The 72,089-nt window shown below is 25.8% G+C and overlaps 5 protein-coding genes across 6 annotated transcripts; 3 read left to right on the plus strand and 2 right to left on the minus strand.

The window, feature by feature from the left end:
- Window positions 1–440: 440 nt before the first annotated feature.
- On the plus strand, window positions 441–6,389 carry LOC145829455 (uncharacterized). The gene is made up of 13 exons (XM_082937246.1): window positions 441–788; window positions 1,033–1,107; window positions 1,169–1,210; window positions 1,567–1,629; window positions 1,706–1,768; window positions 2,250–2,318; window positions 2,384–2,440; window positions 3,390–3,473; window positions 3,795–4,018; window positions 4,424–4,520; window positions 5,318–5,414; window positions 5,475–5,551; window positions 5,702–6,389. Exons 1-13 carry the CDS (start codon window positions 449–451, stop codon window positions 6,013–6,015), a joined length of 1,602 nt encoding a protein of 533 aa, XP_082793372.1. The 5' UTR covers window positions 441–448; the 3' UTR covers window positions 6,016–6,389.
- A 2,037-nt stretch (window positions 6,390–8,426) lies between these two features.
- LOC145828608 (uncharacterized) lies at window positions 8,427–14,035 on the minus strand. Its single transcript, XM_082936365.1, has 4 exons — window positions 13,800–14,035; window positions 10,372–10,774; window positions 10,013–10,057; window positions 8,427–8,623 (listed from the first exon to the last, which is right to left on the minus strand). The coding sequence occupies exons 1-4, from the start codon at window positions 13,812–13,814 to the stop codon at window positions 8,427–8,429; spliced, it is 660 nt and encodes a 219-aa protein (XP_082792491.1). The 5' UTR covers window positions 13,815–14,035.
- A 1,969-nt stretch (window positions 14,036–16,004) lies between these two features.
- Window positions 16,005–18,191, minus strand: LOC145828609 (uncharacterized). Its single transcript, XM_082936366.1, has 7 exons — window positions 18,048–18,191; window positions 17,656–17,786; window positions 17,334–17,452; window positions 16,810–17,057; window positions 16,444–16,659; window positions 16,242–16,376; window positions 16,005–16,055 (listed from the first exon to the last, which is right to left on the minus strand). The coding sequence occupies exons 1-6, from the start codon at window positions 18,189–18,191 to the stop codon at window positions 16,359–16,361; spliced, it is 876 nt and encodes a 291-aa protein (XP_082792492.1). The 3' UTR covers window positions 16,005–16,055; window positions 16,242–16,358.
- A 3,184-nt stretch (window positions 18,192–21,375) lies between these two features.
- LOC145828610 (sulfoquinovosidase-like) lies at window positions 21,376–29,401 on the plus strand. Its single transcript, XM_082936367.1, has 13 exons — window positions 21,376–21,519; window positions 21,585–21,756; window positions 22,073–22,180; window positions 22,322–22,442; window positions 22,630–22,813; window positions 24,449–24,610; window positions 24,790–24,907; window positions 25,175–25,266; window positions 25,324–25,522; window positions 25,984–26,103; window positions 28,087–28,238; window positions 28,519–28,711; window positions 29,142–29,401. Exons 1-13 carry the CDS (start codon window positions 21,376–21,378, stop codon window positions 29,399–29,401), a joined length of 2,025 nt encoding a protein of 674 aa, XP_082792493.1.
- Window positions 29,402–48,910: 19,509 nt separating this feature from the next.
- LOC145829473 (uncharacterized) lies at window positions 48,911–71,823 on the plus strand. 2 transcript variants are annotated; one of them, XR_014369558.1, is made up of 12 exons: window positions 48,911–48,991; window positions 49,459–49,649; window positions 49,912–49,985; window positions 50,655–50,800; window positions 56,084–56,187; window positions 57,533–57,660; window positions 59,733–59,858; window positions 61,967–62,045; window positions 62,500–62,638; window positions 66,430–66,562; window positions 67,505–67,679; window positions 70,110–70,217. XR_014369558.1 is itself a non-coding variant. In XM_082937276.1 (11 exons), the coding sequence occupies exons 1-11, from the start codon at window positions 48,927–48,929 to the stop codon at window positions 70,563–70,565; spliced, it is 1,641 nt and encodes a 546-aa protein (XP_082793402.1). In that variant the 5' UTR covers window positions 48,911–48,926; the 3' UTR covers window positions 70,566–71,823. The 2 variants fall into 2 exon arrangements, 1 of the variants encoding a protein (XP_082793402.1); XM_082937276.1 differs by lacking the exon at window positions 67,505–67,679 and having other exon boundaries at window positions 70,110–71,823.
- Window positions 71,824–72,089: the final 266 nt, after the last annotated feature.

Below are 72,089 nucleotides of genomic sequence, written 5' to 3' on the forward strand. Positions count from 1 at the left end.
GTTTACTAGTAGAGTTTATTAAAATAATTATTACTAATTGCAGCAATTTTTTATAACGATGTAGCTTGCAAATAAGTAGTTTGAATAATTGATGTCGTTAGCATCACAAAGTTAATTAAGTTAACAAAGTTTTAAATAGCATGAGATATTTGTACAAATAAAATGCGTTACTTGTAGCAATAGCCTAAAGTAAAGGAGGAGAGCTTGGCATTTAACGTGGCAATAAGTAAGTAAAATCATAAATGCTAATTTAAAAACAGGTAGAATTAATTTTTGTATCTTCTTTAATGTGTTTACAATATAACAAAACTGCTATTTAGTTATGCGGTTTACGGGCTTAAGTAAGTTTGTGAAAATGTATCTTAGGTGGACTTTGCGGTGTATTTATATTTTAAATAAAAATTACACGGTGTTAGTATGCTACATTTACAGGTGCAATTTCATAACAATGAGTTTTATTTATAAAGACAAAGGTTTGAAAACTAAAACGCGGTTTATAACATTTGCCTTGTTCGTTTTAAACTTCGCAAACTTTGCCAACTGCAATAATTGCTTCCAAGTCCACTTGACCAGGGCCCATTGTAATAGTACGCTCTCTGATTCGAGTGACCCGCAACTCTTGGATGACGTTGTTACAGTTGGCGAGTCTTTGGACCAGTCAGCTGCCATAAGCGAACTTAAGCAAGAAAATGAAGACCTGCAAAACAAATTCACAAAAACTTACGAGAGCTTAGAAGAGACGATTGACTACTTGAAGAACAAAATGCTTAACTGGAGCAAATCTCAAGGTGATTTTTTTGTTTGTTTTGAAAATTAATAACTGGTTAAGCAGCTTAAAAGTCGAAACTTGTCATAACTATATTGACGATAGTAATTAATAAGTTAAAACACATGTTAAGTTTTTTTCTGCAATGGTTAAAAGTTTAAAAATTATTCAATTTTTTAGCCTTATGTTTAATATCTACTTTTTTTATCGTTTTTTGTTTGATCCAAAAATTTGTATTTAGATAAAAATTTCTATTTTTTTTATAGTAAAAATTACGGAACAACAAGAAAAAATACTGTCACTAGAAACGATGGTCTTAACACTGCGAAAGAAAAATATTGGTAATATAAAGTTTTTATGTTTTTACTTGATTAAAAAAATAACATTGAGTTTTAATTTCAGATCTGTCAAATGCAAAAAGAAACCAACAAGAAAAGCTTAAAAGTACGAAAAACTTAAAAAGAGTAGTCTTTTATTTCTTTAGCTATAAAATGTTTTCATTATACCACTAGTTAATGATAAACCTTTTTTCTATATAAGTTCGCTTTAAATAGTATAGGCTAAAGTTTTTGGTCCTAAATATTTTTAAATTAAACATTTAAAGTTAAAAATACTAATTGCTTTTGCACAAATACTAAAAACGAATAGTTTTAATTTATAAATACGTTTTTAGTCAAAAACTTACATTAGAACAGTTCAAAACACAAATTCCTTAAAGTAAGTTTTTATACTTGTTGATTATCAGTCTTTTAAAATAATAACATTTTTTTGGTAAATTAATAAACTTATATCATTTTTAGCTGTGCTGAAAGATAAAAGTAGTCTCGTTAAACAAGTGAGAAAACAAAACACAAAGCTTACAGGTAGTTTTATGAAAGCATCAAATATTATTAACAACTTTTGTTTACAGTTGTTTGAAATAATGCAATAAACTTGCAGCAAACGATGTTAAAAACGAGATTATGATGGATGAAATGGCAGAGCTAAGGCAGGAAATAGCAGGTAATAGACTAAAATGTCAACTAGTCAATTAGTTTAGTACTTAAAAATGTTAAGAGTCAAGGTGAGGTGACTGAGTGTTGAAATCAAAAAATTGTTTAAATTTCATCATCAAAGTGATAGAAATGCTAATTATGCATTTTACACGCGCAAAACTTTTATAACTACATATGTTTCTAGCAATTTAAACTTTAAAAAAAAAACACTGTTTAAAGATTTGTTGTATAATTAGATATAATTAAATAGATTTCTTTTTAACCTTGTTTTTTTCTTTATTAACATTAACTTTAAAATGTTTTGAAAATTGCTAGTATACCTTAAGTTTTAGATTTCATTATCCTAAACAGGTTTTTTAAATCTTATATAATTATAATTTTAATTAAACTTCAACCACCTTAGTTAGAAAGTTACACTTCAAAACAAAGTTAGAAGTAATAACCAAAAAAATTAAATAAAACTAATTAGATTTTAAAATAATCTACAGAGGTAAGAAAAGAAAAAGCAGTTTTGAGCTACCTTTTTAGCAACGCGACAAAGCAGTTTAACTGTTCAGGTATACTTTATACTTGTTTATTTTTACTTTTTAAATGAACAAAAGTTATTTAGTAAATTTTACAGAAACAGCAAGTGATACAACTCTTGTTGAATTGGAACTGCTAAAAGACGAATTAAAAGGTTAAAATTGTTTACTAAATAATATTTTGGTGCAACAATAACTGCATTAAGTTTAGCGTCTAAAGATAATTCAGCAAGCTAAAAAAAATATTACAGTGCCCCGTTGTATTGAAATAAGTAAAATATTGTTTTACTAATAAATTCTAAATACATACAACTTGATATATAAAAATAGTTTTTTTTATAATAACATAAATACTTAACAAATACGTTTACGCTTTTTGAAATACTTAAAACTAAACATTAATTAAATTTTTTATAGAAAAATTTTTATGATTAGATAAATATGCTTTTTTAAATTTGTTTTATAAGATATTCTTTAAGATTTTCTTAATTTTTAAGATATGTCAAAGTGTTGCAGCTAGATAACTAATAAGAATTATGTTAATAAATTTTTTTATTGAAATATTATACTTAAAACATAAATATAAGTACTTAGTACATTAATGTCGTACATTTTTCTTTTTGATATTGATATACTTTGCAAAAGTTTGATAGATATTATTAAATTAAAATGTAAAAAAACTTAAAATTTACTTTTATTAATTTTGTACAAATGTGTTATGTCTTCTGGAAGGTCATCTATTTGGGTTTACTTTCTTATGGATGTGCATTTACTATTACTTTTTTGTATGTACTAAGTTATCGCCTTTTATATTAAACAAATAAGTTTAGACTTATAAATTAGTTCTTTATAAAATTAACGTTGTTTATTTTTTGTTTATGTATGTTTTTTACCTTAAATTGTTGAATATAAACTTTATTTTTGTTTATTTTTTTTCTTGTCTGTCCTGTTTAAGTGGCTCAGGTTTTGATGCCTTAGTCCAACATTGCACAATAAACAAAATAATGCAAATATTATTTTTTGAGTTGTTTTTAACTGTAACCTTGTAAATAAAGAATAAAATTTGCGTTTGTTTATTTTTAAGTCTTTCAAAATTACTTACAGCTGAGAGAAGGGGCAAAAAGCAAATGCTTCAAACTCTGAGTGAAGAAATTGCAGATTTAAAAATGAACTGCACAAACGACGAAGGTGGGAAATCTAAGCATTCATAAAAATATCATATCTTTATTAAATTAATTAAGTTTGTTTTTAGGTCTTGAAATACATGTTTTTTTCTTACTCTTTTGTCGTTTTTAACTTTAAGTGAAAACCAAATAAGTTGAATAATTTAGTAACCAATTAGTATCCGGTACAATTTTTTGTTTTAATACGTAAATTTTATGAAAAATAAGCGTTTTACATGTTCTTGAGGTATCTTTAAATAAACTTTAAAAAGCTTTAAGTAATAACATAAGAGTCAGAGACACGTAAGAGCTTACGTATGAAACATATAAAATTACATATATTTAGAGCCTAAGCGCAAAATTGCTGTTCAAAAGTCCATTCCTCAAAACTCTGAAGTCCCTTCGGTCAGGACAGCTCTTCTCAGCACAAATGCGGAGTTTACGTGCCAAGAGGGCGAGTCTCGATACAATGTTGAAGATATGTCGTTAAAACTGGTTGAATCTCTCAACCTCGGAACTGAACCACCAGATTTGGTTTGCGATGTGGATTGCGATCGGAACACATGGATTGTTAGCATTTACCTATTTCAAAAAGAATAATATGCAAATACTTTAAGTTTTTATTTTGTACTTTTAAAATTCGTTTGATTTCTGAACCAAACGTTTTTCAGAAAATATAACAGTATCATCATTTTTTAAGCTCTGCAAAGCTTCTCCAAGTAGTTTTTATTAATATTTTTCGTATTTTGTATACTTATTACAATGCTTCAAAAAATTTTTGCATAACACAATATTGAAACTTAAAATAACGATGCAATTATCATCGACGTTTTAGTTTTACTATTTTAAAATTAAACAAACTTAACCTTTGTTATGAAGTATTTTATACTTATGAAGTTTGTACTTTTCATTACTTACATTAATTTTTTTTCATACTTAAGTGACTCTGTTAGTTACAAAGCGTTTTGTTTGAAGGTAATACAGCGACGGTTAAACGGTTCTCTTGAATTTGATTGCAATTTTGAAGAATATAAAAATGGCTTTGGAAGTTTAAATCACGAGTTTTGGTTAGGTTAGTACCTCCTTACCAAAAATAAAAGTTACAAAATTTTAGTTTTAAAGCAAGTTCTTGAAAAGTAGACATCAAGACTTATGTTAAATTGGTTTAAGACAAAGTATCCGTTACATTTATGTATCAAAAACATTTTCATGAACTTTCTAAACCGTGTTTAGGTAATATTATATAGGTGTATAGGTGTTAAGTAGTCAAAAAAGTTTACAAATTCATAGATTTCAATATACAAAACATGTAATTTCAGAGATTGATTGTATTGCAGAAATATACAACTTTTTTATAAATATTTTTACTTTTAAGATAAAAAAAATCACTTATATTTTTGTCTACTTGATTACTTGGTTTAAACTTTGATCAGACGTAACTGTCTAGTGTATAGCTTAAAGCGTTTAAAAGTTATTTGTTTTAGGTCTAATATATCTTTTAAAATATCTACGAGAGATATCTCAGACAGTTTAAAAGTTTTTTTCATGATTACAAAGATTAGTGAGTATCCAAGTACTATTCTAACAATTAACAATGCATTTTTGAAAAACCAATTGCGACATTAATGAGAATAAAAAAAGTTTAACATTCAGTAAACTAAGATACGCGTAAAGTTTTAGTCGTATTTTATTAGAAAAGTATATTTATACGATAATCTTTATAAAACTGCTTTTGATATATCACATAATTCCACCTTACGTAAGAAAGACTTTCGTAAAAATTTTGAAAAAAAAAACTTAGGACTGAATGTTTAATAGTTGTTATATATGAGAATAGATTTAAATAGGCTTTGAAAAAATTACTATTAGGCTTAGAAGCAATTCATCACCTAACAAAGAACAACAAGTACAAGCTCAGAATCGACCTGGAAGATTGGAAAGGCATCAAGTGGTTTGCAGAGTACGAGTAAGCTTGCAGTTAACTTAAAAATAAATATTCAGAGAGAAAAACGTTTTTTTTTTTCAGTGAGTTCTCAGTTGGTCACGGGGACGGCTACGAGTTGAACGTGCATGGTTACCATGGCAACATTAAATCCTACAGCGGTGAGTAAAATTTATTAGAAGAACAAACCATAAACTATCATTATATTAACTATTAACATCGCAAACGAATTAAACATCATTATTTGATGATTTTAAGAAAAAAACTATTCATAAACTATTTAATTATTTCTTAACACATTTTTTTTGCAGTCTACAGTTTCGAGCGCTTGAGCGGCATGAAGTTCACCACGAAGGACAACGACCAGGACAAGTGGCAGTACAATTGCGCCTCCTACCGGTTCAACAACAAGTACATCCATAGTGGCGGGGGTGGTTGGTGGTACCAGTCCTGCTCCCAGATGAACCTCAACGGGAAGTACTACGACTCGAGGAACCTTGGCGAGGTTTTCAACGCGAACCCGTCTCATTCGGACGGAATGTTCTGGAACACGAACAAGCCCACCGGTATGCTGAGCAAGTACTCGTTCAAGACTTCCCAGATGAAAATTCGCCTGAAAGACTAAAATTTGTCTTGTTAATTTAAATATGTAAGAACGTATCTGACTAAAGTTTTTTATTTTGAAAGATTTTTTTATTATTTACTTTAATGACCTTTTTTTTGTGTACGATGTAGGTTTAGGGTTTAGATTGAAAATGAGCTTAAAAATAATAAATCTAATAACTTTAAAGACTAAGCTTGTAATCATAAAACAATGGTATTTGTATATTTGCGGTTTTTGTTCCATAGTTTTAATATTTTCACGTTCAACTATTATTTTTAGTATTGTTTTAAATTGTTGCAAGGCAACTATGTACACTTATAAACAAAAAAGTTAAAAAAATTGGTTGTTGAAAATAGTACAGTATTTTTATATTCTAAGACATTGAAGCCTTTATGTAGTTATGAACAAACAAAAGTTTTATTGTCAGCATGGAATTTTGGTAAACACATTACTGGTAAATTTGCGCGAGCGACACGTTTTATCTTGGGTTTGTATCAAAGTCATCGATTTATTTTCAGATTAATATAAGTTGCTTGAAGAGTTAAATGAATGTTGCCTGGCAGTAACATGTCAGTAAATTTTCACTTATTTGTTAAAGTCAATAATGTAGGCAGTAATTCAGTTAATGTTGAATAAACTATGATAAGTCATACAATAATATAGTCCGAAAGTAAAACTGTTCACCAGGTATAACAAAATTAAAGAGTTTAAACTAAGATTATTTGGAGTTAGTTATAAATTTTAAAGCTTACTTATTTATTTTTTAAGTTGCAGTACAACCTAAACGTTTAAATAATTTTTAATTATTAAATCTTCAACTTTGATGTGACTGAAGTATTTTAAGTTATTTTTTCAAAAACAGTTTTTGCTTTTAAAAGTTATAATTAATTACTTTTACAATAAATTACAATTATTTATTTTTTAAACATAGTTTGTTTTATAGTTTAAAAAATATATAAACAAATAAAAGTAACGTAAATAATATTCAATATTTACAACTTCTAATGTAATTCTCTCAAAAATATTTTACATAAAACTAAAAACAATTCAAATAAATTTTGTAAAATAATCCATTTATTAGTATCCACTTTATAGAAAATTAAATTATAAATAAAATTAAAACCATACAAAGATAATCTTTTTTAAAAGTTAAATAAATAAATTTGTAGCAAAAACTTTTTCTTTGTACTAATAGCTGACTTTAAAAGACTAGCAAATTCTGGACAAGATATTTAGTTGTATCCATGGTGAATGACTTAATAACCGAAAGGTTTTTTGTACACCAGGTCCTTAGACTAAACTTTTGAGCGCGTTTTTATCGTTTAATAAACAATAAAAGCAATAGAATAAAAATAGTAGTTAATAGTTACTTATGTAGTATACAATTTCTATATACTTTTGTAAAACCTAACAAGTTTGTTTTCTTATTTTATTTTTAAGCATTGATACATAGCAAGATTTAATACATAGCAAGCTTATTCTAAATTCACAAACAAAAAAAAGTTTCATACTATAAAAACCTTTTAGTTTTCGAGTTTTAGGTAACATTTTAGCTTTGTGTATTTTATTTACTTGACTTTGTAATTTTCAAGTAAACAAACTTTATTCTTTAATAAACCTAAACTGTACTAAAACAGTAAAAACTTAATTCAATACTAAAAAAGATTTAAATATAGGTGTAAATTTAATTTTGTTACCGTTTAGTTTAAATGCGAAGACAAAAAAAAAACAAAAAAATAAAATTTATTAATATTTTCAAGATGTAAACTCAAAGTTTAAAACTATAGAAATATATGACCACAAAAGTAGACTAAGTATGTTCATTTTACAAAACTAAGTTTAGAAATAAATTCGTTAACGTGTTTAATGAACTTTAATAATATACGCTTCTTATTTTGTTTTTTGAACAACTGAAGACTATTGGAAAACAATTGATCTTGATTTTTATAGTTTAAAAAATTATTAACTCAATAGCTTTTAAATTTCTATTGAACTAAACTAGTTTACACTAAAACTTTTCGAAAATTAAAAGAGTTTTGTGCACTGATAAATATTTTAAAATACTTCTGTTGCATTTTTTTTCTGCATATCAAACTGCTACTAATACATCTTATACCGACTTGTCATTTAAACTTAATGCTTGTAAACGTTTTTTTGAGCCATTCAACCGATAAATAAAAGTTTAAACATTTTGCCAAATAATATTTAATTTGTGGAAATATACCATGTAGTTTTAGTTTATAAATTATCAAAATCACTGATTTAATGTTTTTTAAATTTGTTGTTACACAAAGTATCTCACTTTATTTAAGAAAAGTTATTACTAAACAACTTATAAAACTACCTCTTTACTCCTAATTAGAGTTAAGGTTTTACCGAAGTAAGAAAAATGTACAATAACAGTTAAAACTAATAAATTTATTTCAATAAGTTTAACTATCAAATCCGTAAGACTTTAAACTTGGATGATTTTCACAAGCCATAAGTAGCTTTAGTAGAGAGCATTCGTCTTCTACTTTTGTATTTAACAAAGTTATGCTTTCGATAGATTTATGACTTCTTATTTCTTCTATAATTAAGTTGACGTCAGCTTTTGTTAAAATGTTTAAAGAAGTTGTTTCTTTACTCCCTAAAATATTGCAAGTGATATAAAATTAAGTTTGTATGTTTGAGTACAATATATTTGTTATTTAAAGTTTTTTTTGATAATTTTTTTTATACTATATTGATATTTTAACATATCTAAAACTATTTGAGCATATATAAAACTAGTTAGTATAAAATTTGAACAACTTAATTATGAAAAAGTTGATAACGTTTAAAGTATAAATGAAATTTACTGCATGCTAAAGAAATGCTTAACAAATTTAACTGATTAATATTTGTTTTGTGTTTGTTTTATGTTAAAAAAAACTAAATATTTATTAATTAATCTATTTCTTATTTGTTTTGGTAAGTAGGGTTAGAGGTAAGTGTTTAGTTTTATGGTTTTAGACAAAATAAGTTAGAAATAAGGGTTTAAATGTTAGTACTGAACCATTATATTTTTAGTGTTTTTCGTTTTCCTAATTACAACGTAATGTAATAAAAGTACTACTGCAGCCGACCCTTAACAATGTCATTTGAAGCGTACTTTAAAAAACATACAAAAATTTTAAAACATGATAGAACTTAAGATAACATAGAATAACAAATTGTAAGTGGCAAACGTTTTTTGATGTTTTTTTAGTTAAAATAAGCTACAAAAAACTCATTCTATTACATATTTTAAAAATAATTTAAACATTTATACTTAAAGGTTTTCAGTTCATGACTATAAACATGTTTAGATTAACAAAGTTACTGTAGTAAAAGAAGAATTAAGCAAAAGAAAAGTTAAGGGTTGTGTAAAATTGCTATTTATTATTAAAAACAATATAAAGATTGTTCGTAATTCTATTACTTAATTTTAATATAAATGTTATTCTTAGTTATTATTTATCTAATTTTTTGTAGTTAGAAGTTTTTGATTGAAAAACTTAGTAAACTACGTAAAAAATAAATTAAATATACACATTCGTTTTAATACAAGCGCTTTCTGTGATTGCTAGGTAATTACGGGTGTACGACTATTAAAACTCGGACAATTCTAATTCTTTAAAAAAATTTGAAGGACCACAACTCAAAAAGTAATCTATATTTGAAAATACAACGTATGTAGGTCTTATTAGTATCTACAAGCCATTTTTAATTTTTTGAAAAACTTTAAATATTTTCTTAGATGTGGCTAAAATAGTTTTTTTTTAATTAATTTATTTCTATACGCTTAAATTGAAAATGAAAAATCCACTTTACTCTTTATCAAATACGTTAGAACAATGAAGAGTTCTAAAAAAGTTATTTTCCTAAAGAGACTAATTAATTTTGCAGAAACAGCATTGCTGATTTTTGAAACACTTTTATTCTATTATTAGCAGTTCTAAAAAAAGTGAGAAAAAACTATTAAATGGTCTAGCTTTATTTATCTTAAAATCCATACCTGAAAGGTCTACCACCTTGATGGAGCTAAAGTTTTGGGCAAACCCTGAAAATAAACATAAACTAGTTTATAAGTTAAAATATATTAAAACAAACCTAAAAACTAAATTTTAAGTGAATCTGAATAGTACATTAAAGTAATTAAGCATATTTTTAGTCAAGACAAATAACTATATATGTGAATCTGATAAATCTTTCAAAAACAATTAAATAAAGTATAAAAATCACTTAATGCGTTTAAATACTTCGGTTATTATATATATTCATAAAAACTATTTACAATACAAATTTATTTCTAATTAAATTTTCCTAAAAGTTTAAGTATTAAAAGAAGTTTAGCGTATTAATAAAAAGCGATACCTTTAAAAAACCTCGATAATTTGTTAGTGAACTTTCCTCCAGAAAAATCTAGATTGGTAATGTGTCTGCTTACTGCCAAGTGATGCTTTGCTGCAAGTAGTGAGCATTCTCCCATGCCTGTGTTGGCGAGATTTATATCTTCGAGCTGAGGTAGATCTTTTAAAGTTCGCATTAAAAAGCAAACAAGCTCATCTCCGATATAGTTGTTGCTCAGATTTAGCTTTTTTAAACTCTTCAACTGTCTTAAAGCTTTTATAAAATGTTTGATAGGTGCCAGGTCGAAAAATAAGTTTGAACTCAAGTCAATTTCTTGCAACGTTGAGCTGATTGATTTGCTTGACAGCAATTTGCTCATTAGCAATAGTTTTTCAGATGATAAGCAGGCTCTTTGAAGCACTAGGGACTAAAAAATAAAGTTTTAGATGCTTAAGAAATACTTTGAAAACGACATACAAATAGTTGCTTCATTTTGTTTTTACTTCGAAATTGTTTATATACAAAACTATATAAGCTAATCAGCTGTAGTTGAAATAAATCTAAACCATATTAATATTTTTTACTTAATGTAATGTAAGTTATATTTTAAATATGTTATAAATATAGTCTTTAGTATTTTTCGCTTCATAGATTCTACTTAAACAACTTTCCAATAATTTATTGTTATTTATTCATATCAATACGAATACGTAAAACTTAGAAAAATCAGTTACAACCCAGTTTGTTTATATTATGACATCAAAATAAACAAGAAATATTTAACTTTTTATCTTTGTGGTATTTTCAAGAAAATAGGGAAATAGTTTCTGTTTATGAACAGTTTGCAATAATTAGGGACATATTTTTTATAGTATTTGTACACTGCTGTAAAACCAGAACATCTTAGAGAACACAATTAGATATAAATCTAGCATTTAGCTCAGAAAGCTATAATACTTAGCTAAGAAGTATACTACTAAAAGTAAGATTGTCAAGAAAACAACTATAGGTCTATACCTTATTTAAGGAGAACAAATATAAATTTTAATTCTGTAAAAGTTTATTTGGTGAACTAAGTTTCGCTCAAAGAGTTCCAGTGCTTAAAAAATACAAAAAATTTTCTATTTAAATATAAATTTATTTAATGAAAAATTTATAATCTAAGTACACCATTTTCATTAATTATTACTTAAAAGAAAATTTAAATTTTATTTACTACAATATGTATCAACCAGAATGGTATATTTTCTAAGGTAAAACTTTTTGTTACTTTTACTAATTAAATTTTTGTAATTTGAAGCTATCTGATCTAGCAGTTTTATCTTCTGCTAGATATATATATATATATTGAATATATTGAAAAGCTCCTTCACTTTGCAAAGACTTAAACCTAATTTACAAAACAATATTAAAAGCTTAGCACAAATTATTTTTAATTATTTGCTATTAAAACATTAAATTTATTGAATAAATAAAAATGGTAAGAACCATTAAAAAAATCAGTCACAGTCTTATAAATTATAAAGTTTATATTTATTTAAAAGCATACAGGAAGATCATTATTAATGATACTAAACAAAATGTTTTATTACAATAAATTTAAAAATTAAAATGGGATGAAGGTAGTCTTCCTCTTTTGATTTTAAAGACCGAACAGGATTGAATTTTAGATAAATATAAATAAAAATGGTAAGAACCATTAAAAAAATCAGTCACAGTCTTATACAACCACTTTGAAGAGATCTTTCGTTTATTAAAAAACAAACATTTTCAATTCGGTAGAAAACAAAAAAATATACTAGCAATTAGAGAAAGTAAATTAAATATTTTTAGCAAAATTTAAAATAAAACTAAAAACTACCATATTATTATAATACTGAATTTCATACTTTTACTTTAAAATTAATGGAACACTTATATTTGAGATTAGTCAGTAAAGTTTGATATTATTTTTCAATTTGAGAAACTGAGAAAAAGACACTTTGGAAAATTATTTTTGTTTACTGTAACTAAGAAAAACTATTTCTATAAACAACAAACAATTAAAAAAAATCCCCTAGTATTTTACTTGATAAAAAATTTTTTTTGATGACATTTTCAATTTTTTATTATTAAAACTATTCCTTAAAAACACTGTTTAAATTAATTTTTGCCTTAGTTTTTTTAATCCACCATTGTTCTGTGTAGTCTAAATTAGTTCTTATAGGGCTTTCTAAAAACTGGACTGTGTAGGCATTTTCTATCTTTTCTGGTATATTGTTTTTGTGAAATTTATTATAATGTATAATTAGAGCAAATTGGTCTTTTATTTCATGGTTTAGTTCAGTTTTATTAATAAGTTAATTTTAAGGAATAGTTTTAATAATAAAAAATTGAAAACGTCATCAAAAGTTTTTAGTTTTATTTTAAATTTTGCTAAAAATATTTAATTTACTTTCTCTAGTTGCTAGTATATTTTTTTGTTTTCTACAGAATTGAAAATGTTTGTTTTTTAATAAACGAAAGATCTCTTCAAAGTGGTTGTATAAGACTGTGACTGATTTTTTTAATGGTTCTTACCATTTTTATTTATATTTATCTAAAATTCAATCCTGTCCGGTCTTTAAAATCAAAAGAGGAAGACTACCTTCATCCCATTTTAATTTTTAAATTTATTGTAATAAAACATTTTGTTTAGTATCATTAATAATGATCTTCCTGTATGCTTTTAAATAAATATAAACTTTTTAAAACTTCGGAAATGTTTCTTATTTGGGTCATATTTATAAAAATAAAACAAGATTTGTAAACATCTATGCTTTATACTTAATAATAAAGCTAGTTAAAATAAAATAAACTATTTGAAAAAAATCCTAAAGTGTATTTTTAGATTAACAAAGTTATCTTTGTTTAATTTTGTCAGTAAACATAAAATTAAAAGTACTTGCAGAGTTTAATATTTTTTTTCTTTAATTTTACAACCTGTATGTAATGAAATGAGTTAATTTTTTTCATCACCCCTTCAAAAGAGTCGTTCATGTTAACACAACACAAGCTTAATTCACTTATCGACCAGCACCATTCAATATTCGATACAAAATTTTTCAAATCATTTTGATTTAGCCGAAGTTTTTTCAAGTTTAAATTGCGTAGTGGAATTAAATTGTCGTGTTTACTATTAAACACTGATCGAAACAATGTTATAGTACAAAAGTCAATTTCTAGCATATCTAGATAGATAAAATGCTCAGTACAAACTTTCACTAAAGAAGAATAACTGTTTATATTAAATGTTTCATTACTCTCAAGCATCATAGTAAATGATCGCAAGTGAATGTCTTCTTTAGAGTTTTGTTTTATTGTTTCGACGAATCTTTCAACATAAAACTGCTTTGCTTTCTTAATTTCTTTGAGATCAAGAACCAGTAAAAAGTTAAAGTTGCAAACTAACTTTGCTATAAGCTCAAGCTTACTTGCGCAAAGGCCATGTATTTCTATACTTGAAATCCATGGTCTTAGTGTGAATATTCGAGGAAAACCCTTGCAACTTAAAAATGGTTTCCATGTTTTAGATATATACAGCATGGCGTTTTGTGTTCTATAAGAAACATTATTGAAATCTTTAAACTGTAATACTTTTTGATCTTTTCTGTCACATACGGTTTTAAAATTACTTCCTTCAAAATTTTCAAGCAAAGTAGAAATAATTAACGGATCACATTTGCTCTCATAAACGAGTTCCAAACACAATTGCTGGGCAACTTGTTTAAGATGTTCTGTTAAAATTAATTTTTTTTTAAATTGTCATCTAGATTATTTTCTAAACATAACTCTTACCATTTTCAGTCTTTTTTATTATACAAACAGTATAATCTATTACAACTTTGTGATTGTGTTTACTAGCGAAAATAAAAAAGTATTTAGACTGTATCACATCTTCTAACGTCGTATAGTGTTTCTTTAGAAAAACTTTTTTAATCTTCTCATCAAATGTGGAAAAAATTCTGTTTTTTTTATTGCATAACTAACAATATTAATTTTTACAGATTTAAAAATAAGTTGTCTTACTGGGACGATATAAAATCTTCAAAAAGAGCAAAATTAATTTTGAAGAAATTATTTTCTGAATTTGCAAAACCAATAGAGTATAGCTTTGAGAAAATTGGCATGTTTTCATGTTTTTCATAAAGTTCACCATACCTTTTTTGTACAGTATTTGTGAGTAAACTTGTCTTAAATTTATCAGTTAATTCAGCTACAGCCAGCTCACACCTGTTAAATAGAAGTTAGGTCGGTACAAAACTTTTTTATCCTAACAAAATATTCTAATTTTAGTGTTGTAAATTTTAGCTTTCCTGATTAATCTTGATATCTACTAAACTACTACTTTAAAGATTTTTTTTAACTTTTAGTTTATTAAAAGCTTTAATACCTTTTGCAAGCAGCACTGAAAGCTTCAAAAAGGCTCAAGTCCAGGTTTGATCCACTTTCACGTTGTTCATCAATGTAAGCAATCAACAAAAAAGTCAAGCTCGGTTGTTGGTAGTTCATTTTAAAAATATCTGGGCTCAACAGCTTTAAATCGTTTAAACTGCTCGTACACTTTGATTGAAAATTTTTCGCACTCAAAAGTGCATCAACAGGACTAAATCCAGATAAGATGAAACTCGACCAGTATTTAGATTTGAACAAGTAAAAATTGTTTTTGATGCACTCTGTAATCGATTCTTTAACTAGTCTCTTTGATTCAGTAAAAACATTTGTTTTAATAGAAACTATGACAGTTGATTCTGGCCACTTTTGTTTATTTATTACATGTTTTATTTCATCATTGAAATTCGTAGTACAATTAAAATTGTCGAATAAAAACAAGCAATTTTTTCCATTGTTTAGGCTTAGAGTATTATCAAGTTCTTTTGTAAGAAGTCTTGTTTTGTCATCTAAGCTAGAAATTTGTTCTAAAAATAAAACTTCCAGTAAAAATGTTAAAAACATTAAAAAAAAGTTTATAACATAAAAAAAAAAAAAATAACCACATGCCGGCTTGTAAAGACTTTTAATAGTTTTTTATCCAAAAACATATTTTATATTTTTCAAAATCGTAAAAAAAGTACTTAAGCTCATGTTTATGCGAAGAAATAAATAAATGAATACAAATATATACAAAATTCATTAAACAACCAACAACTTTCTTAGATTAAGTCACAGAGAACTACTTAAGCTTTATAAACCTGAGTCAATAATGTAATCACAAATGTTGTTGAAGTTCTTTTTGTTGCCAATATTTTGAGAGTTTAAATAAAAAACATGCTTAAATTTCTTTAAACTATCAATCTCATTGCAAGCCCACAAGTAGCAAACGTGCTGCAAAAAAGTTGTTTTCCCAAATGACGCTTGTGCACTGTTAAAATAAAATCATTAATCACTAAACACAAAAATATTCCTTAAAAGTAATCGAGCTAAACTAACCTTATAACTATGTTAGTTTCAATAAAAATGTCTTTCCACATCACTAAACTTTTAAGTTGATGATCTTTTAAACTTTTACTGCTTAAATATTCTATATTTTCAGTTGAACTTGAATTTTCGACTTTAACTAGATTAAAACGAAGTTCACGCATTGGAATCTCAATTACAGGTTTAAAAAGTTTAAAACTTATCGTCTTGTAATCTTTTAAGTATCTTCTTTTTAAAGTTGATTGAATTTTTTCACTTAAGGTTCCTGTAGACTTTATCATTTTATAAAAACTACCACAAAGTCGTTTAAAAAGTATAAATCTGTTGTTAACAACTGATTTGTAGTATACATATAGTAATTAGAGTCTTAAAAACTTTCAACATTTGTTTGTATTAATAAATATGTTTGTATTTCTCTTAAAACAAAAAAATACTTTAACAACTAGTTATAGAACTACTTTTATCCATGGGCTGACTTAACAGCTTTTTAATATTCTCATCTAGTTCTTTTTCTTCTTGTGCTTTTTTCAATAAACTGTTACTGTAAACTTCTTTACTAAAATTTTCTGTCCAAACTAAGGAACTTTGTTGGTCTAAATATCAAAAATATTGATCGTGAGAAATATTTTGTAGTTTAGTGGCTAATTACGTATAACTTACATTTACAAATTTACCTTGATTGTATTTATTAATACATTTGAGTTCTATCTGTAATTTTTCTTTATGTTCATTTTTTGTAAAAGATTCTAAATTTATTTCTGAGTAACTTTGATTGATTTGACTGTTTTTTGGTGAGTTACAAAATGATTGAACAATCGATTTCATCTGCCCAAAATTACAATACAGATCCTTAAGTTCTATCTCGGTAGGTAACTCCTACGAGTTTAAAGATTGTCGTACAATTATAAAAATTTATGAAATTTATTTATAACACTTTTTAAGACAATAAACTTACTTGAAAACAGATACAATATGTTTTCGGTTACATACATTGCTTAATTAAAAGTATAGTTTTAAACTAATAACCTTTTTAGCGAACAAAGAATCTTTTTCTCTAATGTAAATTTTGTTTCGTTCTTCTAAAGAGCTCGTGTGATGTTTCATCACTTTTAAAATTCTACTGCTTTCCATGCTGTTATGGTGCAGAGACAGAACGTCATAATTCCAGGATCTCATCGAATTTTTGTAACAGTTGAGTCTATCTAACACTTGACATGTTTTTCTCCAGTAGTTGTCAAAAGTTTCTTGAGTCATTGTCTTTCCATTTACAAAACCTACAGAGTTTTAGAATTTAGTAACAAAAGTGTAAAGTATTAATAGCGTAAGTTTTAACATGATTTTATTTACTATTTTTATAGCTTAGAAAGCAATATCTACAAACTAGCTACTAGATAATATTATACTTGTGTCACATTGAAAAGATAACTGTAATGATTAGCATAAAACTTAATTTTAAAACTAAATGAATTTAGTCTTTATTTTAGTTATATCTTATTAATTGCAGTAAGTTTTAAATTTTATTCAGCTAAGTTTTAAAAAATTCAACGAACATTTTAAGGATTTTTTTATGTTTACAAGTCGGATGATGTCAAAGAGAGAAGATTTTTGATTTTCTTGAGGATGACGGCTCCACCATTTCCAATCAGCCGGTTGTACTTGAGTGATAAACCTAAATTTTCATATGTTTTGTTTACTTAAAATATTTTAGCTACAATATGTACTAACAGCAAAAGCAATTTTAAAATTTGTGCACAAAAAAAAAACTATCAGTGTTGAGATATTGTGAGTTAACTTCAATTTTTAATCGACTCAATTAGTATTTGTAATTAAGATGTTATTGAAATTTTTAATGTATTTAATCGAAAAAAATACTTTATTAAAGTGTATAATGTTTTCATATCCAAGTTATCAATTTCTCCATACGTTATTAGGTCGTATTGTTCATCATTTAGTTGTTGTTCATTTTTCAAAAACTTTAAGTAGTTTGTTTTCAGCTTGACTACCTGTTATGAATATTGTAAATTATAAAAATAAAAAAAAACATGGTTGTTTTGTACTTATAATAAAAACTCTAGAAACATCATCAGAAGTAGCTCATTTGCTAACAAGAAAAAAAAAGTTTCAACCTTTTGAAAATACAGACTGTATTAAACGAAAACACCTTTTTGAAAATATTACTTAGAAAAATTCAGTTTAGACTTTTGCAAATCACAGACTATACATACACAAACATAACATAAAAAATTGTACATTGTATTACAAACTTGTTTAAAAGTCAAGCTTGTTCTGTCATCATTAAGGGGTAGATGTTCTTCTAAGAACCATCTAAGTGCGTCAGTACCATCGTTTATTAGCAAAATACATATTCTTGAAAAGTAATCAACGGAAACAGATGTATCTTTTTTCATAGCAAGTAAATAGAGGCTTTTAAAAGCACGCTAAAAGTTCAGTTCTTGACTGTCAGCTCAACCTAGCATAACAACAATGGAAAAGATTTTGCTTTTGTTTGCCTTGTTACGTCATAATACTTGTTAGCATGGCTGTATGTTGTATCATAGCAGACGAAAATAAAGTTTAATTGTAAAACATAACGCAAATAAAAATACTTTTTTAAACACTTTTTTGAACCATTCTCATTTTTTTTTGGTTTAAATTTACTCTTAAAGTATTTAGTTTTAAATACAATTTACTTAACTTTTTAAAGACCTTTTTACAGTTATTATAATTTAGTAATGAAAGATATGTTAAATATCATACAAATTTTGACACTTTTTAAGTCAAAATGAAAAAATTATTATTAGTTTAAGAACGTAATATGGATAATGTTAAGTTGATGGATAAGCACCAGTTCTTGAAGCCTTGTTTTTAAAATAATTTTGTTTTCTTAAAATACGCTTATTAATAAAACGAGCTTAAAATTTAATCATCCAAGCTTCAAGTTTGGCGTTTTAGTATACGGTCAAAGTTTGCAAATACTTAAAATTTTAAATTTGTAAAAAAAAAAATCAAATTGTACAGCTCTTGTAAATTTTTCATCATTCATAACAATTAAGTAATATACATTTGTATAAAAGAAATAAGTCAAAACCAGTTTTTAAATTTTACATGTTTTTAAAATGTTTATTTGTTTGAATTAAGTTTAGCATATAAAGTTTGTATAACAATAATTTTATAAACAAAATGTTATTTTGAATAGTTAAATTGCTAATAAAATTCTTTTTACAAGTTTCTATTTTCATAGACTCTTTGTGACGCGATAAGAAAATAATTTTTTCGAAAAGCAGTTACATGTCAGGATTTATTATATTAATCATTTCTTAATACTTAATCTCCTGAATAATATTTTCACTTGAAAAGTACTATTCCTTCAGTACTAAAGAAACTAAAAGGAGTTTATAGTGTTTTTGTGAACACTTTTGCTAAACTGATACCTTCAGCGGAAATCAGCGCATATCAAAACGAATAATAAAATAAATAACAAGTAAAACGATAAAATGCGCAGTTTTTGTATTATAAAAAACAATATTTATAGACATACAATAAAAAAATTTATGGCATTGTTAAATTATAATAAGATATGACAAAACAAACATTTTCAAAGAGTATGCGAGTTTGTAAATAAAATTTAATTTTAATCTACAACAGTCCAGTGTAAAGTAAAAACTAATTTATCCATTCAAAACTAGTCGGACAATTTTTAAGGCTTTTTTAGTGTTTATTTTTGTTATTGGAAACCATATCTGTGGTCTTAAAAAAAAAGCCAAATAGTTAGTTTTCTTTTTACTTTAAAATTGAGCTTATGTATTAAATAAATACTACTTCATCAGACATACTAAAATAATGAATTTAGTTTTTATGTTGTTGTATAGAATAACAATAAATTTAAGAATTACTACATTTTTTAGAGTTATATCCAAAATAATCAAAGTAAGCAACGTATCAAAGTTTGTGTACACATCTATTAATGTTTAACGTGTTATAAAGCTCATATTGATAATTACTTAATTTCTGCATAGGTCATCTGAAAGGAATAAGTTGCTTTTTTGTTACAATAAAACCTACAATTTCCTTGCTTTTACAACAGTATTACTAGTAGTATTACTATTAGTATTACTGATTTTTATTGTTATTGTTTTTTAATTATTGATATATTTTAACTATTTATAAATTTTTTGTGTCGAAGTAAAAGTTATTAGAAAAAACTTAATATAAAACAAGCAAAGCAAAAAGTATGTTTGTTGTTTGATAAAACTAATTTTTAACACATTTGGGAAAAAAGCCAAAGTTGATTTGAAACTAGATAAAAACAGACTAAAAGTATAATTTAAAGACTTTTTCAACCTTAATGTTTCTAATTAAAATTAATTTGAAAAGTTAGTTAAAGTATGTTACTAAATTCTATTTTTATTGTTTCCCTACTGTTGAAGTTTACACATGGGCACTTTACTTTTGAAACAAAACTTGGAAATTTAGGTAGTTTAATTTTTTAATTATTTGATTTTATAATTAAATAGTAAAGTTTTCTACCAAAACCTTGTCTACCAAACTTGAATAATAAACGAACTAAAATTTATTTTATTATTACTTTTATTATATTTTACGTACATAAATATTTTTATATAGTTTAAGTGTTATAGTCCTGGACAAGAAATTAAACTGTATCCATGGATTATGACACGATAACAAAAAAGTTTTTTTCGTACATCAGGTACTTATACCAAACTTTTTGAGTTCTTTTTTTTTCGTTCAACATCCTATTATGAATTAAAATATTTAATGTTTAAAAAAGTCTTAGAAAAATCAATAGTATTTTGATAACACACTTAAATTTTGAAATAGTAAAAACTTAATATAAAAAATACTACAGCTCTAAAATTAATTAAATTAAAAAAAAACTACCCTCGTATTATACATTTGATAAAATGTATGTCCTGGACAAGACGTTAAAATTTATCCAAGTGGTGTGCGACTCGATAACCGAAAGGTTTTTTCGTGCACCAAGTCCTAGGACCTAATATTTTGAGCGTTTTTATTTTTGTTGTTTAATAAACAATGATAAGACTATTACGTTTTTTATATTTTTTTGTAAGTGAAGATTTTAATTAAATTTTCAAAGCAGCAAGTAAGTAAAATTTAATAGATGTTGTACGGTTTACAAACAAAAACTATATATAACATTCATACTATAAAAAAAATCTAAGCTTTGGCTAAGTTTTTTTTTTCGAGTATTTTAGTTTCAGCATTTAAGTACGCAAAATGCTTAGTCAAGAAATATTTGGTTCTATAGTTATTACTCAAACACTTTAATCGGTTATTATGTTTTTGTTACTTTTTTATACGTTTAACGAACTTAGTTGCTTTAAAAAATTAAATAATCACTTTCCATAAGAATATCTTTGTTATAAACAGATGTCTACTTAAATGGAAGAAAGGTTCTGGCTCATACCAAAACCGAGCCTGCTTTAGAAATTGGTTCTGGAAAATCTAGGTAAGTAATCTATCTGTAAAGTTTGTAAATAGTCATACTAAATAAAAGTTATAAAATATTAATAAAGTAATTGTTTTTAAAAAATCATCCCATTTAGTTACCACATGAATCATGGTAATTTTGATGTAATAGAAGACCTTCATGCTAAAGAGACGCTTGATAACTTTATAATTGAAGAGAAAAACCCTGAAGATTCGAATAAATCTCCATTTGTAGTTAAATTTAAATCCAAAACCGACAAAAAATATGTTAGTTCAGACTTATGTTAAACAAACGGTAATGAAATTTAATTTAATAAACACGTAAATACAAGGTTCGTATTTTGTTTGATGAATGCAAAAAAGGAGACGAAGTTTGTGAAAAATACACGAGAAGAAGCAGCTTAGATGGAGTTCATTATTTTAAGGTAACAGAAGTTGCAGATAAATCTGTGAACAGATTGTGGCTTAAACTGTTTGCTGAAGAAGAAGAGCACGTATATGGAGGTTGGCTTTTTATTTTGGACTTCGAAGAAAAAAAGAAGTTGTCATAACTCTTTTAACGTCAAGCTGTTTTTTTTTATAAACTTTAGTCAGATTTTGTTCGTAGCTTTATTTATTTCTAAATTACTAGTTTTTATTTTAAAATAAAAGTAAAGTATTCCTATACATACTTTTTAATAAACACTAAAAGTTTTAAATAACATTTTATAACAGAGTGCTGCTAAAGTTTTGTTTCTTAGTCAAAAAATGCTGTTTGCACAAACTTGTTTTTGAACCATTGCATTTTTTGTTGCATACATTACATAGAATAAAATTTAAGGAGGAGAACAATACAGCCATTTCTCCCTGAAAGGTCACAATTATCCAATTTGGGCCAGAGAACAAGGTGTCGGGAGAAATCACTCAACTTTTCTTACAAAAATGGCAGGTTTTAAATTAGCTAATGAACGGCTTTTATTAATAAGGTGACAAAAATTAAATAACTTAATGAAAATTTGACTTGAAACGTTTAATAAATTATTTCAAGTTTTTAAATAATATTTCTGTTAACTTTTTAGTTACTTAATAGATATCCACAGTGGAGCGGGCGGGGATTACCATACTACTTACTGGCCTCAATCTACATTTGTTACAGACCGACTGGTTTACTACCATTTAGACTACAACCACTACCATGTTCTTGATTTTAAGTTGGTTGTTGTTGTTGCGCTTAGACGTAAAACAAAGCATATGGATGAAAGTTTTGTATTTTCATATGAAAATAATTAAAGAAAAAAAATTTTTAAATATTTTATTCAACCTTTGCTCAACCTGATAACTTTGAGTTTTACATAAGAAATATTAATAATTTATACATTTTCTAAGTGTCTTTTGAAGGTCACCAAATTATCATGAAATTGAGCTTTGGGAAGACGTATCAGCAGCAACCATGTTCATGGAGACAGCTCCAACTTGGACTCTAGTACTTAAAAATCTTTCTTCGTTTTTTGGTAGACAGCCATTACCACCAAAATGGTTGTACAATGGAGCTGTACTCGGACTACAAGGTGGTACGGAAAAGGTAAAACTATTTTATGTTATCTTTAAAAAAGTTTTAAAAACTTAAACTAAATATATTAACAAGTTTTTTATTTAGATAAAACACTTTTTACCAATGCACTTTGCATGTCGTATGAAAACTTAATTTATATTTCTTTTAATAAGGTTGTTTATGCGTTTTTATTATCAAAGCAACATTCACATATGTTTTTTTTAAATATATAAAGCATTTAAGTAGTAAAAATAGTTATTCTTTCATACATTTTGTATTTTTATGTAGTTTTATTTTAAAGTTTGTGTTATTATGTAACGTATAAAACTTTTTATTTGACATTATTTAGAAATTTCCACTACTAGTTTACAAGTATTTTTGTTTTAAATAGTACATGTTATTAATATTTTAATAAGTCATTAAACAAGATTATTAGTTATTTTTTATATATGTGAAAATTTCTACTAATTGTTTCTTAATAAATTGAAATTACTTGACACTAAATTCATCAATAATCTTAAATATCGGTCGTATTTAAAAAGTAAGAAATTTTAAAATAACTCATACTATATTACTAGGTTTGTTGGCTAGTTTATTGTTTTAAAACTTCTTAAATCACTTTAATTAATTTGTATAAATTATATTGTATTTATTTGTCTTAACTAAAAAAGTTTGCTCGATTTACTAAAATGTAAAAGCTTATTTAAATAATAAATGATAATGTTCAAATTATGTATTTCATTTATTACCAGGTTTCGGTGGCAAATCAACCTGGTAGTAAATAAATCATTTAATTTGCGCATTATTGTATAAATTATACTAAAGAAACAGATATAGTATAAAAAACATAGTAATATAAAAACATCAGCAAAAAATATTTATCTGATTTGATTTTAAATTAAAACTTATAAGAGTTTGTCATATGTATCAAAAATATTTTTTTTACAAAAGTGGTTTTTAACAAATATAAGTTTATTATCAAAGGTTACTTGTGAAACTTTTTAAAGATCATTTATTATTCATAAGAAATTGAAGATGAATTAATTGTCAAATACATAGCTACCTTAAAACATATTTTTACCAACTAAGATGAAAATCAATAACTTTTTGTAATCGGGCAGTTTTAAATTTTCTAAATTGACCCTTTTATTGGAATATCATTTAGTTTGTCATTAAGAATAAAATTACTAACAGATATAATTATTTTCAATTTAAGTTTTTATTTTTAAAACGAACAGGTAAATTGTTAAAAATAATTTGAAAATTTATTAATTTTTTTATTTATAACATACTAATAAAAAATGTAATTTTACTTGTTTTATTTTTTTACGAAGTGTTTAAAAAATTCTAAACCTTAGTAATAAGTACAAATTACTTAAACACAAACATAAAATATTTACAAAAATACATTTTAGAATAATATTTTATTCATGCACTTTATTTAATTTTTAAACACATTTTAGAATACATCTTTTACTACGGATTTCCTTGAATTTCGATCTACCAAAGCAGTGTATACAACAAAAAAAGGCTTAAGATAGTTATTGTAAAACTTATGCATATTATATGAAAAAGTTTACAAATTGTTCTTTCTGTTTTGCTGCAACTTTTTTTTTTGCTTTACTAACTTTAACAACAGCGCTTTAGAAATAAATTACTATTTAGGTAGTTCAAACGTATAAAAACCTAAAAAATGAAGGCGTAGAAGTTAGCGCTATTTGGATTCAGGATTGGTCTGGAAACTACTTCACTGAGCTTGGTTCTCGTGTTTACTGGAATTGGAGGTGGAATAAAAACTTCTACCCTAATTTAGACAAAGTTATAAAGGTCTTTTATACTACTAGTTTATTTTTTTGTTTAGTTTAATTCAAAAAATTATATTTTTATTTTTATTTTTCAAAAATATTTATTATAGTATAATTTTTACAGTACTTATTTAACTATACATAAAAGTCAGTAATTAATAAATAATCTTTACAGACACAACACTTGTTCTTTTAAAACAGGACTTTGACGAAAATGAAAATGTGAAGTTTTTGTCTTACATAAACCCACATGTAATAGTTGGTAGCGAAATGTACAATGAAGGAGAAAAACATGGATACTTTATTAAAAACAAGCAAGGTTTATTTAAGAAAATTATGTTAAGTAAAGCGTTTCAAAGCAAGCTATTAACTACAACTTTATACAAAGATATGCAAGTAAAAACTTTAAGTTCAAATCATTAAAGTCCTCATTTCTTTTATATTTCTAGCTAAATATGTTTCTATAATTTACGAGTAACTTGACAAAAAACAATAGGTGTTTTTTAAATGCGCTCATATAAAAAGTTTTTTTGTTTATTTTGTTTTACGTAAACTTTGTATAAAAACGTGTGTTTATTGACTTTAGGAAGTCCACTAATTATCGATTTTGAAATGGACTGCGCAACCGTTGACCTTACAAACCCCGATGCCTACGAGTGGTATAAAACAATACTAAAAGTTTAAAATTTATTTACTTTATCATAGTCTTGATACAACATTTACCACATGTTCTAGGAAATGCTGCAATTAGGATTTGGTGGCTGGATGGCAGATTTTGGTGGTGAATACTTGACTGTTGATGACGCTGTTTACTTTAGCGGAGAAGACCCCAGATTGATGCACAACAAATATTCAGAAATGTGGGCTAAGTTGAACAGAGAAGCGTTAGAAGAAGAGGGAAAAGTTGAAGACACGTTTCTGTTTTTCAGATCAGGTTAGATAGTATAGATTTTTGTTTTTAACAAGTGTTTTTTAAGTATTTTCATTTATGTAAAAAGTTACTTATTGCGTATCAAATCACTTTTTTTCTTTATTTATTTTTGTATTTAGCAAATAGAAAAAAAAAATTTTTTACATCAGCAATCCCTTACTTTAAAACCATTGTTTTTAAAATATATTACATTTGAGGTATAAAAGCAGTTGAAATAAGTACATACAATCAAAAACAAATGATTTAACTAAAGACTTTAAGCTTTTTTTTTAATAAACTTTTTAACAAAATATATAAAAGGTTTATATAAATATACGAATATACTTTATACATCATTGACACTAAACTGTATCGTAGTACCATCAACAGCCTAATGATACTTGTATGATAGCTAAAAATTTTTATCTATTTTTACTTTATAATATATTAGTATTAAAATTCATCGTATTCATGTTTATGTGCAGGATACGGAAGATCACCTGGATATGCAACTACTGCATGGGCTGGAGACCAGAATGTAGATTTTTCATACAGTGATGGACTTGCGTCAACCATACCTGCTGCCTTGTCACTTGGAATGTCTGGTACGCATTAAATATTGAATGATTTCATTGGTAACAAAAATAACTAAGCTACTTATAAAATTTTAAAAACTTTTTGCTTGCATTTAAAAAAGTTTTACTTTTATAAAAACTCAAAGCAAATATATAAACTTACAAACATTTTAAATTAAAATTATAGTGTCTTAATTTTTTTGTTTTTAAAATTCAAACACGTATTAATAATTTATATTACCATTTTTGAAAAATGAGTTACAAAATCTAAAACTTTACCTCTTTGTCCTTTAATTTTTTCATCTTATAATAGTTGTATGTTAACTTTATCTTCCCAAGAAGATAACCTTCAAGGGAAAAACTTAAATAGAAAATGTTTATACTTTAAGTATCAGTCTTTTATTTTATACTAAACGAAGTAAAATAAATTTTAATTTTTAGCCCTTTATAATCAATATTTAGTGAGGTATATTGAACACCAAACAACCTCTAAATAAAAAACTAAGTACCCAAATACAAGATATCTGGAGTAACATAAGTAATGGTTTCTATTAACAAAAACGGAGTGAAAATTGTACAATAAAAAAGAGCACATAAACTTATCGGAAATACTAGAAAATGTTAAATCAAAGAACAAGTTGACTTTTATTAATGCTTTAGTTTTAAAAAAGTGCGGTAAATTTCTAACCAAAGTCTATAGAAAGCCAACTTCCACGAGCCATTACCTTAACTTACAGTTTTTCGCTGCTAGCGAAGAAAATTTGGTGTAGTTCAAACCTCGTACCACAGAATACAAAAAAATGCTCATCATAAATTTGATTGATAAATTAGATAAAATTTCAGTGAGTAAAATAATGAAGTCACAGTCTAATCAATCAAATTGAGTTAAACATTGTGGTTCTTAAAATACCCAGTGTTACTGCAGTACCGTTCATTAGAGTTTTTTTTTAGTTAAAAGAAATACTGATTAGAAAGTATTTTAAATTTAACATTATGATTTTTTTACTACCACTTCTAGGTACATACTTAATTAAACGGGAAAAGACTCAATAACATCAAAAGAAAATAAAAGTGTTTACAAATACTAATGATACTGAAGTAGTAAATATCAAACCTAATGGCTTTTAAACTAAGTATAAAGGAACATGTCTCTAGATAAATTTAGTTGTATTTTGGTGTAGTACAAAACAAAATCAACTCAACAGTAAGAAATGCTATGAAAAGATCCTAAACAGCGGAAAATTTAATTAGCAGCCCTACTTTTTCAAAACAGTTTGAAATTTTAAGGTTTAAAGTTTTGAGGAATTGTTTAAACTGTTTTGATTTAATCAGACTAAACTAATTTTAAATAACCACCTAATATGTAATATGTTTAATAAATAGGTTGGATATACGGTTTCAGTATTTACTTAGGGCTTTTGTGTTATTTTAAATTGGTTAAATGACAATTCAAATTCCGAAAAATAAAACCTAAAAAAAAAATTAAGGGGCCACAACTTAAAAAGTAGAATCATTAAAAAAAAATAAAAAATATGTATGTTTTTCTTATTAATATCTACCAGCCATTTTTTCTTTTTGTAAAATATTAAATATTTTTTAAGATATCAAAAAAAAATATATATATATACATTAAAACTTATTTTAAAAATATATATTACTTTTTTAGTTGTGGCCCTTTAAATTTTTTTTGAATTTGAATTGTCGGAAATTGTCGTGCACTCTTTTAAATTGTATTTTGTTAAAAACTTTTCTATGTTTAAAGATGCAATTTAAACGATTAGTAAGGAAAAAATAAAACTAAATGTTTTGATTTTATTAGGATAAAATGAAAGATATTTTGTAAATTTATATAATTATAAGTTTTATGTATATTAATGTAACAACCTGTACAATCATTAAATGTTAACTCTAATAAAACAGTTATATGGTTGAAACTTTTTTACATGAAAATTTAACGTTGTTTTTGTGTTGAACTTCTTTATTGTTTATGTTTTTAAACTCTATTCAAACAAGGTATGGGAATAAGTCATTCAGACATTGGGGGATATGTTTCAGCGATGTGCATGGTCCGTAATCAAGAACTACTGCTAAGATGGGCGGAAATGGCTGTTTTTACTCCGATTATGAGAACTCATGAGGGGAACCGACCAACAATCAATTGGCAGGTTTTAAAATATTTTTTGTTTATACGTGCAACATCATGCAAAAATATTTTAATTGTCATTGGTATCAGGCCAAATTTAATAATACATTAATAAAAAGTTATAAGCTTAGTCTAAGTTATTTTTTACTTTTGTAGCCATTTTTTTCGAATATTTTTATAAACAAAAAAAAAAATTCTTAATCTTAAATTATTTTCCTATCATCATATTTATTTATTCTAATAGTACTGAGTAGTCTTATTGCTACAAAAGCAATCGATTTTATTGTATGCCATTTAACCAGGTTTATACAAGCAAGCAGACATCTACATCCTTTGCTCGTCTCACAAAAATTTACACTTTGCTCACCCCGTACCACTCGTTTATCGCTGAAATAAACAGCCAGCAAGGTATACCAGCGCAAAGACCAATTTTTATCGAATATCCCGACGATAATGTGGCATACGACATCAAGTTTCAATATATGTACGGTCCAGGTGAGGTTGCTTAAAAAGTTCTAATATAAAAGAGTGTAATAAAAAATGTTTAAGCTTTTTTAATTAGTGAATAGCATTAAAGCGTTTTTAGTTTTTTGCTTTGTTTGAAATTTGTTTAAGTTTACATTGAGTGGCTTGCAAATCTACAAGTTCGATGCGTCTTAGACAATTTTTTTTAATTCCTTTTACTTCAGTATTTTAAAGTAAGTCTTCAATTATTTACTTGAAAACATAATTTTTTAATAAAATTATAAAGTATATAAAGTGTTGCTTATTATCAAAAATTAATACTACAGCTTTGTAGATATGACAATGAAATATAGACTAAATGTTTTTAAGAAGTCAGCATTTTTTAAAAGTTTTTATAATATACTACTCTCAAACATAAACTATTTAACTTCTTTATTCTACTTACTTTTTTATTACGTAGACTTGCTAGTTGCACCGGTTTTACTCGAAGACTGCTCGTATTGGACAGTTTACCTTCCAGCAGGGACTTGGTATTATCTTTGGAATGATACCGAAATCGTTGTTGAGCCTTTCGGTGAGAGCAAAGATTACAAAGGTTCAAACGTTGTAATTGACGTGAAAGATTTAGGATATCCTCCAGTGTTTTATAAAGCTGACTCAAAATGGATTGACTTGTTTGAAGAAATTAAGCAAAACTGTGAGTTGGTGTTTTTATCATAAAAGAGTGATTCATCATCTGCCAAAAATGTTCTGAGCATATACTTATAATAAAAGAATTACTAGTTGTTAAATAAAACATATTCTGAGATCAGCACATTATCAACTACATGTACTATTTGTACTTTATAATATGGTTTTGAAGTTTATTACAAAAACAAAAATATAGCTTGAATTTATTAAGAAAATGTTAAAAATTAATTTATAAAAGTAAAACTTTGTAAACCTTAAGAGCAAGACTTTAACAAAGATTACATAAACATATTACAAAGTTCTCATTGAAAGTTTTGAACACTATAATATTTTTTTTAATTAGATATCTGTAAAAGTAATTTTATCGTTACTTACACAGTATACTTTATTTTTATTTATGGAGTAATTTCAAAATAAATAAAAAATATAAAAATACTGAAAATTTTCAGATGGTTATAGTTCAAATTTCAAACATGTAAAAGAGAATTTGAGCTGGGATTTGTTATGTAACGAACCCTGGATGTTTTTCTATTTATTGCTCAGAAAGTTATTCTGGTACTTGTTCTTCAATGTTTAATTTAGATTTGAAGTTAGTTAAATGTATAACACTTTGTAATTACATTTTTATTTTTTGTTACAATAAACGAAATTGGTTTAAACGTAGAAATATACACCAAACTTAAAATATATTCATTTATAACTAACGGATGTTTTGGTACGTTGTTTTTTGAAAACTATCTTATGTTGGTATATTCAAAAAGTATATATAATTAAACCTAATAAAAAATTTGTTTATAAATTTTAGAATTACTTTTCAGTTCAACATTTATTAAGATGTATGCTCCTTAACTAGTAATTGCGTTTGTTTCAATTAGGCACTATATTACTGTCTAGCAATTTTGTTAGATACAACTTTTTGGGACGTAAAAAAAAGCTATTTAGTTGGCTTTTGTGTACCTTTGACAAACCAAAATAAAATATATCTTTTTGTTTTTATTTTGCTGTTTTACGTTTTTGAGAGCTCATAAACCTACTTAAAAGCCATATATTTTGTTAAGTGTTCTCTTGTTTAAAATATTTTTCAACTTTTTAGTATTATATTTATTATATTGAAATTATATTTAAACTTGTTTGATAACTGTAGCATAAAAATCGTTTAAACTTAAATACTTTAACAAGTTTAAGTTTAATTTTGTTTTGTATTCTTTTTTTAATTTGTTAATTATATGTTTTTAGATCTTGCAATTTTTAAAATTTTATAAGTTACATAAACTTAATAAAACTTTTTTATTCATAGCAAATATTTATTTAAAACATGATATATAAATATCGTCAACAAAAATACTGATTATATATATAGTTGATACTTAATATATGAATTTATATCATTTATGAGAATTTTTATTTTAGTAACTTTTTATTTTTAAAATATAACTCTAAATTGTACTTATTGCATAAACTATAAAGCAGGGTTTCCCAAACTCATTTACTAAATCGCCCCCTTTTCAGTAATTTGAAAAAAAAATCGCCTCCCTCCTGATTTAACAAAGTCGTTTCCATTTGAGTACAAACTTTTGAGCTAAAAAAAGTTGTGTTTGAAATGTAATTTAGTCTGCTACTTCTTATGCACGCACTTTTGTGTTCAAAGTAGTTTACAGGGCTTGAGAAAATAATTTACAGTTATTTTCTTAGAAGCCCAGTAAAGTGTATTAAAATACTTAATCATTAAAAAGCCTTGTGTTATCTGTAATCAATCCTGTTTAAATATGAACTGTATTGAAACTAATGAAAATTTTAGGTCAGTGGTGGAGAATTTTTGTAGTCAGCAACTCTAATTTACTAAAAAATCTTTTCTAGTTTCAACTCGTTAAAAAAATGTAATTGCGGGCTGCATGATTTAAAAAAAATAACAAATAAGAAAATTAAAAAACTCGAGCAAAATTGTAATAAACTCATGTACTATTATTGTGATCTAGGAAATAATACTGTGAACTGAAAACGGAATGAAAGCGTATTTCAAAATATTGAGTATCAAAAAACTAAATTTTATTTATTATGCACAAGTAGTTTTCAATTTACTTAGCGGGTCGAAATTCGACTGGATCTGAGCCTTACGTTACCCATCTGAAATCTTAACTTAAATCTGACATTATAATTATATCTCATATAACAAATTTCGGACATTTAGAAGTTAATACTAAGTAAACTATTCAAGCCGCACAAAATACATAAATTATTTTATAAATAGGCATATTCTAAAATAACTATACCAGAGATTAAAAAAACTAAAAAAATGAACAGTTTATTATACACATAATAAAAGAAAAATTAAAAATTAATTTCTGATCTAGTTTGAGGAAGTTTGACCAACTGGTTGATTTTCTCACATGAAAAGTGGTTTCATCAACAGCTTCAGTTAATGCAGTAAATTTATTAATTTCAATACTAAGATATATTGTAAGCAAGTTAGTTGTAAAATTAAAAATTTAGTTTTAAACTTTTTAAACTATTTTTTTCGTAGTAGAATACCAAGAAATAGAGCTTGACTTGGAATAATCTTTAGGGAACTAAACCTTAATTCTAACAATTTTTTTTCTTTATTTAAATTCAAAAAAAAATCCAATGTTTTACACTTAATTCTGTGAACAGAAAGTAATCAATTAAAAAAAAAATTAACTAGGTTAAAATTTTGTTTTGTAACTGTAGCAGTCTTTTTGATGGCTTATTCTTATTTAATTCTGTTTAAAAAGTTTTTTTCTAGCTATTAGCCCATAATAATTTAACAGAGGAAAATAGTGAAAAACTAAAAGCTAGTGTTGAAGTATTAAAATAAACTAAGTATATTCTAATTGCTAATATAATTGAATTAAGAAAAAACAAAAAACAGTTGCATTAATAGTCTAAACCTCCTTATATAATAATAATTTGCTTAACAATAATAAATCAAGTTAGAAAAAAAATAGTTTAAGAAACTTTTAAATGAAAGAGTAGAAGTCATTTAAAATAAAGACCTCAAATCTATACTCTTTTAAAACCAAAAAATTCATTTTAGAATTTAAAACTTTAATGGTTATCAAAATTTTACAATCAGATAATAGTTATATAGTTATATAAGTTATATACAGATTAAACAAGTAATAACAAAAACCTGTCAAATAAAGGTCTTTCAAACAAATATTTTAGTTTTATCACTATGCTATAAAAACTTTTAGTGTAATGTAAAACGACGAATATGAACTACACAATTTAACCAGGTCAAAATAAAACTATTAACAACTTTAAAACATAAACCATTTAATAAACATAGTAGACTTCCGCTTAAGTTCAGACTTTGAAAAAAATTAAAACATGCAAACTAAAAAAATTATTACCATATATTTTTTTACAAAATATCAAATTTCAATATGTTATATGCAATAATGTTATGAATAAACATGAAATCCACTAAAACATAAAACAAACTTTCATTAAAATAAAACAGATCTATATAAGCTAACAAATACTATATATATTTTGTTTTATTAATATTTAGTTAGTAATAGACTTTACTTTAGTTATATATAGCAAAATATAAATTTGCTATTTTTATTTTGGTAAAAAGTGCGAACTCAAGGGGAAGTCCACCGTAACTAATATTTATTAGGCATTATGCAAACTTGTTGTAGAATAAATAGCTTGATAAAGTTGTTATTATAAAAATACTACTTAAATACAATACAAACCAGGTTAAATAAGAAGTTTTCAAAAGATCAAATCAAATTATAAAACTTTCATAAAATAATGTCTGCTACTGAAGTCTAGTATAATGTGAAGGATGAGGTTCATGACTGCTTGCAAGTTTTTCTAATCTGATTCTTAATCGATAAAATAGAGCCTTAAACCACCTCCTTTATAAATATCTAGATTAGATCTTTTGCTCAAGATGTTGATAACTAAACTGAAAGCTTTCTCAACAACATAGCTAGAAGGAAAAGCTATAAACAGCAATCTAAATTCCTCTTAAATGATTGGATACTTTTGCCTTAGTTTTTGTTGAGTCCAAAAGCTTTCATATTGTTCTTTGGAAGAATTTACTTTAAGTTTAAGGTTAGTTTGTAAGTCTTGAGAAGGTTTCCTGTATGTCGTTTATTTCAAAAGTATCTGCCTCGAAGGGATCCATATTTTTATCTATATGATAGCTTTTTTGTTTCAAATCTAAATTTTACTACTTAATATGTTAAAATCGTTAAAAATTCCAGATTTTTTCCAGGTTTTTTTTTAGCCGAACTTGTCAAGTTCAAGGTTTTTCCAGGTTTCTAGGTAAGTTGGCAACCCTGTACAGTTTTATTTCTTAGTCTAACTTGGTGACTTTTCAAAAAAAAACTAGAAATATCATGAGGTGATAGACAATAAAAAATAACATAGATTTTTACAAACCATTTATGATCCCAAATAACATATATGTCAGGTTATAAAATAGTGAGAGGGATTTCAATCATCTATGATATATGTAATTGTTAAACAAGGAAATATATGAATGAAAATATAGTACTTACTTGAAAGTAGGAGTCATAAGCACTTGATTTTTTTCTATTTTTTACATTAATAAAATAAACTTTTTTGTTCAAGTTTTACCTCAGGGTCAAATGATTAATAGCAAGCTTTAATTAGTAAAATAGCAAGAAAAAAAGTAAAAATCTCATGACAGCCCAAAATTTAAAAATCGCCCCCTTTTCGCCCCCTTACTACTTATCGCCCACCCTTTCGCCCCCTTACAAATTATCGCCCCCTAAATTACTAAAATCGCCCCCAGGGGGGCGATATCGCCCACTTTGGGAAACCCTGCTATAAAGTATGAAAGCTAGTTAAATATTCAATTAAGATTTTTTTTTAATTTCAAACTTCGATTTTACTAAAATAAAGTTACTTATGTATTTTTATTATCTTTAAAATATTTAATTTTTCGTATGTGCTATCAAAGTATGTCGTAAAAATCATTCATATTCATTGAATTTATAAACAACTACGTTTAATAGACTTTGACTTCTAGAAGCGTTACAGAAGTAAATAACAAAACATTTTTTTACTTCAAAATCTAGATATTTTTTTAAAACATACTTTGCTGGGTAAATTCAATTTGATCAAAAAACTCAAAAAAAAACTGTATGTACTTCAACTAATTAGATCGTTTAAACAAGCATTTGTTAGAAAAATATTAATCAAAGTTGTTACAAGATACGCCTTATATAAAACCAAAGAAAACTTTTGGGGAACTCTAGAGATCCTATACTTGGACTTTCGTATGCCGTGAGACAAACGGAAGTTAACTTAAAGGTTTGATCATAATAACCGAAGACAAGTAGTCTTCGGTAGACTGAGACCTGTGTTTCGTTCTTATTGAAACTCGTCAGTCAGCTGCTATCGAAAAACTTGCAGTCGTCAATCTACAAACTGTTTGTCATGTTTTACCATAAACAACCGTTTGCTGGTATTTTTGTCTGATGATGATGGTCTTATTGCATAAGAAAGTCCCGGCTTAGACTCTGTAGACTTTTGCGATTTTTCTTTAATCGTATTCAACACGAGCGTACCAGCTTTCTTACTTAGTGAACAAGGTGTACTATCGTTTATAACCCGCGATCATTTCTAACCTGATCATAATAAGTAATTTGCCTTGAATAATAACTGTTTAAAAAAGTAATTTATCAACGAGATCAAAGAACTGCGATTGAGATTTTACATGCTATTGCTCGTAATTATACTTAATTTAACAATGAATAATTTAATCATTTTCTTATTAAAAATTTCTATCTTTCCTAGTTGTTTTTTCGCTTGTGCATGATAAGGTTTACATTATACTTTTATTAACAAAAATTCGAATTATAAGATGAAGAAAAATTTCTTTAGCAACTGTTTACATATATAAAAGTAAGTATTTTAGTAAATAGCATTTATTCATATCAACGCCATTAAGCTACAAAGAAACATATTCTTGTTATTTCAAGTTGTGATGAACAAGTAAAAGATTTTCACCAATTGTTGAAAGCAATCGATTTCGCTTTTGTCCGAACAAGTTACCAGCTTTTGAAAATAACCTTTCAGTATAAACAGAAGATGGTGGTACCGAAAGATACCTTCTTGCAAACCTGGGAAGATGTGTGTATTTTATCTTGTTTGAGTTCCACCAAGACAAGACTTCAGCTTCTTTAAATTCTTCAGCAGATAAATTTTCTTTAGCAAAAAAAATAGTTTCTGTCTCAATCTCTTGATCAACTGAATCTTGTTGCTCACTTTCGTAAGTGTTTGCACTTGTTTCCAATTTAAATGTAGAATAGAACGACAAAAAAATTTGGAACATCATTTTTAGGTAGTTAAGCTTGAGGTTTATTAGGCGGTACTAGAGGAACTTGACCACTTTGGTCAGTTTCACGACAACTATGATTTTCTACTTCTTATTTCAGTAGCCTTACAACCTTTTGCTTGAAGTTAGCAGGGAAAACGTCAAGTCGATACCCGGGATCAACAGCTTTTGTGAGTAAAAACAAGTCGTTATCATAAAGGTTTTTTCGTGTGCTGTCATTAGTAGTATAAAACCTTCTTTCGAAAGCTTCTTTTATATTTTCTGGTGAACTATAAGCTTTATGATTAAAAAACTTTTTTAGTACTGCTGCATGCGGGATTACACTTGGAAGCAATGCGTTGTTTTTACTACACTGCTGCGTTACTATGTAAAAAGGTTCAAGTAGTTCATTAAGGAGGCTAACAAGTTTCCATTCATCAGCTGTAAGAAAATTTTTGGGTTTAAATTTGTTGTTAGCCATATAGTTCTGAACACTTGTTTTAAATTTTTTCTAGTCTTTTTAGCATAAGGTAAGTTGGGATCCACCTTGTTTCAACATCTTGCATAAGTAGCAAGGCTTTTTGTATTGACACTGATGAACTTAAAGTGACCTGGTTTTTTTTTTAGTTTTTTGCATGCTGTAAAAGAATGATTAAATTGGCCAACAGTTTGACGGTCCTTGGCTATTAACACACTTATGTTATTTTCTGACAACAGTGAATCTTTAATTATCAGTTGAAGCGTGTGAATGAAACAGGGTGCTGAAGAGGATTCTAACAACAACAGTCTTCATGTTAAATGCATTGTCGCGCAGAAAAACGTTAATGCGATTCATATTAATACCTAAACTTCCCTATTTCCCGAAATACCCCAAAGTTTTTCAAAACTAATTAGATCCTGATCCGACCAAATCTCACCTAGGATCCGGCTGGATCTGGAATTTTTTTTTTAATTTAGAACCGTATCCATGCAAAAAATGGTCGGATGCGGTAGATCACTAGTAATAAGTGATTCCGAGATTTTATCGTAAAAAAGTATTAAAAAAAAAACTATTAACTAAAAAAAGTTCAGTTATTGAAAACCACAGACAATTTAGAAAATTAAAAAGTTGCACATAAGTACAAATTTGTATAATTGTACGATATACTAGTAAAATATTTTTTAAACTTATTTATTGATGCACTTTAGTCAACTGGTTTGAGAATTTAAAAAACACTTAAGTTTTAAACCAATTTCAGCAGAAAGACCAACGAGCAGGCAGTTGTAAAGTTAAACAGATTATGCATTTTGTTAGTATATAAAGGGCACAAAATATCAAATTTTTTAACTTTACAAAAGGTGCATCCGACATAGCTAGTTGTTAGCTATGAAGCTTTCCATATAAAGAGTTGCAGCTAATGTTTATTATTAATATTATTTGTGCTCCAATTAAAATTTTATTTATAATAAACATAAAAAACTATCTAAAACAATAATAAAAATTGGCTGCAACTCTTTGGAAACATAGTTTCCTTCATAAAATAAAAATATTATAATTATTTATGCTAAAAGTTAAAAAAAATACATATACAATTTTTAAATATATGCCATTAAAAAATATTTTTATTAAAACGACAGAAATTCAAATTTACATACTCAGAAAATTATTAAATATTTTATAATAAACTGATTAAGAACTTTTTTAAATTAAATTAACATTTTTTTATAAAAAACTGTCTTTTATGGTATTTACAGATCTTGTTTTAAAACAAACAAGTAAAAATATCAAGTGTATTGTTTATAAATAAAATTAAAGGCAAAGGTATATAAAATAAAGTTTACTGAAAAAGAAAAGTTTAGAATCTAAAGTAGGTGTATACATGTATTCACTAGGATATTTTGTTAACGAACACTTAAATTTATATTTTGAATAATTAACTGTTTAGTCACAAAAGCAGCGTCTATATTTATCAAAAATGTGATTCTTGTTTACCAGAAAAAATGATTATTAGATTATTTTGAAAAAATTATATACATTGTTCTTTAAAGCACAGAAAATCGTTGTCTAAAGCAGTTTATAAATGTTTACAAAAGTATTTAACATAATTAAAGCAATGAATTTAAATTTAGTTTATCAAATTAAAAGTTAAGCTAAAGTTACTGCTTACATCTAAGCATTAAAAAAGGAAAACAAGCTAATAAAAACAAATATTATAACTAGATAAAATTGTATATTATAGTTGAACAAAATGAATTGATTTACAAAAAACTTTAAACAATAATTTATAAATGCTACTGAAAAAATCATCGAAGTTTAGTAATGCTTCTAAAACAGTAAGTATTAAGTTATTTAAAACCTAATTAATAAGTTGTATACACAAGTTTTATGTCAAATAACAAAAAAAAAAACATTACAAACCGAAATCGTTCAAATAATTTAATTACTAGAAATGTCTAGCTCCAAAAATGTTGTTTTAAAGTGTTTTTATTAAAAAAAAACATTTAACGCAATTAAAAAAAGATTAGTACTAAAAAAGTAAAAAAAAAAATAAATCATTAAAAAAAAAAGTCTCTATTTTCTTAAGATTCGTAAAAAGTTTTAAATATTTAAATATAAAACTATTCTAACTTGTGGTTAAAAATGAAAAACTAAAAAAAAATGTATATATTTAAACTAACTTGGTACTTTTTACCATATACGTTTATAACCGTTTTCTAGCTTTTTTTATCTGAAAATTTTTACTAATCTGGTTTTGTTTAACACTTCGGTTTCTATTGTATCTTTTCAACCCAGCTTTGTATGCAAGGTAATCTCTGAAACTGTTTTTTGGTTTGTTCAAAGAAGAATTTTTTTTACCTACAACAAAAAATGGCTTCGACGAAACTTTATTTTGAATGCCTGTACTTGTCCGGTTTTCTTTTGTAGGTCTTTTGCTTCTCAGTCTTTTCAAACCAGCTTTGTAGTTTGTAAAGCTGTTTTTTGGTTTTTTCGAAAAAGTTGTTTTTTGACTAATTACAAAGAAACATTTTGACAAAACTTCTTCTTTTTTTAAAGCACTGATGTTTGCTAATTCAGTTGTACCCGTTTTCAAGTGAGTTGAATTTATTTTCTTTTTTATTTTTCTCGCGCAAAGCTTATGCACTTCTGTCACCTCTTTCACACTTCTTATTCTTCCTTCTTTTATTTCAGACCACGGATCAGAAACATCAACTATTAAAACCAAATTTTCATCATCAGCAGATCCAATTCTACTAGGAGCTTTATTTATGCTTTTTTGGACGTTTTCTTTGGCTGAGTTTGCTTGAATACTAGATGGAGTAGATACTTTCCACTCACATCGTCTTTTCATCAGATCTTCTTCCTTCGCACAGTCAAGTGTCGGACACCTAGTAAACTTCAAAATTAGCTTTTCTCGTTCAGGTTTAACTTCGTTCATAAGAATTTCGATCTTTTTGTTGTCTCTTTTACAAAATCTGGAAGTAACCAGCCTCTCATCAGTACATTTTAGCATTTTACCCAAAAACACCATAGAACTATTACCAGTAATCTTCATTTTAATGATAGCAAAGTTGTACTAGTCTAAAAATACAAGCGACTTTTGGATTTTTAGAACCTCTAAACAAATAAACTTTTTATGTAACTTTTGAGTTGACGTAACAATAAATATTTCAAATGCATAGTTACAATATTATGAGCTTTTATATGATTATAAAATGAATTTTGCAAGTCATTACAGCAGCCTTTTAGAAAAAACGAGCCATATTTTTTTAACAAAACGTTTGCGAGCAGATTTGAGAAAAATATCATTTGCTATCATATACCCAAGCTGAAATCAAAAGTTGCTTTTTGATTACAATTTGGAAAATAACTTTTATTTAAAAAATATTACGTTTTTCAATTTAAAGTGTTTTTAGTAAGAAGGTTGCCACTCTTTAAAAGTACTAATTTGGATTACCAAAAACTAGCCTGAGTCAGCCTAAATAAAAAACTTTAAAATGTTTGTACCTACGGCGTACTTTGCTTTTTTATCAAACTTTTATGTTATTAAAAATTTAGTTAAAAAAAATAACTTTAAGTATATGGTTTCCCTTTTATGTTTCCTAAACGTTATTAAACACTTTTTTGTTAAAGGGCGTTTAGAAAGTTTAAGCCTTTAAAGAGAAAAAAGCTATAATTTTTATTGTTATACAATCGTACGCATTTGAAAAAAATTTTAAACAAAAAAATCTGTTGATGAAAGAAAAATACAACTAAATAGTACATATACACTTAAACATATGTGAAATAAATTAAGTTTAAAATAAAAAGCTATAATAACACTAGACTACTTTTTTATTAAACCCATTAAAGTTGGCAATTGGCATCATATATCTCAAATTCAACACTTAGATAAGTTGTTAATGTAAAATAAAACTAAACTAGACGAAAAAAAGTTACATTCTTATTAAAATCAACACCAAAAAAAATTCTAAAATTAGATGGTAAAGCCCAAGTTAACTTAAAAATAACAAATGTTGAAAGTTAAATCGATTCTATAACATTTGAGTTTTAAGGAAAAACTATCCTGAGTCTATCAAACAATCTTTAAACTAGCCTGATATTTTAATAAATATTAAACCAGCCTGAATATGTGGTAAGCCTATAGTAATCAGTTTTCTAATTTATGCTTTATAACAACACTTCTTCACAAAATTTAGTTTATGTACAATACTTTAACTGAGAACTAAACTTTTAATGGTAAAAGTTCTTTCAACTTTATATTATGTTCCAGGGGCGTGTCTAGACTTTTTTTTAAAGGGGTTTCACAATTTTCTTTGTTCTTAATTTGCCGCTTAAGTACGCATTTCTTAGGTATGCACTGCCGGTTAAGCACGCAATATTTAGCCAAAAAACTCGGTGTTTAAAATTTTTTTTTTTCTGAAATAGATAAATAAAAAAAAATATATAAGTAGTAAATGAAAAATATTAGATTTTTTAATATGTTATACTGTATTAAATTTAGATAAATTAAAACTAAAAGAACCAGAAAAAAAATATGAAATTAAAAATTGAATATCAAAATTTAAATCTTTGATTTAAGACAAAAATATTACAGAAAAACTAACTTACTCTATAAATAATCAACTTTTTTTATAAGGAAACAATATTATAAAATAACTAAAAGTAGAATAAATTTTTATAAAAAGAATTTAAATTTTGAGTTAAATGTTAATATAGATGGAGTTCTTACAAATTTTTCTTTTAAATTTTAAACTTTTTACACTGTATATCTATTTATATTAAAAGTTTTTTTTTCAAGTAATTTATTTCTATAAAAATAGAAATTTCACGAAAAAAAACGTGTAGACTTATACAACTAAATTAAAATACCGTTATAAAAATTTATTCTAGTTTTAATTACAGTAACCTCTCGCTTATTTACGCACATTGTGTCCACAGAAAAAGTGCGTAAAGATATGAGAGATCGTAAAGATACGAGAGGTACCAAATATACTTAGAATAATGGCTGTTTTTTGAAATTGCTTCTATTTAAAAGCAGACTGGAGTACCACTTTTAACAACTTGTTTACTTTATTAATAAATATGAAAATAAAAGATAAAACTATACATATATTAAAAATAAAGGACTTAAATTTATATAAAACAATAATACTTGTAGAAATTTTTTTGCTAATTTTAATGATAATAATAATTAAATAGATTGAGATTTGTATTAATTGTAAGCTCTATATTTATTAAGTATCACTGCTACTTTTTACAGGGAAGATTCATTACATTTCTTTTTTAGATGTTTATTTATATATAGGGTATGAGTGCTGTATTATATATTTTTGTTTTAAACTCTCATTATTTCATTATACTTTCATTATTTTTTACAGTCATATTTCATTAAGAATTTTAATTTAATCTTTTATTGTTAACAAAATTTTAGATATACTTAGATATAATTAAATGTTTATCAATTAGTCAAGGAACATAAGTTTACAAAGTTTAAATAAACAGAGAGGTAAATTAGCATGCATTTAAAAACATACAATAAACCTACTTGGTGCAATAATAAAAAAATTAAAATTTTTGTTTTTAGAATTTTTTAGAATTCTCAAATGCGTAACTAAACGAGAGTGCGTAACGTCACGAGTGCGTAAAGATGCGAGAGGTTACTGTATTTTATAAAAAAAAATTTTAATAAAAAAGTTACTTTTTTATAGAGTAAGTTAGTTATGTCTGTGATATTTTTGTTTTAGATCAAATATTTGAATTTTGATATACAATTTGTAAGTTTACAACATTTAAATAAAATTTAAAGAGAATTTCAATATTGATTTGAATGTTAGTATAGATTGTGTTTTTACAAACTTTTCTTTTAAATTTTAAACTCTTAACATTTATATATCTATTTACAACAAAGATATTTTTTTTCAAGTAATTTAGTTTATAAAAACTGAAATTTCACTAAAAAAATGTTTAGACTTATACAACTAAATTAAAATATCTTTAATTTTTTTTTAAATGTTTGCCTGATAATGCAGGGATTCCAATGATTGTTTTGAAATCTTTTTGAGTTGAAAATTTCAAAAAATCAAGAATCAACTTTGTGGCCAACAGATATATAAAAATAAAACAACTTAAAAACAAATATTTAAGTACCATTAAATGATAAAAGAATAAATTGCTAAGTGGTGTAGTTGTCTAAACATGATTTTGAAAACTCTCTGAATTGAACTTTTAAAGGTTTAAACCCAGTTAGTTGACACATTAACAAATAATATAAATGTGTAGGTACAAACACAACATTATTATACAACTACATAACACAAAAGCTTCACACAACATTATTATATACAATGAACTAAGTAAAATAAAACTTTAATGATTATGTTGGACATTTTTTAAGCAAAATTGTACTTACTAGTTCAAAAACAATTATTAATCAAAAGTTATTTACAATAACTAACAATTTATAATGGGAACTTAGAGCATCTTAGTAACAAGTTTCCTAGAAAAAAAAATGCTACTTTAAAACTTTTACCTATTTACTTTTCAAAAACGAGCGTTTTTAATCTTTTAGTATTATTAATTCAACATTCATTATTCAAAGTTTATCAAATAACCAAAACAAAGTCAATAAACAACGTTTTTAGTGATATTCTAAGAATTTTTTTTTTCTTCTTTTTTCTTTTCTTTTTTTTCAGGGGGTTCACAGGAAACAGGAAACCAGTCGAAACACGCCCCTGTTATGTTCTAATTTTTCACTTTTTTGTTCTGAATTAACTTTTTTATAATGTAACTTTTGAAAGTTTTTCAAAAACAAAGCACTTTATCAGTTATTTATGTCAATTTATTTTTAACGTTTTATTTTTTTCCTACATAGCAGTGGCGTCGCGTGGTATTTTTCTTAGGTAGTGCAGAAAAAAAATCTGAGTTGAAGTAGATCGATTTGCCCCTACTTGAGTTGTCCCTGCTCGAGTTGCTTCTGCTAGAGTTGCTTCTTCTCGAGTTGCCTCTTCTAGAGTTGCTTCTTCTCGAAATGCCTGTGCTCTGCTTAGCTTTGTCTTCATTTTTTGTTTACAATAACTTGTGGAATGATACTTAAACCTGTACTGTTTCAGGGAATTTTCAACTCAGCTTACTTACCGCAAGATATTAATTTTGCGGTAATTCTTAAAAGAAATTTTGCTGTTTTGAGTTCATTTGCAGCAGTCAGCTAAGAGTTTGCGGCAGTGAAGTGAGCAAAATGGTCGTTTTCTAAATTGGAGTTTTATAAGAGATTTTGTTGTAAAAAATAACGAAAACGTTATAGATACTTAATTTTTTCTTACAAAATTTTAAGGTGGTGCAATTGAAGCAGTGCAACACCCCACGCGACGCCCCTGCTACATAATAATAGAAACTTAATTTAGTTTAAAATTAATGATAATATTGGTTTAAATTTCAATTTTACCTAAAAACTTAATACTCTTTTCATATAAAAAACATATTGGTAACATTAAAAAAGCTTTAAAAAAAACATTTTATGACTTAAGTTTTAAAAAAATACATAATAAAGTAATGATATAGTAATATATTGTTATAAACGAGAAATTTTCCTAAAGTTATGAAGAAAAAGTTAAACAAATTCTAAATTAAAAATAGTTTATTATTAAAAAAACATAACACGAGAAAATTTAAAAATTGTTGTTTTTTAACTGTAGGACAAGATAAATTTTCAATGAAACTTCCTTTTTTTTCTGTTTAAATTGCTTCTTCTTAACCTATTGAGCTCTCCAACTTTTTACCCTTATATCTCAAAATTAATTTTGTAGTTTAGAAATGATAAAAAGCAACTAATGCTTTAGTTAAAAGTCTTCAAAACAAGATCATTTTGTAAAAAAAGTGTTTTACACTTTGTAGTAAAGGCGAGTAACTCGGTTAGTGTCAGAGCCAACATTTAGATTCAGAAAATGATATTACATTGTTATATGTAATGCTCTTTTTTGAACAATTTTTTTTTTCTTACAATGGTTTTTTGATTTGAAGTCTTATTTGTTAATTCTCATTTTATTTTAAATACTTCTTGAAACATCTGTCTCTTAGATATATTTCAATTGTTAAGTTTTTTATTCCATTTTAAATACATTCTTAAATAAGGTGTTAATGTTTTTATTTTGTGCCTGGTTTCTGAGTATCAGTTAGTATTTTTAATTATACTCAGGTTATTGTGCTTATTTATTATGGTCAATAGTGAAAGTTAACTCTAACCGTATAATTTTATTAACTTGCGTAATCCACACTCTCTGTCGGCTTATGACCGGTATTAATTATTATCTTACCATAAAATTCTAAGCTCGAGTAAGCAACAAGAATCAACAAAATGGAAATGCTTGTCGATTGTGCTTTTTGCAAATAAAACAATAATTTTTCACTTGAAATTTCAAACAGTTTTGTTTTCAACTCTAGACATGCTTGCCTCTCGGTAGAAAGATGCTGTAGTATTTCTAAAAACATATAGTTAAAAATTCATTTGAAAATTAATTAAAATTTAATGAATATAAAACTGCTTCTATTGTAACTTTTTAAATTTGTTACCTGAAATAACAGAGTCAAGTTCTTTTGAAAGAGAATCAGTAAATATTTGAGTTAGTATTCTTATTCCATCGTTCATAATAATTTCTAGATGGTTAAAAAAATTGTCCTTACAACTTTTTAATAGCAACCGTCCAATTAACTTTATTACTTAAAATGCTCAGTTTAACTTTTATTTCTTCTGTGTTGTTACATAAATTGCAGACTTTGACATTTGTTTTTATTTTCGCTAGAGATGATAAAATATAAACAGCATACCTTTCAATCTGAACCTGCTTTTAAGCTCTGGGTTGTCGCCAGTTATTTGCATTTTGACTTCCATAATTTTTAGATTCCGATTCAAGTCTCTCTCTTCTTTCAGCTTTTTGACTAGTGATACAAGTAAGTCTCCTTCTAAAAACTTTTAAAATAAACTTGTAAATGCGTTTTTTATTTTACTTTATATACTTAGTTTACTGCTTTTAAATGTTCAATTTAACCTGTTATATTTTTAAAACACTTTTTGCAATTGAAAATTGGTATTGTGTAAAATAAATTATGCTGAATACTAGGTACTAGATATTTAGTCTATATTAGAGCACCTGATTCAAAAAAAATTAAAGTTAGGCTTTGAATTTGACTTTAAAGCTACTAAGAAGTCTTAGTTTTTAAGTAACTAAATTTTTGTAAACAATTTTTTTTTAAGTATAGTAATTGATTTTTTCTGAATTCTAAAAAAATCAATTAAATCAATATTAAATAGTTAAAATAATTCATTATAAAAGAGTATCAAAAAATCTAATAACATACTTTTGCATTTTTTCTTTGAAGGCTAGAACGTTTAAAAATATTACTATTTTAATATAGTTTATATATAAATTGTTAGTATTAAGACATGTTTGATTAATTTGTTAAAGTGTTTTGAGGTTTGTTTTTTTAATGGCCTTCATATTAGTGTTCTTAAGTTTTAAAACGTAATAGTTGAATTGTGTCAATATGTCTATATTAAAAAATTTTTTTACTTCAAACAACAATCAAAATTATAATTTTTTAAATTTAAATATTTGGTTTAAAATATAAACTGTGTTTTTTAGTTCACTTTTTTCTAGATTTAAAATGACTTATTAAGTATAAATATTGTTTGTATGTAGTATTATTAATAATTTAACATATTTCAAAATATTTCAAAATAAGTTTGAGTTAATATAACACATTTAGTGTTAAAATGTTTGAATTTCATTTTTATTCAATATTCTTTATAATTTTCTTTTAAATATCGTTCTGCAACCTTTAAACTCTTACTAAACTTTACCAAATAATTAAATCATTTAAAATAACTTTATTTTCGGTACTAGTTTTTCCTCTTTAATTAAGTTTTGTTTTGATTTTTAAATCACTCTCATTTTGTGCCCTGGGTCTAAAAAAAGTTACTACTTTGTAAGTAAAGAAAAATGCTTAAAAGCTCCTTATAAACTATTTTTATTAACTTTTGCAAAAATACCTTCTTTCTTTACGTCTAATTGCAAAATACTTGTCAGAATATTTTCTTCCTTTTATTATTTTCAGGCAAATTTTTTGTTTCTTTTTATTAACAACTGACTATTTTTGAACTTAATTCAAAAATTAAAAACAAACAATGTGAAAAAAATTAGTTTGACTACTTTGTTAAACTAAAATAATTACTCCAAAATCTTTTACAGATTATATTTTTTTAAACAGAAAAAAAGTATGTTTATTTGTAAACACTAAAAACAGATTTTTATTGGTGCAAAGCAAAAAAGTGTTTCTACATTCAAATATTTACTATTTCATTTTAAAGTAGTAAAGTAACGTTTTGTAAATAGTTACTTTTCTTTTACTTAGAATAATAATATAAAACTTAAAAGTTTTGAAAACTGCTTTATTTTTATCGTTTTTTATTCGAAAAAGTTTCTGAAAGACTCAAAGTCTTGTAGTTAAATAGTGGCTTTAAAATTTAAATGTAATTAAACATAAAATTTTGTACAACCATTTAACGCAATATTTTTCAAGTTTATTATCAATTTATAAAATATTGTTTGAGACTTTTAGGTATCTTATCTGTAGTTGTTAAATATTTTTTATTACAAACAAAACTTTGTATTTTAATGATAGTTTTTATTAATGTTTATAAATAATTTAAAAAGTTAATACAATAAATTTATTCTTATTAGCGATAAAAAAGGTAAAACTTCAATGAATGTAAATTGGACAATAAGTTGGTTTGAATAAAAATAAAACAGTATCATCAAGGTTTAGCATTTAACAACATACATGTATAGTTTTTAAGATGTATATATTAATGCCTTTGGTGTTAGAAGTCAAATGATATTAGTCTACCTTATATCTTTCTTAAGTCTATCGTATGTTTATCACGTTGTTCTTTATATTGTAGCACATTTTTGCAAAGCTAAAATCAAAAAAAAAAATTTTAATAACAAACAACTGTTAACTTACTTTCATTGAAAACGTAAGAGTTCTAGTTGTTTTTTCGGTAATTACCTGTTTATTGTTAGAACCTCTCTGAAAAACTTAAGAAGAAGTATACTACGAATGCTGAAATTTTTATTTTTCACATAAGTAGTAAAGCATGAAATTTAAAATCTACACTGTCAACATAAAATGCTAAATGCTTTCAAATGAATGTATAAAATTAAATAAAGAAAAAAGTTTGATTAAATAAAATATATTTCAAATTAAAAAAAAAATTGTATAAGTTTACAAAAAATTTAAATTATTTCTTAAAAACTGCAAAAATGGTTGCAAAGTTTCAAGTTGAAGTTTATTCTAAAATTATTTTATAACATGTGTATATTAATACTAAATTTTTAATTATACTAAAACTCATAGGTAGGTAAAATATTTTTGGCAATTTTACTGCACAATTAGTTAAAAAAGTTTGTATACTTAGTAAGAAAGTATTTTAAAACTTTTTTTTATAACTTTAAGTCAATCCATTTAGTTTTTTCTGTATATTGCAAGTAAAAATTCATTACATAAACAATTGTTAAAATCACATTTGAATATTATAGAAATATATATTAACAAAAAACAAATTAGTTTTAAGATTTAAATCAATATATTTTTTTTGTTTAATTACCAGAAGTTTTAGTATTTTGATTAAGTTGGATAGATTTATGTATCATTTAAGCTTAGACACTATGTAGCTATTTTGTTTAAAAGTTGTCTTTTCCCTTGTTCTTATTTAAAAATAGTTATAGTTACAGAAGATTATTTATGTCTTTAAAGTCCTGAATGTATAACATATTTTCTTTTAAACTTAAATTATGTTGTCTGATCTTGAAAAAATTACCAAGAATAAAGTTTTATTAAGTTATGTATTTTTATCAAATAAATAAAATTTAAGTTTGTATCTTAGCTAGCAAACAGTAGTTTTATTTATTTATGATCACATTAAAAAAGTATTTCAATACTGAAAAAAATATTTTTGGTTTATATATTATTTTTTACATTATGAACAATATATATTACAAAGTTTTGGCATGTCAATGCTATATGAAGTGATTAAACAACATAAAATACGTGTTTGTCCCATATTTAAAAGTTTAAGCTTTAAGATAATTTTCACAGTATTTAAACATTTAAACAGATTTTTGAGAAACTCTTAATAAAGCTAGATAAATCAATAAAACGTAATAAGAAAAAAAGAATTATAACTGACTTTCTCAGAAAAAAATCTATCTCCTTCTATAACTTGTAAAAAAAATTATTTACCTCAAACTTTTACAAAATGTCCTTTGTAATATTTTTTAAAATCTGATAAAATAAATAACAGAATTAGAATAACAGTTTTTGCCAAAACAAAAATTTTTTAAGTTTTTATTTATTAAAAACCTTAAAATTGAGAAAATTTGATAAGGTTGCTAAAAAATTGAAGAAGGAGATAGGTTTCTAAGATTTTTTTTTTCTTTTTCAGTCTGACCCTTATAAAATTTTTAGTCAATTGATTATGTAAACCACTAAAATTACTTAGAATTAACAATAAAAATACCAACTTGTAGTCAATACTAGGAATTTTCAATGTTTAAGAGGCATATAATGTTACCTTAAAAAGCTATACATACGTTTTCAGTTGATAAATAACACTTATATTTTTTTTTTAGTTTCCAGAATTTTCTTAGTATAACAAATAATAACAATATTTCAATATTTTAGCAATTTCAGCATACATAAAAATGGCCAATCATCAACAACTTGTAGACCAGCTGGATGCAATTAACAAACTTTCTACTGAAGAAAGGTTGAATTTTTTTATAAGTTAAAAAACTTACTTTGAAATACTTTACAACACAAGTCTCATTTTTAGAACTGTTTTAGACATAGTAATATTTTAAAATATTTCTTTTTAGGGATTTTAGGTTTTGCAAGTTTGTTGAAATAGTTTTTTTATTTAACTCAAAATGAAATCTGTACTGTTAGCACTCAATCAAGTATAGTTACAATTGTTTTGAAAGTGTTGAACTTTTCTCTTAATATATCTATTGATCATATTATCAAGATCAGATATTATATTTTTTTATAATATGAAAAATTATAATGTTTAATTTTTATAGCTAGTCAAAAACTTATTCAGTTAGGTGTGACTATTTATGTATACAATCTTACTTTTTAGTAGTACAAAGTTTTAGTTAAACAATTTTAAATGTACTTAATAAAGTACTTTTGCCTTTATAAAATATTTTTGTTGATTATAAAAAATGTATGCAGGTTGGAGCTTGCTAGGAGACAGCGTGAAGAGCAAGTGAAAAGGTGGATGGTGGGTGAAGAGGCTTTTCTCAAGCAAGCAATTGACAATTTTCATATCAACAACGTCACACCTGTTCCTAAAAAAACGCACGTTAGATTTGACCCTTGTACTACCATATTGGATGCTGCTGCAAGAAATGATGTAGATGAAAGTTAGTTTTATAGTTATACTATTTTTTAGTAAAAGAGAAAATTGATAGCAGCTTACTTTTTTAATTAGTTTTCTTATTTAAAAGTACCCTAAAAGGTTATTATGCTTAATTTATTACAACACATTTTTACTTAAAAAATATTTAAAAAAAAGTATGTATAAATTACACTGCGTTTGTTGTATGTTGCACCAAAAAAAAACTAAAAGTTAAACTTATAACCAAAACATACAAAAACTCAATATACCTGTAAAATTTTAAACAGTTCTGAAACTACTAACAGTTGACAAAATAAATCCGAACCAAACGAATGAGGATGGTTTAACTGCTCTACACCAGGTGAGTCTGAAATTGTATAAACTATAATATGTGTAGTTTACAACATTGTAGTTTATAAAAGTATGAAGCTGCTCTGCAGTTACAAGTTATAAATTAGAACATTTTTTTAACTTGCTAATATTTGATGATACTCAAGTAAGTAGTAAAAAATATTGCTGGATTTTAAAGTACATAAGACTTATTTAAAAATACTTATTTAACTAGGGCTATATTTTGAAATATTATGTGTTTATCTTTGATCTAAGAACAGTAATAAATATTATGAGACTAGTTGAATATTTAGTAAAACTGAAGAATCACTTTAATTAACACTTTAGAAAACAAGGCACTTAGATAATATAAAGTTTTGATACTACAAAAACTTTTATAAAGTATAAGAATGAAGCACTAGTTTTTTAAATGAAAAGTAAAAGATAAAAGATATTTGCAGTTTTAAAATTTAATTAGTACGTTTACTGTACTACAAACTTTTTTATAATCTAATCATCATGTGTTCATTAAAACTAGTTGATTTTTGTTCTGCCTTATGTTTCCACAATAAACATTTTTTTAATGTTATAACCATAACCATATTAAATATTTATGCAAAGAAACTTCATATTTAGTTTTGTAAGTATGCTGTAAAATCTTATGAAAATAATTATGATAAAATGAATATTTGGTTTTTAGGCCTGCATTGACAATTTAGATGAAGTAGTAAGAATACTTTTAGAAAACGGAGCTAATGTCAATTCTGTTGATAGTGAGCTGTGGACCCCGTTGCATGCTGCTTGTACTTGTGGCAACACTACAATTGCAAGAATACTTATTGAACGGTTAGAATTAAAACAAAAGTTTAATGGTTTTATAAAAAGTAATATTTTATAGTTCTTTAAAATTATACCACTGGTTATTAGTATAACTTTTTACTTTTATTGTTTATCATTAACTGTTAAAACTACCAGTACTAAAGAAATTGTGGTTTCTTGTTGTTTTATTCAAAATATTTTTAGAAGTAAAAAATAAAACGCAATTACGAAACCATAGTATAACGAAACCTACCAAACGGAGTGATAAATGTTGTGAGATGCCTATCACTTTCTCTCAAAGGAACACCATGATACCCGTTCCAAGCATCTGTTACAGTCTTGAATGTTCCTGTTGGAATTCTGCGTGCCAACTTAAACGGAGTTTCTGAAGCATATGTCTCTCTCTTGCAATGTTTGTTAAGAGGTGAGAGATCAACAATTCTTCTAGGTGACCCATCTTGTTTCCTTGTGACAACCTTACAATGACACCAGATTACAGGTTCACTAAATGAAACACATTCCAAAACACCTAACTTCTCATCCCTGATGAGATCCGCTTCAACCTGCTTTTTCCAACGAATTGGTACGTGTGCTGGAGTATGAAAAGCACGAGGTTTAGCATTATATTCCAAATGAGTTTCAAGTGGGGGCCCACTCATTTGATTAAGTGGTTTATGTGTACATGTATTAAATGTAGATGCTGCATATCTTTGTAGAACCCACTCACGCATCTTACTCAAATTTTCACTTGTAGCCTTTTTCATTCAAATTTGCAACAACTTTAGAATGCTGATGAGGCAGCTGATAACCAATAGTGGGAGAATCTCTATTTATAATTCGAAGTTCAACCATTGATTCATACTAGAGAAAAAAACCCAGTCACTGAGTCACTGACATAAATAATACTATTGCAGCTAAATACCTCATTTTTTGAAGGCATTCCACTAACAGTAGCTCTGAAAGCGCCTAAAATATTTATTGGAATTTTGTTAGCAGCCCGAATTATGACTGATACAGGAAATAAGTTATTCTTACCAAAACCAGCATCTTGAAAGTTTTTCCATCCCCAAAGATTTGACTATGGACCAGTATCAGCTAAAGCACTTACCATAACAAACTTATTTGTGCCTATTTAGTGATTTTAATTGATGCGCGTGGATGGTCTAATGTCTTGGCTCTACGCAAATTTCTCTTGTAATAAATAATGTTGTTCAACATAGTTCGTTTATTAGCGTGTAATGACATTACTTGTGTATTCTGTTGCATTCTGTATCATTGTAATATGTATCACTGTATCTGTGTATTCTGTTGCAGGAACTATCATCATAGGTTTGAACAGCATTAACCTTCTTTGGCTGGCTGCGCCAACAAGAAAACAATATCTGAATGGTTTTACATTCTGAGTTCCTTTCCCTTTGAATGGATAAAACAACTTTTTACAGCGCTGGCAAGGTACATATTAGGACTTATCTCTTACATTAAAAGATTGCTTTTTCTGTCGTTGAAACGAAGATACTGCTGATACATCCGAGAGTTCTCTGTTGCATATCTGTCCATTTCCTTACTTTCAATAAAGGATATTATCTCAAACGATGACCTGGACAAGATATCTTCAGTGCTTAAAACTTCTCTTCTAATATCTTCGTCACCTACACCTTCAAGAATCACGTCTTTAATTGCTTTTTCTGTATAACTTGTAACATTTTCTTTCCACATTCACCCTCACTAACTGTAGTGAAATTACATGTTTCTGCCTTACTTCGAACACGGGTTGCAAATGTTCTGAAAGGTTCATCGTAGTCTTGATGCAAGCTCACAGGTCTGCTCTTTTGACACCAACTGCAACTTTTATGACTGCTACTGACTCCATCAATTTAGCTACATATTCTTCTGATTTAGCCATCAACCTAGGATTATTTGCCAACATGAAATCACCAAGCACATTGAAACAGTTGTATGCTTGCATTCTGGCTGCTTATGTTCGAACCAATTTTGAATGCCTCCCACCTGCGATTGAATGCAATCCATGTTTCTTGGATGATCCCACGGTCAACTCTTGGCCGAATCAGTTGAGGTTCATTTGCCATTGATACACTTTTTGATGAACCAGAATTATTTTTATGGTCAACCATATGTAGGTCCAGAAGCCTGCAAATTAATTCACATGATTGGTCTGACATTTAGTAGCTGCATTCTTGAATTGGGCACTTTATCACAACCATAAGAAGATACTTTACATGAAAAATAACTCGTTGTAGAATCAAGTGAATTTAATAACAATGTAAAATATCTGAAACAAAACAAGTATAAACATATAAACTAAAATGAGCTTAAGCTTAGTAGTTCTACATGAACGATGTTATAAATTTTATCACATATATAATTTTAAAATACTTTTTTAAATAACTATAGAAAACTATATTCGTTTAAAAAAAAATCTTAGTAAATATTACTAAATAAACCCCTTTATAATTTGTTATTTCAAAATTCGAGTTTATTTTTTTAATTAATTGTTACCAACTTAAAAAGTGTGTAGTAAATTTTAGTTTTGATTTAACGAAATACTATATCAGGTAGAGCTTACGGCATCAGTAGAGTTAATTTATACTTATCTTAGAGTAAAATTGTATTAGTTAATTCCTATTTACAATTTTCAGGAATGCTAAAAAACCTGAAATCCTAGAATAACCTAGAACTTTAAAAAAATTACTTAAAAACCTTGAGTTTTTAACAATATTTTTACATCTTAAGTAGTAAAGTTTTAATTTGACATTTAAAATATACCACATAGATAAAAAAAATTGCCATCATCACAAAATTTTTAACAAAAACACGTTTTAAGTAGTTTTAAAGTATCTCTTCAATGTTGTTATACTGCTTAGCACAATTTTAACCTTAAACCTAGATTTAAAACTAAAAATAGACCAAAAACATATACTTTTAAAAACCTGGAAGATAATCAGAAACCTGGAAGAAATTTCTCAAAAAAACTTGGCAACCCTTAGTTTTATATTCTGAAAATCATATTAAAGTTTCAGGTCTGTTTTACTAATGCAAGTTCTTTCCTATTAAGTAGTGTAATTTATTTTTTATTAAACAAACCAAATATTTCAATTCTGTTTTTCGTTTGCTAATTTGTAGTTTAGTTTATTCATCTAACTATTTTTTTTTTAGTTCTTTTCTGATTTAGTCTCTTGATAACTGTAACAGCCGAAGTACTGATTACACTGTTTAAGATGCATTGATGTCATCCGATGTTTTGTCTCAGTGTTCTATCTACTAAAACTGTTTAGTATATTTCTCAGCTTCTGTTTTTAATATTTTTCATTGTTAAATTTACCTTGACTTGCTGCAAGGACAGAATTCACCAGAAGGTTTTGCATTTTGCTTTTGAGGGCTCCTTAGATTATGGTTTATGTTTTTGCTGTATTTGTTTAGTTGAGGTCTTTGTTGCTTGTATATCTGGTTGTAGAAATACTTATAGAAAATTTAAAACACATAACTTAACAAAAAAATCAGAATAAACTAAACCTAAAAAATAAAAGAACTATTTTAAAACGTTTTAAATTGTTGTAGTAAAATTATTGTAATCCAGAATACTTCTTATAATTTACATACTTTTTTATAAGTAATACTTTGTAAAATTTTTTTATTTGTTTTGAATTTAAATAACTTATGTATGAATAGAATAAGTTATCTATCCATCTAAAAGTTAAATAGTAGCAAAATTTAAATAAATACAACTTTAAAAAAAAAATTATCTGTATTTTTTTTAAACTAATATGTGTTTAGTAAAAAATAGATTGAGTACGACAAAAAGCAAGAATAGCTTATTTCAAACTAGATATAGATCTGGGTTGCTAAAAAACCTGGATTCCTGGAAAAATCTGGGATTTGAAAATTTAGAGTTAAAAAAATCTAAAATTTGAGAAAATTTGAAAAAACTGGAATTTTGAACAAAAGTTATAAAAAAAACATACAATTTCTAACTCTTTTTTTATGTAAAGTAACGAAATTTGGACTAGAAACAAAAATTTTACAGAAAGACAAACTTTTTTTGTATCATAAAATTTTATTATTAAAAAACACATTAAAGTAGCTATACAGTTGTTTTTCAACGTTTTTATACTATTTAAGACAGTTTTTTTTTCCTTAAGTTTAGTTTTATACTAAAAATGGACCAAAAAACTCTTTTTTTGAAAACCTTGAATAAATTCAGAAAACCTAGAAAAAATTTACAACATTTTTTGGCATGTTAAAACTTAGTTAAATTTTATGTTTTACTTAAAACTTTAAAACTAAAATTTACAGCTATTGAAGACTTTTGAATATAATATAATTCATTGACAAAAACAAATAGTTTATATTAAAATCAGCTAAGTTTATTTGCTCTGTTGCAGCTTTAAACTATAGTTTAATAGTTATTTTTTTGTTTAAACTTTACCTGTTTTAATAAAAATAAAGTATGTATTAAACTTACAGGTAATTTTCCCTATTTAAGTGTTTATAGACGGAAAGTAAATCACAAAAATATTGTTTTTTAATCGAGAACAAAGTGATTCACGCATTTTTACGTCACATTGCACCTTGCCTGCATACGTGCTTGCGTCACAACGCGTTGTAGAAACATTCAGTTTTGTGTTGATCGATTCTTTGCATCTTGGTTGCACTTGTGCTTTTTTATACGACGTTTTCCCCTTGTCCTTTTGTTGATTTTGTGTTAGGTTTCTTTGATATGATTACTTTTCTTTTTTCTGGAGCTGAAACGTATGTTTTAAGTTATAGTTCTTGCAAAGTGTTTAGATCAAATATTTTAAGGAAGTTATATTGTTAGTACTTTAACGTTTTAGTGTAAATAGTTACGACAGCAGTAGCATAAGAGAAAATCATTGACTTTTTATTGTGCTTTTAAATATATATATAATTTGAATAAAACAAATATAAACTTTAACAACAAATACTTTTTTTTTTTGTAATTTACAAATCTTTCATCTGGAATAATGTTTTTTTACGAGACAACAGTGAACTTTGTTTTGAAACTATGTTAAAGTAAAATTACTACAAAAAAAACACTCAACAGAAGTTTCTTCTACTTAAAATAAATTGCAAACTTGCAAATTTTTTTTAGTAGTTTTAAAATGTTTTAATATTTGAAAATATTTAATTTCCTGTATTAAATTCTTATTTTTCAATTAAAATACTTATTTTTCTATTATAAAAAAAATAAGAACTAATATACACCAAAATTTTTATAAAAATGTTTAACTTAAATCATTTTAAACTTTCAAAAATAATTAAAAATAAAAACAGAAACGCCGATCTTCTAGCCCTGAATGCAGATCAAAATATGCCGTATGATATTTGTGAGGAAGACGAAACCTTGCATTACGTTGAATCTGCTATGGCCGCAAAAGGTAACCTACCCAAATTTATTTTTTTATTCATTGTATGCATAAGGTTGTCGTAGAACTGTATTTAAATGCAATCACTTGCTGCAAATGTACAAATGGTTCAAAATTGCGTTATAGTTGGCTTCAAACTATGGCTTTAAAATATTTTTGGGTATAGTTTTAATTCACTATACAAGTAAACATTGATAATACGAATAAAAATGAATAGTCTCGATGCATTAATTTTTTTTAATGCTATTTTTTTTAACTAGTTTTTAGAAAATATTTACAAAACAAATTGATTTACTATATAGATTCCTAAAAACAAATAATAAAAAGTTGTAATAAGGCAAAATGAAAGTTTGAAAACCCCCACAATTTGATTAAGAAAAGTACTTAGGATGTACTTTATAAAAAACTAATATATAAAGGTATTCCTGACATTGTCAGCTTTTACATACATTTAAAATTGTTGCGCATATTTTACAAAAAAATATTGCTACTAGTTAACTTATCAAACGAGAGTAAAATTTAATCCGACAATGTATTACACGTTTAGTTAGCAACGATTTTGTTGCGTCATTTCAACTGTACCCACAAACAAAACTTTTCAGGCTAATGTAGTTAATCGCGTTTGACTAGTAAAGAGGCTTATCGTATCTTTTTTTGCCTGATGAGTTCTAATGAGGACGAAACCAGGTCGCATAATGTCACATGGATTGATAGCCAAGTGTTTGTTATATGATTGCGAAAACATATTAGTTTTGCTTTAAACAGGCGAAATATTGTCACGAGATAAATATTTTTAATATTTTTAAGCAGCCATTTTGTTAGAGATAGAAATTGTATAAAAAGTGTATAAAAGTTGTGTAAAAAGATATATTCTAAAAGTATGAAAAAGATAATGTTACAATGTCGTAAAAAGATAACCAAGTTAATTACAATATAAAAGTTAACTTATTATGAAAAATTATTTAAACAGATAAGTTTCTAGAACTTGATAACACATTTTAAATTATGTTTTTTATTTGTTAAAACTTATACAAGATAAATTTGATAAATAGTTTTTAGAGATAAATATAAAATGATCTGTACATGTGTCTTATAAAACATAACGACAATCTTTTCTAAATATATTATTTTTAAAACAATATAGTAAATTCAAAATATGTACGATTTCTTTCAGTTTTGATATTCGATATCGCAACAACCTTAACTTTGGGCGTGTTTTAAAAATGATTTTGTTATGGTTTAGAACTATGGATTCTATGCTGTAAAGTTTTATTGTTCACGTCAATACAGTTGGTATAGTTTCCTCCGCGTAGTTCTACACTTATGCGTTTATGATAGTTCCAATCAAAATTGGCAGGCATCACCCAGGCGCAAATAAACAGGATACGGGGCACTGAGGAGCGGGAAATTTTGAACGACTTAAAGCTGAAGGCGCGTTCGACGACGTTCGATCCCAACGAATCAGACGATACGGACGCCACCCGCGTGAGTTTTAACTTTGAGTTGTTGGAGTCACCTTCCTTTTTAAGATTGTTTAATTTAATGTCTAATTAATCTGTTTGTGAATGAAAAAAGGTTGTAGATTTTTTCTTAGTAAGTTTATTTTGGTTGTATAAGCTGGGTGCTGTTTTTATATGAAGCGACTGAAAAAAAAGCGACTGAAATTTGCATTAAAACTCTGTCGGCCTGGCTCGACGCACAGCGATTACACTATGACCTTGTTAAAATGTTTGCGTTGCGGTTTGTTGTGATTGCATTATTGATCAACTTGTTGTTTTCCCGTCTAAAATCCGCGACAAAAAGCTAAGTTTGTTAGCCGCAAGCCCCACCGGATTACGCTTAATTGGTGGCTCGGTGACGCGCAAATGGTTTTAAAGCGCTTTTTAGCCGGCCTAAAAGTTCGTTTAAAATTGTTTAAAAATAGAGTACTTTTTTAAAATGTACTATACTTTTTGTTTTCCTAGTGTAAAATTTTCAAACGTCGCCTAGCTCGATAGAATGTATGAGCTAACTGTTGACATTGCTAGGTAAATATTAGCTTTGCTAAATCATTTGGATTTTTTTGTGCTAGGTAAATTTTTATATTTAAAATTTGTGTAGTTTATTTTCTCACGGTATTTTTGAAGCTAGCTAGGATGTAAATAATTAAATGTTTGAGTATTTTTTGGATAAACTCAAATGCATTACACTAAATACAAAGAAAATGGTTTGATGTGTAATATATGTTTTGTCTCATGCTATACTAGACTTCAAAAAAAAACTTAATGAAATTTCTTCAGTTGAGTTTTTACGGAAATAGTTTTTCAAATACTATAAAATACATTCTAAGATTTAATTTTTTTTGAGTTACTATTTAAATATAAAAAGTTTATTTAAACAGTTATTTATGTACTTAGTAATATAGTAAAACAAACATAAACATTTTTGCCAATGTATATTGACTTAATTTGATGAAAAAGTCTCTATTTTTTTATCTTTTTGAATAAAGCTATACAGATTAATTTTAATTTACCTCACTTATATTTTTTTAAATATTGGTACGCTGTGACTGTTTACAACTTATGTTTACTAACTTACTCGGTCAGCAGTGAACAGTTTTTTTCCATATGTCATGTCTTTTTTGAAGTAGAAAATAACATTTACTATTTTATTACTTTTAGCAGTCATTTGTGTTTTTCACTATAAAGTGTTACTTAGAAATACGACAAGAAATAAAGTTTAACTATGCTGGTCACGGCTTAAATTTTAAATAAGACGTAAAAAGTAGTTAATTAAACTTTATTAAGCTTGATTATCGTAAATTTTTTGATTTTTATTTAAATTTTTTATAAGAGATAAGTTGAACAAATTTTAGTTTAAAATTTTATTTTTTGTTGTACTTATTGTTATTTTTATGAAAGATATTCTTATTTTTATATACTTTTTTAATTTACTTTGAGTTTTTTTTAAGGTTTATATAAACTTATAGAGAAATAAAACTAATTATCTTATATATAATAATGATAATTGCAGTTAATGATTAATTTTTATAGCTTAAACAAACAGCTTCGTATTTTTTTATAAACTAATAAATAACTTATTCTTGTATACTTTATGATGGCAATATTTTTTACCTTACATTAATTAAGTTCATCAAAAATAAACATTATCAAACGTTTTAAATAAAAGTCTACAAGTAAAAAACTTTTAATTGTAACTTAAATACAAATAACTTTTACAAGTTTTAGATTAATTATTTCAATAAATTTACAAACAATAGCTATAATATTTAATGTGGAAAATTTGTAGTCAATCGTTTGCTAATGAGATTCTAGCGAATCAAGTTCAATGGAATATAAAATAATAACGAATTTCCACAGAACTCTTTCTTTATTAAACTAACATATGTTTCTATGTGTTAACAAGTTAAACACACTTCAATGAAGCTCTGTAAAAAAATAAAGGAAGGAAGAGTACTGTGAAAATTTGTCAAGTTTTGTCTAAACATTTCGTATTTTTACAATACTTTTTTATAATATTTAAGTGCTTGTTAGTTCATAAGCAAGTTCGTGTTACAGCTCCATTTCGCGGCGGCTCACGGTTTCAGCGACTTGGCGAGGTTTCTGTTGAAGCAGGGAGCTCAAGTCGATGCTCGAGACAACGACGGTTGGACTCCCCTTCATGCAGCTGCCTGTTGGTGTCATGTCAGTTTGATTTTTGTTATAAAAATAGTTTTTGTTACGTGAAAACATTAACCAATATTTGTTGTTGTATTAAACAGAGTTCGTGCGCGTCAGGCTAAGTCAGGCTAAATCAGTTTTTTTGAAAAAAGTTGAAAAACGTCAGGCTAAATCAGTTTTTTTATTTAAAAATTTCTACTTAAGAATCTCAGTTTTACTCAATTCAAATGCTTGAAAATTTTTGATTAAAATAAATTGATAAATCTTTTTAAGATCAAATTGAAATGGGAATTTATCTCTAAATAAATATTTAGTTATTAAAGACAAAATCAGTCAGTATTAGTAAAAATAAATGCTTAAAACCTTTTGTTGAATCTCGTAATCACCTTTTTCACAATTTAGTCTTATTTTATTGAGTTATAACTAAGCTATGAGTTGCTTTTTGCAGATTTTAAAGCTAAAAATATTTTTGTGATAAAGCTAGTTGAAGTCGGAGACTACAATAGTACTAATTAAGAACTCCCAATATCTAAAATGACTTCTAAAGGGGATTTTCCTTAATTTGAAAAAATGTCAGGCTAAATTGGTCCCAGTCAGGCTAAATGAAAAAAATTTCGCCCACGAACCCTGATTAAACCAAGTTGATTATTTAAATTAGTTTAGAGTAGATAATAAACTATTTTAAAAATTGCACACTTTAAAAATGTCAAAACAGTTGTAAATTATATCATAATTTTTACAATATGTGCAATTTTCAATGTGTTTAAGCACTGCTCTATTAGTTCGAATTATATGTTCTTTTATTCTCACAAACAGTTATTGTTCAGTTTCGCCATATACTGGTTGTCTAAATCGCCTGGATACGTGAATTTATAGTACACGCAAATTTAATATATTCGATTTATCAAATCCTTTTAGAGAAATATCTCTCCCTTTTTATAAACGCAGTACGTATTTTTATCCCAGTATCTTCAAAAGTTTTCATAGTTGATTTTAATGCTTTTTTCACATAAGGTGTTGTTATGAAGTGAAAACAAACACTTCATAACAATTTAACTTTGCTTTCAAGATTTTTTTTCAAACTTATTAAGGACATTTTTTATATATTTCATATTAATTTTAGTTACTCTATTATGTAAAACCTGGCTCGCAAAGCATTTCAATACTTACAAAATACTGCTCACCACTGGTATACAGCATTCTATAGACTATGTTACTTGAATAGGTCTAGATAGGTTTTTTTACTAAAAGTTCTGTTTAAAGCCTTTCCGTTGTATGTTTTAATATAAACTCAAGTGTCATAACATTTAGTGTTGTGACTTACTGTATTTTGAAATAGAGTTTTAACAGAAAGGTGCGCTTCATGATAAAATGTCGACCTAGCTCTACATTTAAACGTAAGGTATTGTAAAATCGATAGCTGTATTAAATATGTTTGAAACAAAGTATGATATTGTAAACAGCTCAATGTTTTTGCGTTTGCTAAATATAGAAAGTTATTAAAAAATTTCTGAACTTTGTAAATGCCATAAACTTCCATTATAAAGGTAGCGGTTTAGTATTTAGATAAAACTGGCTAAAACTTTATGTGTCAAACTTTTATAATTTTTCTCAGTAAAGTAAATATTTTTATAAAAGTTTATTATTTAAAAAAATTGAGATTATTTTAAATTCTTATTTAAAAACAATTTTTGACGCATATTTTCTGAAAAGATTATTAGTTTTGCTTTTAATGACTGTCACTAAGTTTTAATTAAATACCATTAGTTTTTTTTACAACTTATTTAGTTTATAAATGATGTAAATTTTACAAGGTGCTAAATTTTTAAAGCCGTAATAGTAATTACAAAGTTTTAACTGAAATTTAAAACTTCAGTAGCAAACTATTTTAAAGACCAAGCAGAAGTGTATGTTTAATTTAGTAAACTTAAGTTTTTAATTTTCTGCATCCCAGGTTGATAATTAAATCTGATGTGTAACTTGCTATGGTTTTAGTTTATTTTAAGTTTTTGTTCTTTTATTTTTTAAGAATTGTGCATCTAATTTAAATTTTTAAATATAAAAATACTTTATGTCTTATGGTAAACTAAGTATAATGGTGAATTTCGTTTGTAATTTTCAAATTGAAACAGATTGATCTGGTCGAAATTTTGGGATTTGAATACAATGCTGACCCTACCATTAAAAGCAATAATGAAGAGATACCATCCGGTAATATTTTTATTGTTTATAAAGCTTTGAGTTTAGAAAGAACGCGTAAATACTTATTAACAATGTTTATCCTCTTTATAGACTGCAAATTATTTATCTTAAAAGGTGCTTTACCTTAAATGATTAATTGAAATTATTTACCAAATAAAATAAAAACTTGAAAAACAATTTACGTTAAACAAGATAAGCGAATTTAACTGTTATGTTTTATTAAAGCTTTTAGTTTGTTGTTTAAGCATAAAATTAAAATGATAAAATTATTTAATCAAACATAGTATTTCAGAAAATATATTAATGTTATTTTTTATTTTCTAAAATGTGTTTTGAAAACGCTGTCATGCTGTTTATTTCTGTCACCTTTTAATTTATATTTGGAGTTTAATAGTTACTTTTTTGTTGTATCTTATCAAAAATTTAATAATTTATATGTTAACTCTTGTGTTTTTTGGTAAAGATCTTACAGATGATGAAGTTATTAAATCCGTCCTGCTCAAAATCAAACAAAACAAGGTAAAGCAAAAAAGTAAAAGCAAACTGAAAATGCCGTTCCATAAGTTTGTCAATGGGAGTCAAAGAAAAAGTAATTCTAGAGGGTTAGTTGTTTTATTAATTGAATCAATATTGTAGTTTTGAAGTAATGTTTTAGATTAAATTTGAATCAAATACAGACATAGTGTCAAGAGTATTTGTATGATTTAAAACAAACTTTTATTACAAAAAAAACTGATTAAAGGCAAATGGGTTAGTTTTATTTAAATGTTGATTATATTTAAAGGTCTTTATTTTAACTAAAAGTTGTTATTTATAATTAAATGTAGTTTTTAATATATGATGAGACAAATTCGGACAGTTCAACAGGATGTTTGTAGAAGGGCGAAATTAAAATACTACTTCATTAAAAATCTCTGTCTACAGTTTTAAAGCAATATTTTTCAAACTTTCTCAGTTTAATTTTAAGCTAATAATAAAAAGTTTTATTGTAGGAATTTTTAAAAATAAATTAAAATTTTTAATTTAAATAGTTATTAATAAATATTGATTTTTTTTCATCTTTTGATCATGAATTTTTTATTTATTGGTTGTTTTTAGTTTTTACAATAGATTTTTTTTCTTTTAATGCAACGAACATTTCCTAAAAATTTGATGTCAATAGCTTGAAAAATGAAAAAGAGTTCAAATTGTTAGTGATTTTTTAAGTTTTTGAGTAAATTGACAGTGAAAAAATTCGGTATATACGTTTGTATCGGAAACTTTTGTCAAAAATAACTTTATCTCAAAAGCTATTTTTGTTACATAAAAACTGACTTATACTTTAAGCTTTAATATAAGAATCAATATTATTATTTATTAAATTATACCTTTATTGTTATAGTTCTTTACATAATAAAACGGAAAGATTATAGTTATTTTATTAAGGTTTTTAAAACAAACTACCTCCTTTTTTGTATGACACAAAACTGTTGTATGTTAATTTTTTTACTTGTTTTTTATTTATAGTTTCTAAACAAAACGACAAAAAGTTACATAAGACTTCATATAAAGGTATAGAAAAATCAGTTCTTAATTTAAAAAAAATTAAATAAAGTTTTTCCTATTTAATAAAAAGTAAATATGGATCAGTTTATCATTTACATTATAGCGAAGTTCAATTTACCATTTTACAATAATAAATCATTAATTTATTTGAAGATAATTTTTGACTATTTTCTCATGTGTAAAGTTTTTTTTGTTTATTCTAAAATATTTAATGAAACATAAGTAAACCAAATCACTTATAAATAAAATAAGTTGTCTTACTTTATTAGTGTAACAAGTAGGTATAACATTTATTTGACTATTTATAAATAAATATATATTTATTTTTACTTAATACAGTTGTACTACAGTTAAATATAGTACTTAACATATTGTGTCAAGCTCTACTTTTTATTTTACTATAAAAATACTCTTTATGTAACCTGTCGTATTTCGAAATATCTCAGCTACTTGTTTTTATATCCGTTTTAAAAATTATTTTTCTTTGAGCAATAAAAACATGATTAAAAAAATACGACCAAACTACCTAACACATTGAAATATAGTTCTTTTGAGCAATAAAAGTAACATTAATTCTGTTTGATATGCATTTTAAATAAGCTTATCAAAGAAAAAGTACGTACTTTTAATTATGTTGGCGTTCCTGGTTAATGTCTCTATGACGTCACACTTAGTGAAATAGCCTCTTTTAAAATCAATAAACACCATGTTCGATCAGTTTTCCGTCGAATTAAATTTATAATGATGAGAAGCAATGTTAGCTGGAATTGGATTTCAATAAAAGTTGACTGAAAGCACACGTCATTGCAAAGATAAAAATCTGAATAATTTCAGCTTTAAGCTGTTTGCTAAGCTGGGTTAACCTTTTAAGTTTTATTTTATTTTTTAAGTTGAAATTTTAACGAAGAAATTTAAAGTTTTCATAACCATATTGGTTATACAAAAGTAGTACTTCTTTTAAGTAGTAGTAAATTTAAATTTTTTTCTGTTTTTTATGTGGTAAAGTTTTCATATTTAATACTTTGAATAATCTTTCATTGAAAAACTAAAAGATGTTGTTTTGTGCTGGAAAAAACACCCGTTCTATTACTAAATACAACAAATTCATGATAACCAAATAATTTTAGTATTCACTAATAATAAAGACATACTAAATTTAATTTTGTAATGCATAATTAATAATATACTACTGCGTTTAATAAGTTGTTAGTATAAACTTTAACTCTGAAGAGATTTATTCCATCATTTTCTTTAAAATATCTTTAAAACATTTTAATCGGCTTTTAAATAAAATAATATGTCTCTTTGTACATATGTCCTAACAAAGTAATTTTAAAAAAGCCAACAACTTAAAGTTTTTTATTAATTTTAAGTGTTTAGTGGTAATCAAATTAATTTTACTTTAATTATTTTTATACTGTTTCCTATTAAAAAGCATGTTTTAAACTCTTTTATCTGTAATGCTTTGTTTTGCAATAAACCAAAAAAAATCGTTTTCGATACTTTAAATTTGAATATTACTTTCATAAAAAGCATAAGAGTTACATAGAATGTTTTAAAATAGAAATAGCCGAACATATAAAAGTTCTTTTAAAAAATAGTTTATATTTCTAATAATGTTTTTCAACAGTTTTAGCGGGTATATATAATAAACTATATTCTTTAGTATCTTAGCTGTTCAAACTTTTTTATCACTAAAATTCTGATAACAAAAAATATTCTAAGTTGCTGTATTTAGCCAATCACACATATGTTATAAATAAGTTAAACCTAAGTCCTAAAGCATTGAATTTGAGTGTAAGCACAATTTGTATATAATATGTATAGCTAAAATAAAAAATTCTTTGTTAAATTTTCCGAAGTAATACTAAAGTTTAAGTGTTTGTAATGTTTATTCTTTATAGTTTAAACAAAATCTTAATAAATTTAAGATATTTTTACCAAATATTTTTTTAAAATTTTGTTATTAATATAATATTTTATCAAAATTAGTTGATTTGTAAATGTTATGTTGTGTTTTTCTGTTATTTTTTTTACTAATACTTTGTTATAGTTCATGTATACAGCGTTTATTTAGATGTAGTGTTTTACACGTGAAAACTATGAACTCATTACATTTGTTGTATAGAAATTTAATTTATTTTTGTGTAAAACTTGGATAATTATTTGTTATCCGATTACAAATAACTAACATTAGTGTTAAGTCTTATTTTTCTTACATTTCGTTTATATTAAAATTAATTATGCTGGTGATAGTCTTAATAATAGTAATAGTTATTATTGTTTTTATCTTTATTATTTGTGTCTGAACCTAAACAACTAAAAATTAGGTTATTTATTTAAAAATCATTCATCAAAAAGTACTAAAAATGTAATTAGTAGCTTAAACAAAATGTTATATATTTTCAAAAACCTTTAATTTTTTATCTAACGACGTTTCTCTATGTTAAGTTAATAACACAGTTATAGGAACTTTTATAATGATGTTAAACAATAAACTTTAAATCTTCTAATCTCTATAGAATAGCTTAATTAAAATAACACAGCGAAGATTCACTTAATATTAATTAAAGTTAAATAGATAAGACGTATACTTTTATATGCTAACAAACTTCCATTTTTTTACGTTTTTAAATCTTTATAACTAAAGATTAAACGTAGTGCAAGTGTTACTCTTACAAATACGTCAAAACAGATGTAATAGTCAAAAAAAAAAAGTTTTATCAAAGCAAGTCTTGATGTTTGTAAAAATCCATAAACACCCAAATTAAGTTTAGATTAAAAATATGAATATCAAACTAATTTTCATTAACCTTTTAGTAAAATAAAATTGTTCGTTTGGAAACAGGCAATCAATGCGAGTTCGTAGCAAACGTGACAAAAAGAAGGGAATATCCGCTGTTGAGGCAATTTCCGAGGCGCAGTCGTTATTCAAGAATCCTAGTTTAACCGACAAAGAAGAAAGAAGCGAAAAAGAGCATGTAAGTTTAAAATTTAAAACTAGTTTTCAATACAAAAAACGTTAAAATTAATTATAATCTGTCTTCTTTTTGCTTAGTTTTTGATGATCCCAAGGAAGTTTAAAGTAGTTTTTAAACTGAACAAACGTTATAAGTTGTCACTGACTTTAAACGGTGTTTGTCTAAGGTAATCCGAGTGTTTTATTGAATAAATTGTTTAATATTTGTAAGACGAAAATACTTATGATGTACAACTATAATATTTCTTTTTACGATACAAGTTAAAAACTTAAAACAATGTGATTTAATCATTAAACTTTCTTTGTTTAACAGAGTAGTTAAGCCTTTAGATTTTATAAAAACATTTAATGCAGCTTTGTGATAATATAAAAACACTTCCCTGTTACGTCATAAATTTAAGTTTTATAAATATGTTTATTTTTGTAATTACTATTAGTTTTTGATTGAAAAAACACACTATTAGGTAAATATTTTATTAAAACTTTCAAATAAGTATTTTTTTAGAAATAGTTTTAGTATACTTTCTAAAAATATATTTTGTTTTGTACTAGATAACTGTTTTGTAATATAAGTTATTAGTTTATGTTTAAATTTCCAGAAAGTTCGAATCTAAAATCAAATAAGTCTTTATGTGTTTGATTTTTTAACAAAAACTATTTAAAAAGACCTGTATTTTATTTTAGTTACAACTGATACTTAAGTTGCTTGATTTATATTATTGTTATTGTTTGATAAAAACTGTAAAGATCAGCTTAATTTATTAAAAAATCCGTTGCTCTCTTTTCTTAACCTGACCGCCATTTTGTTTTCTTGAAAAAATAAGTAACTTGGTCAAACTGCACAATCAAAATTTCAAATCTCAACGGTTAGTCTATAAAATTCATCTTTTCAAAACAAAAAAAGTCTTTAAAAAGCAATTGCTGACTTAATTTCAAACTTCAGTCTGGAAAGAAGTTCAAATTTTTCCACATTCCCAAGTTGACTTCGCCTTTGTCGAGCAAGAAAAAGCCTTCGTCGAGTTCAACTTCTTCGTAGTTGTGTTTTCTGTGCAGGGGTGGGAGTATTTTTACCGTGCCTTCTTATTCCCATCTAACTGACCGTTTCCTTTCATACAAAGGTTGTATTTTGTTCGCTGGTCACTTAAGTTGCCAGTAGTTGTTTTTTTTTTGTCTTGTCAAATCGTTTCAAAGTGATATTAGTTTTATTTAAGTTATAAAATAATTGGCATGACATGTAAATTTTTGTTTTCGTTTGTTGTTTTTGTTGTAAAAATATGTCATAAGGCTAAAAAATGACCAAAAAAGTTACTACAAAGCTAAGTTGTTACACAACTGAATAAATCAAATTTTGGCAGACCTTAGACAAGTTTAATTGAATAAATTGAGTGCTTTATAAGTGATTAGTTTTACTTAATAAATTCGAACAAGCTGTATTTCAAAAAGTCAACCTAAGTCAGTAAATAACTAAGTTAGTTTTAATGAGAAGAAAATAAGTAAACTTTCATTTTTATTATTAATTATATAAGTTTTCTTTAGTTTAGGCAAAGAGCCAAATCTTTTTTTTTTAATTACTTGTTTGCTTTAATAAAAAGATATTTAAAAAAAAACCTTCAGTTATTTTTCTTTGTCATTCGTGAGTTTAAGTCATTATTTAGAGTAGTCTTACACGAATACCGTCAATGTCAAATTTTTTTTTGAACGGTACTAATCAACATGTAGTTTTTTGTCTTTTTTTTTCAGATTCTATCTATTTATTTGACAAAAGTGAAGTATTTAATTTTATTGTAAGTATAAATGAACAATATAAAATATTACACTTAATTTAGGTATAACAATATGGAATGAAATAGTTGCAATTTAAACGCAAAAAATATGCTGTACAAGTTAAAGATAAACTACGTTTCATAAAATTCATTATTTTCATTGTTTTGTGCAAAGTATTTTGATCTTAAATAAAATTAAAGCTTATCAGTAATATAAACATACATAAAATGTACCTGAAAATTCATATTTATGCATTATAATGAAAGTTTGCATTAATGAATGTATTGTACTTAGTTAAAATTCACACTTTTGTTATTTACTTTGAAAGTATTAAACGATGAATTAGCAATTCATGGTACTTCAAATATCTGACTTATCATGCTTAAAGTCTGCGCACAAAACATAAAATTGACTTTTCCGAACATTTAGCAATTTTCCAAGCAACTCTGGTCTCAAGCAGTTAACCCGTATCGATTTCGTGCAATTCAATTACAAATGTATATATGCAAGCAGCCATGTGGCACTTTCTTATTGTTAATCAGTATCGATTCCCTTCACTTTTTATCGCTGCGCTCTTATTGCATGCTTAAATACATATTTTTTTGCTGGCACCTTCTCCCTTGATTTGGAGTGAGGCGAACGTGCGTGTGTTAGTACAACTTTCGACCACTTTCTACGCTTTGATTGTTTTTCTGTTTGTTTTAAATCGTTCGGTAAAAATAGCCTTGCTTGTTTTTATCTTTTTATTTTATTGGGTAGTGTTTGTATGTAAAGATCAGCATGAAAAAAAATTACTGACATTGCTCTATTTTTTATTTTTACAACAATTCCACAAGTTACATTTTAAGAATTATTCTTAATTTGTATTTGCAGGAAATGTAACTTACTATAAATATTAGAATTGCATCTTTATCTAAAAACTTCAAATAAAAAAAGTTCAGAACTATATTTAGTTAATTTAAATTTGAAGATGCTTAAATTTTGAAAGCTTCAGGAGAATTTCTAATAATATGATAATACTTAAAGCCTTTTAAAAACTTTTAAATGAAAAAAATTTTACTTATTATATAAAGTTTTTCTTTCAGTTTAACGTTTGCAATGATGTTTCATAAATTTTAGTACCTTTAAAAAAAACAGTTAGGAAATTAACTTATAAATTAATAAAACAGATTGTAATATTTTTTTAAATATATATTAACCTGTTAAGTTTTAAAAACAAGTTGAAAGTAAACTGTATTTTAGTTTATATATAATAAATATATAGTTCAGCATGGTATTCTTGATTTCTACATATTTTATGAAGTAAGATGTAACGTTATAAGGCGTTAAATTGAAACGCCTTTAGTTGAAATAAAGTTTTAGCACAAGAACATCTGTGGTATTTTATGAAGTATATAAATAAGTTTTTTTAAAATCTTCAGATAACTTTTATCATTTTTAGTTTAAGTTATCTAAACTTGTTAGTATTTTATGACAATTTTTTAATTAAGTATTACTTAATGTTGTATATGCAATCTATTTTCATTTTAGATTAAATATACTTGTATAAAACATCTTTTTTTTAGTTTGAAGATATTTTATTTTTGTGTAGGTAAGCTTTTAAGGTTTAACATAACTATAAAAGCATGTCCAAGTTAAGTGTATCATATTTGTACACTATTATTGTGTGATTTCGTTCTTAAGTTTCCAGTTAGTTACCTTTTATATATTTATGCGATTTTTTACAAAACATTATTTTTAAAGTTTCTTAAATAACAGAATAATTTAAATTCTTAATAAACAAGGTTACGGACGGTAGCGAGTCATCACAACATTCGGAAGATGAAGTCTTTGAAACAAACACTGCCGTTTCTCATTTAGAAGCAATAAACAACGATGAAAACTCACCGCCGAAACAAATCTCATTGCCAAAAGTCAATGAGTCTTCGTCCAGTAAAGTCAAAAAACAACCACTGTTGCCCGTGGCAACCAAGGAATCGGTCGGAACGCGATTAGGCGAGACTTTGAGCGAGCTTAAAACTCGGAGGGCCAAGCAAAGGCTTTTGTCGGCGAGCAATCACAAACAGTCTCTTTTAATTGACGAAAGATACGTTGGTCGATCCAACGGTCAAAATAGTTTGGCAGACGACGGAACACCCAAAGAAACTAACAAAGTTTTTCGTGAAGTATCACGTTTCGACAGTAAACAATCAAAAAACACTAAGATGACTAAACACCAGGGGCGATGCATAGTTTCCTGATCTAGTTTTATTTTAGTTTTTATCTGTATTTTAGTGATTACCCAATGTGCTTGATTAGTATTTTGCTTTATTTTAAGCTCAACTTCTGTTGTAAACAATATATGAAATCGTTTTAAAGTTTGTAGTTTTTTCAGACCTGAATATTTTGGAATCAAATTGTGAGTTACATTTTATTATTTTTACTTAAAAACTAATAGTGACACTGTGTTATGAATATATTACGTATCAACTATGGCATTTTTTTTTGTAATGTTAGTTTTTCAGATTATCACTTCTTTGTTAAATAATAATTATGTATTTTGTTCTTTTTACTAATTTTGGACTAAAAGCCAACCATAACCGTTTCTTTTTTATAAACTTTGTTCTATTATACTTTACAATCAAAAGCGTAATAAACTTAACATCATTTTAGATTGTTTTTAAAATCAGTTTCTACTGCAAACTGCTTTCAAATTAATGATTTTACAAACTTCAAAGTGACTTTTATGTGCTGCTTTTGAATTTTCGCTCTAAAAGTGCAAAAAGTTATATATGAACTGCGAGTGGTATTTGAAACGTACTTTTGTAATGCTTTTGGAGAATCAATTTAAATCCGTTTTAGTAAACTAAGTTTTAAAAGCCATTGATATCTTTGCTTAATTCCATTTTGATGCAACATTTCTTGCACTCTACGAAATTTTCTTCATTTTTAGTAAATATTCTTTCTTCAAATGTAATTGTGATAGATGTCATAATTGAGTTTTTAATGATCATATTGAAGATTTTTTAATTAATCTTTTTTTATTGTTTTCTAATGTTTTAATTTGGATATTTTTGTGTGTTTAAACTTGAAACAAAAGATTTAAATTAAATATAAGTTATTTCGCAAGTAAGTTTAATTGACTATCGCAAGTAAGTTTTTCTAAGAACATGACCACTACGATAGTTTTGTATTAGTTTTAAAATTGTAAAGCTCTATTTGTACAACATGACCAATTAAAAAAAGAGTTGATGGTTTGATACTTGGTTTATAACAAAAAAAAATTATAAGAAACAGTTTCTTGTTTTATTTTATTCTTGTAATGTACTTATACTCTTAATTATAATCATAATAAATAGTATACTAGTTAAGTTAGGCACAGGTGAAATCATATTGTAAATGTAGCAGCTTATTAAAAAAATAAATGAAATTAACTTTTTTTAGTTTTCTCATTTTTAAACTAATCAAAGGATTATTTCTTATGACATTTCAGAAGTTTATCTTTATACTAAATACATATTTATTATCTTTCGGGTTTTACCTTGTTTACTCTATGTGTTGTTATTTTATCATGATTATATATTAAATGTTGTCAAACGTAAATTTATTAGTGAATTTTATTAAACATGTACTAAAATTATGTAAGCATTAAAGAAGTGCAGTTCCATGTTCCACAATTTTACTCTTACAGTTGATTAGTTTTATACAACAATTTTTGTTAGTGCAAACCAATTACGATATAAAAAGTCTTTACATAATACTATAGTATCATTTTCGTTTGAGAA

Source organism: Thalia democratica, chromosome 2 (genome assembly GCF_965202585.1).
Source record: "Thalia democratica chromosome 2, ktThaDemo2.hap1.1, whole genome shotgun sequence".
NCBI lineage: Eukaryota > Metazoa > Chordata > Thaliacea > Salpida > Salpidae > Thalia > Thalia democratica.

Bases quoted from the DNA above. Each gene is read 5' to 3' on its own strand.
- LOC145829455 (XM_082937246.1), top strand. From the start codon at position 449: ATGAGTTTTATTTATAAAGACAAAGGTTTGAAAACTAAAACGCGGTTT. The intron at 1,108-1,168 runs GTAATATAAAGT...TTTTAATTTCAG, and splicing joins ACTGCGAAAGAAAAATATTG to ATCTGTCAAATGCAAAAAGA. The intron at 2,441-3,389 runs GTTAAAATTGTT...AATTACTTACAG, and splicing joins GCTAAAAGACGAATTAAAAG to CTGAGAGAAGGGGCAAAAAG.
- LOC145828608 (XM_082936365.1), bottom strand. The intron at 10,058-10,371 runs GTATCGCTTTTT...GTTTATTTTCAG, and splicing joins ATTATCGAGGTTTTTTAAAG to GGTTTGCCCAAAACTTTAGC. The intron at 8,624-10,012 runs GTATGGATTTTA...GCAATATTTTAG, and splicing joins CAAGGTGGTAGACCTTTCAG to GGAGTAAAGAAACAACTTCT.
- LOC145828609 (XM_082936366.1), bottom strand. From the start codon at position 18,191: ATGAAAAAAGATACATCTGTTTCCGTTGATTACTTTTCAAGAATATGT. The intron at 17,453-17,655 runs GTATTTTTTTCG...ATGAAAATTTAG, and splicing joins ACATTATACACTTTAATAAA to GTTTATCACTCAAGTACAAC. The intron at 17,058-17,333 runs GTTCGTTGAATT...AAAACTCTGTAG, and splicing joins CATAAAAAAATCCTTAAAAT to GTTTTGTAAATGGAAAGACA.
- LOC145828610 (XM_082936367.1), top strand. From the start codon at position 21,376: ATGAATCATGGTAATTTTGATGTAATAGAAGACCTTCATGCTAAAGAG. The intron at 22,181-22,321 runs GTTTTAAATTAG...GTTACTTAATAG, and splicing joins TTTTCTTACAAAAATGGCAG to ATATCCACAGTGGAGCGGGC. The intron at 22,814-24,448 runs GTAAAACTATTT...ATTACTATTTAG, and splicing joins TACAAGGTGGTACGGAAAAG to GTAGTTCAAACGTATAAAAA.
- LOC145829473 (XM_082937276.1), top strand. From the start codon at position 48,927: ATGGCCAATCATCAACAACTTGTAGACCAGCTGGATGCAATTAACAAA. The intron at 56,188-57,532 runs GTAACCTACCCA...CAAAATTGGCAG, and splicing joins ATCTGCTATGGCCGCAAAAG to GCATCACCCAGGCGCAAATA. The intron at 62,046-62,499 runs GTAATATTTTTA...TTTTTGGTAAAG, and splicing joins TAATGAAGAGATACCATCCG to ATCTTACAGATGATGAAGTT.